At 39.4% G+C, this 72,089-nt stretch overlaps 1 protein-coding gene across 1 annotated transcript; it reads left to right on the forward strand.

The window, feature by feature from the left end:
- Nucleotides 1-5,301: 5,301 nt before the first annotated feature.
- On the forward strand, nucleotides 5,302-57,957 carry LOC139725231 (uncharacterized). Its single transcript, XM_071636321.1, has 19 exons — nucleotides 5,302-5,398; nucleotides 5,985-6,019; nucleotides 7,786-7,880; nucleotides 12,606-12,846; nucleotides 12,958-13,228; nucleotides 15,199-15,368; nucleotides 18,435-18,726; nucleotides 46,052-46,250; nucleotides 47,192-47,256; nucleotides 48,364-48,477; nucleotides 49,995-50,125; nucleotides 50,386-50,532; nucleotides 50,809-51,217; nucleotides 51,849-52,051; nucleotides 52,863-53,027; nucleotides 54,053-54,162; nucleotides 54,766-55,028; nucleotides 56,674-56,743; nucleotides 57,393-57,957. Exons 1-19 carry the CDS (start codon nucleotides 5,302-5,304, stop codon nucleotides 57,955-57,957), a joined length of 3,642 nt encoding a protein of 1,213 aa, XP_071492422.1.
- Nucleotides 57,958-72,089: the final 14,132 nt, after the last annotated feature.

Here is a 72,089-nt window from a genome sequence, read left to right on the forward strand (position 1 = left end):
AATTTCTTTGTCCTATGATAGGCCAGTAAAGATGAATCTTAATCTTAATCTGACCTCAGCAAAATGAAGGAAGCTAAATTACACTTTTGGCTCCCCCTCCCCTTACTCCATCGCTCCCTTTCATTGTGCAAACAATGACCTTCTTTTGAAAGATCTAGAGAGATTGATAGGCATTGAGGTTATTGTTCCATTTTCTGTGAACAAAGAGCCGGACTGTGTGGGGGGACTGAAATAGTTCTGAACGTCCGTATTTAACCGGATGATCGAATATTTTGATTGCTTTTATTCAGCAATGGTGCCCATTATTTGTTCAACATTTCATTTAAAAAATAGTAAAATGAAGGAATATGTGTATATTTATGCATATATATATATATATATATATATATAATATGAATACATATAATTGAAACTTGTGCTCCAATACCATAGGATCTACTACGACGATCTACGACACTACTCGTTAAACGTTGCGGTGTACAGTTAAAGGGATAACATAGTTTTGGTTGAGACCTAATTTCAGGTTTCTAACATTTTTTTGGTGAGATAATGAGAAACCTCTTTTGAAATATGAAAGATCATGTAATTCCATGGGGAATTCAACACTTATTTGATGAAAATTGGTTTTGAAATGGCTGAGATATCCAAAACAGAGCGATTCTAGTAAAGTGTGGGACCCACACTTTATTACAATCGCTTTGTTTTACTTTGTTTTTGGATGTTTCAGTCATTCCAAACCCGATTTTCATCAAATAAACTTGGAATTCCTCTTAAAATTGTATGCTCTGTACTATTTCGTAAGTGTTTTCTTGGTATCTCGCAAAAAGTTAAAAGCCCAATTCTCATCTCCACCAATACTGTACTATCCCTTTAATGACCTTCCAGAGTGTCGAAGAGGCAATGCATTAAATTGTTTTGTTTGTCCTTTTATGCCCGGTTTTCGGGATTGAAAGCACAACCAATGGTGCTGCCTGAAGGAAGTTAGATGAGGTCCATGAGTGGCTGGCCACAAACTCGAACAAACACGGATGTACGGTCAAGTGAATGGTTAAGCGAAGGTCTTCGTTTCCCGTGTGGGTTTGAGTGTAGATAAGTGGGGTGCACGTCACGAGACCGACACCCACGAGTCATATACAGCCCACAAGTCATACAGCTCACAAATCATACAGCCCACGAGTCATACAGCCCACTAGTTATACAGCCCACGAATTCGACATTGAGTAAATAAAGCCCATGAGTTTGACATCAAGTAATATAAGCCCACGAGTTATACGGCCCATGAGTTCGACACTACGCACAAAAGGCTTATGAGACCGACACAATTAAAGCAAAGAAATCCCATGAGACCGACACTACGCTTAAAAGGCTCACGAGACTGACACTAGGAAAAAGAGGCCTATGAGACCGACACTAGGCAAAGGAGGCTCACGAGATCGACACTAGGCAAAGAAGGCCCACGAGACCGACAGGATGAGCAGCGCCACCTATTGACCAATTAATTGTATAGGGTGTCCAGATAATGCCATAAAGAAGGTATAAGAGATGGAAAAGGAGAGTTGCTAGGGTATTATCTCATCAGTTGCCCTCCCTCACCCCCGAACGGTTCAAAATCTTTAATTGTGTTTGCGTATGTGAGTGTTTGTGAAAAAAATAAACCAAACTCAGTAAATATGCATGAGATGTTCCAACATTACTTTCGAAAATGTCAAAACACCCTCGTTTCCCTATCTGAAAAGCTCATACCGTTGTACACCTACTTAGAAAGAAATAATGAAATGATGTGGACATTCAGATCAACCAACTAGAAAAACACCTAGGTATGAAATGCAATTCGCTACAAGAAAATTATTTACAAAATGGCCAGTGTTGTAGTGCACACCTGCTTTACATAAATGGGGGTGGGGGGTAGTGATCTGCAAAGGCGTTAAAATAATTGTATAAATTCACAGAAAATTATGTAATCGTCAATAAAGGCAGCGTTAAAAATTCGGACATGTACATCAATGAAAACAACTTTTTCTTTTTCATGAAAAGTAGGAAAAAATTAGGAATCCCTATCAAATATACTGCACGATGATATCTAAAATTAAACCATTTATCGTTCTTGTCCTCTATCATTTTTCATATATTCTTTCTTTTGGGGGGGGGGTGGTGGTCCCATGAAGAGGACAATTGTATTCAAAAAAAGAAATGAGAATTAAATAAAAAATGGTAACAATGTCGCTCCCCGTAACGTGACAGAACTGTCCTTAAAAGCCACACGTGTACAATTACATACTTAAAGTCGTTGATGATTACCCGTATATGGTGCTGTTATCTATAGCTAGTTAAAATCTCTCGCTCGACAGCGTAACAAAATTGCTCCCGCTAGTATGTAATTTCCCCCTCAATGGAACACCCTGTACAGGTACATACTTGTCATTGACATGTAGATGGGCTGTTCTTCCTGTCGGTCTCGTGAACCCTTTTTGCCTAATGTCGGTCTCGTGAGCTTTCTTTGTCTAGGGTCAGTCTCGTGAGTCTTCTTTGCCTATAGTCTCGGTCTCGTGGGCTTTCTTTGCCTAGTGTCGGTCTCGTGAACCTTTTGTGAATAGTGTCGAACTCATGGGCTGTATGACTCGTGAGCCATATAACTCGTGAACCTCTTTTACGTGCTGTTGGTCTCGTGAGCCTTTTTTGCCTAGTGTCGAACTCATTGGGCTGTATGACTCGTGATCCATATAACTCGTGAACCTCTTTTGCGTGCTGTTGGTCTCGTGAGCCTTATAGTGTCGGTCTCGTGGGCTTTCTTTGCTTAGTGTCGGTCTCGTGAGCCTTTTGTGCCTAGTGTCGAACTCATGGGCTGTATGACTCGTGAGCCATATGACTCATGGGCTGTATGACTCATGGACCTATTTTTGATGTCAGTCTCGTGAACCGTATGACTCGTTGGTGTCGGTCTCGTCGGATGACCCCGGATAAGTGTGTCCACGTAAACAGGAGAGAATGGAAAAATGAATATGATGATGAGAATTGCTCATGACATTATATAAGTTGCGCCCAAGCTTAGTTCAAACATCCTAACCAACTCTTTTCCCTCTTTTCTTTTACTGCAATGTATTTGAACAATTCAACAAACAACATTATCGTGTATTCCAAAATGTCCTTCCTTGACCCACCAACTGCCTTCTTTCCCTTGTCTTTGACCTTTGAATAACTGGTCTTTGACCGCAGACTACTGAATCGATAGCCGATTTTCTTCAAACTTTGGCTGATATCATGACCTGCTAATACAGCTACTTTCACTCAATCCGAATTCATACTTGGGTTTGGGTTTCCTTTAACGCGCATATCATGCGAAAACTATGCGGTTGACATGCGAAAACTATGCGGGAGTATGCGCATTTTATGCGCAAAGGATACGCAAGTTAGTCGTGAACTAGTTGCGAACTAGTAGTGCGTCACTTAGACAGGTCAATCATTTCATGGATGTTATCAATTCGAAAATTTGATTGTAATTTTTGAGGGACATACTGCAGTATGTCCAACAAAAATTACAATCAGATTTTCGCATTGATAACATCCAATATGATTGTTGTTGTTTTTTTCAATGCTACTTCGGGGTCTTAAAATATAACATCTTAGCTCTATTTTGCAGAAATCCCCATTCGATTTGGTTAAGCGGTCACAGAGAAATGGGGATTGTAGTAAAGCATGTCATGAGCCTGATTCTTCCAAGTTTAGCACTTCGGTGATTTTGTGTGTGAACTATAGACAGAACTTGGACAAAAGAGATTCCCGACATCCTCTACAAAATTCCTCATTTCTCTTTGACCACTAAAGCAAATCGAATGGGGTTTTCTGTAAGATGTGGGCAATGAGTTATAGTTTCATACCCTAAATCTGTATTTAGATTGATGCAATATTTTTGAAGATATCATTGCGTAGGGCCGCGTTGTAATTTTTTTGGGGACATACGGTAGAGAATTCAGCCATTGGCTGCGCATTAGCCATTGGCTGAATTTGCGTTATATGAGACTTCAAAGATTTTCACAGTAGTCATTGCTCACAGAGGATATATGTCAGAGATATAATGTTTTTAGGCAACTTTACCTATTATGTTTACAGAACCGTATCTTGTCCCCTCCTAGAGGTCTGTTGTCCCATAACTGCTTGTCCAAAAGACGTTGCCTGGGATGTGGTTTTCAGAAAAAAAATTCCTGAACGTGGATTCACTTTTCCACCCAGCATGTTTGAGAATGTCTGCTAATGGAAAATGATTCCTCTTGGCAGACGAGGTTACTGCTGATCTTGTTGAATGTGCTTTGAAGAGATCAATGCTGATACCTGATGCTTTCAACAGTTTTAATCCATCGAGAGATGGTTTGCTTTGATGCCCTCCCATGAGGTTGCTTGTAGGTGACAAATAGTGCATTCACCTCCTTCCTCAATGTGCTTGTTCTGTACATGTATTCCTTAACGTAGTGTACAACGCAGAGTGTCTTGTCCTCGGGAAAGGCTTCCAGTGTTACTTTCACTCCAACATTCCCAGGTTGACTCTGCTTTGTTAAATCAGCCCCTGCTATCTCCACACAATCTTTAGACACCTTCACATTGTTATGGGTTAGGTATGAAAGTGTTTGCACTCCTTGAGCAGAAGTCAATGCGAGTTACTTGTCTGAGGTAGCTCAGCACCTTCCCTACATCCCATATGAAGCTGTATCGCGGAGTGGGTGGTCTGAGATTGAAGATGCCCTTGAAGTACGGCAATTCCAAGGATGTGTAGAAATGGTGTATTTCTCGTCCCGTAGAAGAACAACTGATGCGAGTGCACTCCTTGATGTATTTAAGATGCTGTAGCTTGCTCCACTTTTGTAGAGGGAATTAAAGAATGCAAACAAATTTCCCACCTGTGTATGGGTCCAACATAAATGACGCTCGCGACAAAACCTTTGCCACTACCTGATATACACCATATACTGATCCTTGGTAGACTTCCTCCAAGACGCTGCCATTATATCAGCAGTCTCTTCTGACAGCCCTTGAGCTACAAAATGTTTGCTCCAACCCTGCAACATAAGAGGGAGAGATGTGTAAGTGGATGGGGTCTACCTGTAATGGGTTAAATTAACAATTGGTGTTTTCGCAATTCCCAGGGCTCCTCCGGTAGCATGTTACGTTATACGGTATACCAGGTCTGTGTTGGCCAATTTAGCACTATCAAGATTCCCCTAGCACCATCTTGCCTGATTTTTTTGGAGACACTTTGCAACTAGGCCTAAGGGGGGAAACGCATTAAAATCTAGGGGTCCCCAATCAATAATGAATGCGTCTACTGCCCATGCCCCTGGATCTGGTCTCCAGGAGACGAATGTTGGGAGCTGGACATTCAGTCTGGTAGCAAAAAGGTCTACGTTTGGTAATCCATTCCTCTGCACTATCTCAGTGAATATTGTCTTGTCTAGTTTCCATTCTATATTATCATTGAATTTCCTTGACAGCGTATCTGCTTCTGTGTTCTTAGAACGTGCTTGGTGAGACGCTCATATCCCAATTCGTCGTCTACTACACCAATCCCAAATTTGCAATGCCATTTCAATACATGCTTCAGACTTGACGCCGCCCATGTTATTCAAGTATGTCACCGCTGTGGTGTTGTCTAATCTCAACAGTATATGTGCATCTCTGATATTTGAACAGAAGGTTTTGAGTCCCAGACCGGCTGCCAGCATTTCCAGATAGTTTATTTCATTACCCGCTGTTCTTGCTAATTCTTGAGCATTCCATCTACCCCCTGTCTTAGATTGCAGGTTTGTGGCACCCCAACCTTGTCCACTAGCATCTGTTATTTCTTATGATACTTTTCCTGGGTACAGGGGTTTGGACACGAGATGTGCATGGGATAACCATCAAACTAGTTCTGCCATGGGTCTACTAAATAGTCTCATATGTCTATCGAAATGTCCTTTCTGTTTTCTCGATGCTCTGGGTTTTTCCCTTTCCAGCTGCCTGTAATGCAAGAGACCGTGCTGAGATGCTGGTAAGGCAGCCACAATCTTCCCAATGACTTCAGCTACTGTACCTCACGGATACTAGGTTTGTTATTAGCAAGTAAGGACCTGCATGCATCTTGTATGTCATCACTTTTACTGGCTGGAATGGTGATTCTCATTTCATATGTATTTAAATGGAAGCCCAAAAAGTCAATCTCAGGAGATGGTTCAAGTATCGATTTCTCTGAGTGAATAATGAACCCTAGATTAGTCAAAAGCTCAGTGGTGGCTTGCACAGCTGAGCGAGTGTCTGCTTTATTGTCCCCAATTATCAGTGTGTCGTCTAAGTACGACAAAACTGTGTGTCCCTGTTTTCTTAGTAAATCAAGCATTGGTTTCAGTATTTTGGTGAGCAGTCTTGGGGCTGATGATAAGCTATTTGGTAAAGCTTTGAACTGCCATCATTGGTTTCTCGATACGAAGCGGAGATATTTACGAGAGTCTAGGTGAATGGGAATTGTGTAGTATGCATCACGGAGGTCTACTGAAGCCATATAACACCCTTTTGAGATGAGTAGAATACCAGATTGAATATTATCCATTTTAAAGTGTTAGTACTGAACACTTTTGTGGAGTTCGGACAGGTCAATAATTAATCGAACTCCTCCATTCTTCTTTGGTCTCGTGAAAACCGCTGAAATAAATTCACCTTCTTCATGGACACATTTTTCAATGACCTGCTTCTCTTCCAGAACAAAAATTTCATGGTCCATCTTGGCTGTTTCTTCAGCATTCCGTTTGTAAGAATGTAAAGGTTTTTTTTGAGAAAGGGGAATTTTTCTGGGTCAAACTCTATAGTATAGCCTTGAACTGCTTGTGTGATGTGTGGGTCTCTCGTGATATTTTTCCAAGCTGGGAAAAATGGCTTCAGACGACCTCCGACGACAGCTGGTGCTGTAACTTGATCGTTATCTACGTTGTATTCATAGTCACCTACTTGTTCTATTTCCTCCCTATACATTGGCTTTGGCTCTGCCCGTGATAGGTTGCTTGCTTATTGCAACCAGGCCTCCCTTGCTGCTGATGGTGTGAAAGTGTGAGGAGGATCTCGTGGTCTCACCCTCCAAGCCTTCCCTAAAAAAAGGCTGTGCAGATGAACCGGCCATGGGGTTGGAATGTGATGTTCGGCGGTCATAACCCCTCCCCGACGGACGGGATGGAACCTTGATTGCTCTCGTGTGAAGCGTGATTCCATCATGCCTGACATTGTTTTAAGCTGTTCTTGCATCTCTTTCACTTGACGCCCCAGGTCATCTCCGAACAAGAACTTTGTCACTTTGTGAGAGGGCTTGCACAGGTGGTGGAAATTTGAGTTCATGTCAGTCTTTATGCTGTCCTTTCTTATATGCAGTTGAGGGAGAAGTTTGCATCGCAGAGAAACGCCATAGCATCCTGCTGAGCATCAGACAAAGTCGCTGGAAGGATACAAGCAAACGCATTTATCCCTTTCAAGATCGAGGGATGACTGGATCATTTGTAGGTTCAGATCCCTGTGTCTCGTCCCTGTGGAGATGTTCTCCCAGATTGTGCTGCTAACTTTAGGGGTTTCCAAACATGTGCAGTTTGACGGGCACGGGTAGCGAGTTGCTGCTTCGTCGAGAGATTTTTGATCAAGTTTCTGTCCCATCATATACATAATGGTGTCTGCGACATCCTCATCGAGTGGTTCCCCTATCCCGGATGGAGCCACGAATTTCTGAGCCACTCGTGGTATCTTGAATTCTGGCCGTATGTCTTTATCTGCCTCCTGTAGGCCTACACAGGAAAACAAGCTGTCCGCGTCACATCGCGGTTTGCCGATAGGAAATCAGCCACGCTGCGATTATCCGCCCAATTCTATGACGGGTGGTGAGCTGCTTCCCCTTTGCGCGTCGCACTCGCCATATCCACTTAAATAATCCCGCGGCGTGTTGGCATGTTGTTCTCCATGATGAGGTGTGCTCAAGGTCTCCATCATTTTCTCGAACATTGACTCGAGTTTCCCAATGCGGGACATAACCTCCGTGCTTTTCTCCGCTGCAGGCACGGTCGGGTTTGGAGCGGTAGCTGCTGGGGCGGGCGGGTTCGGCTGTGCCTTCCCCGAAGCCGTGGGGCGGGGTGCCTTAGGCCTCCCGCCGCTAGATAGAGTTTTGCTTTCTTCTTCGCTGCCGGAGCTGGGCTGGCCTCAGGCTCACACAGCTCGGTATCTTTTTTTGGCTTTCGTGTTCTGCGATTTGTCAGCTGATTCATCCATGCTGAGTACGAAACAAACCAACGACATTTCCCCTCGTAAGAGAGCACGAAATCAGTTCCGTATTTTCACGGATTTCTATGATATTTTCCAATTTTTCGGTCAGATAAAAATCGCTTCGCGATCAAACATTGCGCTGGAACGAAGATGGCGATTGTTCGCTGAACGGCCTCTCATATTACGCAAATTCAGCCAATGGCTAATGCGACATTACGAGATAAAACATAACATCAATATAAATTATGTCACGTAGAAACTATTACTCCGTGTTGCTGGAAAAGATAGGGCTGTATAGTTGAGATCTGAAGTTATCAAGGTTATTTTAGTTCTGGAGTGGAATTGGTAGGGAGTGCCATGCACAGACATGACGGACGATTTTGGAGCAAATGATTCTTTTGAGCAGGCCATTAGTTAAAATGGGCAATTCAGATTTTGACTTTTTACGCGATGATTAGAAACCATGCAGAGAAAATATTGAAGAGCATACAATTACAACAGAAATGAAAAAAGTTTATTTTATGAAAATCGGTTTTGAAAGGCCTGCGATATCCAAAAGCAAGCAAATACAATGTGGTCCTAATATAAAAAAAAAGTTGGTCCCACCTTTTATTAGAGTTGCTTAACTATGTTTAGATATTTCAGCCGTTTCAAAACCGACTTTTATTCAATAATCTTAGAAATCATTTTGAAATATATAATTTTGATTAGCTCCAAAAATGTCAAAAGCTGAATCACAACCTCATAACAAAAGCTATACCAACCTTTTAATGAACCCAGTTTAGATTGTATTTTGTAATGAATTCTCAGAAGAGCGAGCGGGTAAGAATATAGTTCTGTTCGGGCATTACAAGTGCCGTGCTGTTTATTGATCTTACAGTTTCCTGCATACATTTTTTTCTCTCTCTCTTTACCATCATCATTCTTATCCACATCATGCGTCACTTTTACGGGGCACGTTATTCCTCGTTCCGACAGGAAGTAAAAGTTGATAACACAGCTATACTGAAACGATAGTTAGGCAATAAAAGAATTAACCTTGTCATAGGCGCTATAGAGTTACTGCAAAACCATCGAGAAGACGCGAGAGTAAAATCAGCAGGTGTAAGAGGCAAATCCCAAAAATTAAGAGCCTCTTTCACTTACATCTGCCAGTGCTAACAACATAAGGGTCTTGTGATAAGTCTATGGTCTCATCAAAGGCATTACGTTTTACCCTACATGACAATGTAGAATAAAAGTTCGACTCTAAAGCAATTATGTAAGTAAAGATTTGGCGTAATATTCTGGTGGGAGTGATGACGTCCAAAAACCCTCAAACAACCAGAACAGCAACAGACGCTTGAGATGATTAAACTTGGAATTGCATCAATCCACTGCATCACAACTCATTATCAATGCTTCCAAGTTAACGACGCCGTCACTTGAATCATTAGTTACATGTGCGCATAGAATGTTGATGAATTTATTCGCATGCACAGGTTTGCCTACGTCCATTAAAAAAAAAGTCACCGGGAAAGTGATCGCAAAAGTCTGTGCTCGTGTTTCCGCCAAGCATCCTTGTTAAGCAGTAAAGGTCATCCTTCGTTACATCAAAGAGCTACAGTAGCTCTTTGGTTCCATACTTCCTTTGTGTGCCAAATACTTTGGATAGTATGCATACGATGCTGTAGGACTTAATACTGCGTCAATTGGCATTCGAAGCACATAAAACTTTATAGGGTTGAAGGAACCATCTGATAGTGAATGTCAACGTCATCATCATCATCAACAAACAGACAAAAACAAGATCAACAACAACGACGTCGATGACTACGACCACAACGACAGTCATTACAACAAAAACAACAAATCACCATCATTACGATCAAACTAAGACACTGCAAATAACACAACATAAGTTGACAGAGAAACTGAAAACAAAATTATCCCAAACCACTCCTAATTACGTTAAAGCCCCACCCCCTCCCCCTCCCATTGAGTACCCTGCTGCTTTTTTTTTTCATGAACTGTTATCGTGATTATGAATATATGTTTCACCAATAGATCTTCATTTACGTTTCATCTCGCTATTTTGTTTTCTTTCTCTCTTTGGTCTAGGTCTGCCGATAATAATCAACATATCAGTCCAGCATGTATTCATTGAATACACCATCGAGATTACAGTGGGTACAAGTGTCACGTGAGCTACAAATTCTTCTCTTTTCCTGTAACGTGAAGTGAGATGTGGGACAGAGATAATAATAAGCTATCACGCAAACTTAAGAATTGGTCCTGCAAGTGTACCGAGGACACAGAAGACACGTATGGATTAATGTCATGAGTTTATACATTATCCTCTGTACATATTACAGTTGTATACTGAAGGTGCTTTTGATGTCAATAACTGTAGAGGTATTCAAGGATACAGGATAGAGAATAAGGAAGTCCATGCAATCGCCCACAAATGCTTGAGTGAGCACGAAAAAATAGGTACGTGACGTCATCGCATTGGCATAACAATAGCTTAATTTGCATAGGTCAGGGCGCCCTCTTCGGTAACTAGGCAACGGGTAAACAAACAAATCGTGCGGTGATTGGTCGTCATACCAACAAGCAAACACACTTCACGATGAAAGGCGTGTCTCTAATAACTAAGTAACGGGTAAACAAACAAATACCCTGTTGATCGGTTGTCATAGTAACAAGCAAATACACCTCACGATGAAAGGCGTGTCTCTGGTAACTATACTGGTAATTATACAGCTATGTGTTAAGGGCCAAACTAACTCTTGCTTGAGATATCCGTAGACAAGAGATGCGGGTATAATTTAAAGGCAGTTTCCACGTTGCAGAATGTATGTTTCCTTACGGCAATAAGACGCGTTCTTGGCATGGTCAGAATGAAACTGTTTGCAGCGTCACTGTCTGCCAAACACAACTATAGTAGGGTGCTACACTGTGTAAAACAAAACGACAAAATGGGGGAAAGTAATCGATATCACAAATAGTCTCTATCGTTAGATTCCTAGGACCCAAAGTGTGTGTGAAGGGATTATACGGACGAACAAAGACAGCATTCGACGAGGGGTTTTCTGTGTAAATAGCATGGAGGGCAGAGATTTGTGTGTGTGTCTGTGTGTAGTAGTAGTAGTAGAGGGTGATGATCAACAGGAATTATTATACAAATAGTGCATGCTCTATGATGCACAATACTGAATTAGAGAACGACAAATACTAAATTATCCCGAGTGCTGTTTTGTTTCACCGAGGCCGCAGGCCGGGGTGAATAGAACTGCACGAGGGATAATTTAGTATTTGGAGTTCTATAGTCCAGTACTGGTGTATCAATAGAACATGCACTAATTGTTATAGTAAATAAGTCCCTCGATCTACATGTATTTCCGTAGGTCTAGGCCCTAATTTAGATCTAACAAGACTCACCGTACCGCCGGCACTGCATTTGTTGCACATAGTTTACGTACACGTACACAGCTTGCGACGCTAGTACAGCCATGTATGCGTATTGCACATCACAGAGCAGACTCGCTTACCATACATTCTGCGTCCAGAGCTCTACGCGCGTACATTGAAATGCTTGGCCTTGTCTTACTACGTCCCTCCCTTTCATAGGCCTTGCGTGAATCTCTGCGTAAATAAAGCGCAGGCACGCGCTGTAAGCGTTCGGTATAGTGGCACAGTCGTGCCACTATAACAAAATTTTTGCACGATCACGTGATACTATCCAACCAATCACAACGCAAATTTCACTCTACCTATTTACTATAATCCTTATCTTCCTGGCAAAAGTCATCTAGTAGTATTTGTTGTAACTAGGTAGTCTTGGGGACATAAAAAAAAAAAACTTGTATAGATATCGCCATCTTGGCAACGGCCTCATCATTAGCTCCGCAGCATGACGACGTAGCATCTCTGGAAGAGCGCAGACATCATCGGAACAAGTTCTGACTTACAGCGGACGTTGGCACTCAGAAAAGTGTATCAATTTTACATATTCTTCGTTGGATTTCATCGTTGAACAGGTGAGACGAGAAAGTGTTGGCCGTACTAAGATATTAAACGAGATTGAGTTAAAATAGATAAAGCCAAACATGTACACTTAAGGTGTATGCATGTTGTGATTGAGGTAGGGAGTATATTGGTAGGATAACGTGTCTTTTTAGGTACATATTTCTACGTCCAACCGTTTGTATACGTGTACTTTTGTAAGAATTAAAACATATGGTCGCAAAGACATTCATAATCTTGTTCTCGCCAGCTGAGCGCATGACCGTGAATGCCATTGATTTCTATAATTGTGACCAAACTTGTTAGCAGATTTTCTCCATTTTTTTTCTTGTGTCTAGTACGCCCGGAAACATGACTCCTGAATGGTCTAGCCAAGACGAGCGCAAACATCAGGTCCTCTACGCTACATATATGGCGAGCGCTAGACGGAGGGGGCATGCGCAAAGGAGGAGAGAACAGAGGCAGCAAGCGATGGATCAGCGCAGGAGACTCCTCAACTGGGATGAGTTGGAGAGTGAAGAGGAAGGGAACTCCTCCGATCTCGATATTCCCCAAGCTGGCCAAGGTGATAACGTGGTGGTAAGTGTCTGCTCACAATACACATTTATCTGCTTCATATAAAATAGTGCGTTGTCATGACAGCCTCACTGTTGTCCTATTTTTTTTTCTGTTGTCATCGCATTGACATAGATGACACCGTGGGAACAATCTCAGACTCTCGAGAGCCAGGACATATACGGCATGCAAGAGTCCTTCCCACCATCGTCTGCCTCACCGACAGACAACTCGCTCAACACTCCCTCTGAACTGACTGGACTCTATCGTAGACACACAAAAGGGTTTATTTTCCGGGCCGATGGAGTCAACGAGTGGCAAGAATTCCGACTAACCTTCCGACAGTCAGATATCGGATCGGGATGTCTCGCAGAGGGATGTTGTCAATCCGCCAGAAAATCTTTTGGTAAGTGTAGGCATCAGATATACGTATAAAGATCACCTAATGTCATCTGTATGTATCATATGGCGTGATATCATATCGTCATGTCGGCTATTCATTTTTTAAAGGAAAGAATCCAAGGGTTCTACTCCATTCAGGTGAGTGAAGAAAGGGAGGCGCCACGATTCAGAGGGTGCATCACGGACTGTAGATTGACGATACGCCCTTTAGAGACCCTTTTAGCACGCTACGCTATACAGGTTTTGTCATATCTCCCAAGTTGAAGCAGGATGTGGGCATACCTCTGACGAGAAAAGATCAAATGGCAATGGAACGAATCCTGTCCATCATAGAACAAATTATGCAATCCAACGAAGATTTTCGGCTTTTGGGAGGATTTAATCTAAAGATTGTCCACATTCAGATGCCCGAGGGAGGCAAATCCAGTGAAAACACGATCCCCTTAGACCGTTTCATCGCAAAGAAAAAGAGATTCATTCAAATTCCGAACAAAGATAACCTGTGTTGCGGGAGGGCTTTAGCCGTGGCTACGGCCCATGCCAATAAAAGTGAAGACCAGCGACATTTTACCTTATTACGAAACCAGCTCGATTTAAAACTCAAACTCTAAAAGCCATGGAATTGTACGAAGCGGCTTGTGTGGACGAGGCCCCCCCCCCCCCAAAAAAAAAAATGGTTTACCCGAGATAGAACAATTCCATATACGGTATCTCCATGATAAAGGCTACCAAATAGCTGTGTATGGCAATGGTGGAACGCATGGTCTCATATACAAGGGACCGGAGAATGGCAAATTGTTGACCCTTTTCTTCCATAACGGGCATTATGATGTCATCGTCATTCCCACTTTCCTCCGTAAGAGCTATTTCTGCAGGGTTTGCTTCAAATGGTACGATCAAGTATCGAAGCACGTCTGCCTCGATACGTGCAATTGCTGCAAAAGCAAACAAAACTGTCAGAGAATTGGGTATAGTGCCCTGACTGTGGCAGGTGTGTCAAGAGCGAACGGTGTTTCGAAAATCATCAGACACCCTTGCACACTGAAAAACAACGATCAATCTGCCAACTGTTGCACAGGTGCAACAATTGCAACGTCTTAATCGACAGTAGAAGAGAAAAACCCGAAAAACACGATTGTAGGGTGGGGTATTGCGAGCGATACCAAAATTAATCTTTTTTCATTTCGAATGCAGACAGGATGACAAAGTGGCGCAAAATGAGAGTGTGTCAAGACTGTTTTGCGAATAAGGGGGGCAACGTTTGCACATCCTGCGGTTTCAGAGGGGACGACACGACAAATTTTGCGAATTGTTATTTGGCACGTCGGAGGATCACGAGGGAGTAACTGCCATCGCTCACAACGCCCGCTCATACGATACCCAGTTTCTCCAAGAATACTGTCACAGACAAGGCATTGTACCCGAAGTCATCATGAATGGTGATAAGATTCTCAGCCTCACAGTCAATATATGTAAAATTCATTGATTCCCTGAGCTTTCTCGCAATGCCTCTTTCTTCTTTCTCCTCTTCCTTTGGTCTCAAAGAGTTGAAGAAAGGGTTTTTCCCTCGTTTTTTTTTAAAGACCGAGTACCAAGACTGCAAGGGAGCACTTCCGGACAAATCATATTACGATCCCGATGGGATGTCTGAAAGCAAGCGGTTAGCATTCGAAGCATGGTACTCAACGCACAGGAACGATCATTTTGACTTTGAAGAGGAAATTCTGGCATACTGTCGTTCCTACATCCAAATTCTCATGGAAGGCTTGTATGGCTTTTCGTACGCTTTTCATGAAAGTAACGGGCAATATTGATCCCTTCAAAAACATTACCATTGCTTCGGCCTGTAACACCGTATTTAGGACCATAGGACCGTATTTAGGGTATAGATGGAAGGATCGGCAATCTCTTCTGGCACTGAAATGGTTGGAGTGGATTAGTCAACAAAAAAGAAGCACACATTGACCATGCTAGGAACGGGGGAGAGCATCGTATTGGTAGGTTTCGTGGCACGGTGGCACGGTTGTCCACGCTCCTACCCTCGACGGGATGACTTTCTGCTGGGATCCGATGAAACGGTCCAAGATGTCTATGACCGCACCATGTACCGGCTGAACGTCATACGAAAGCAAGGGTACACAGTGGTAACCATGTGGGAGTGGAAAATGTTGAAGGAAGATTTGGCGGTGGCATATTTTGTTGACGCTCTCCAGTTCCAGGAACCCTTCCAACAGCGCGAAGCATTTTATGGGGGAGAACAAATGCGCTGAAATTATACCATAGGGTACAGAATGATGAATGCATAAAGTATGTCGATGTTTGTAGTCTATACCCCTGGGTCAGCAAGTATGCCGAGTTTACGCTAGGACATCCCACCGTGATCACGGACAACTTTGACGGCATTTGCAATTACTTCGGACTTGCAAAATGTCAGGTGTGTCCTCCGCGCCAACTCTTTCATCCTGTCCTCCCCTACAGTAGCGAGGAGGGTAAACCTCTCCTTCTCTCTGTCGAACGTGCGCCAATGACAAACAAACAACACCCTGTGACCATTCTGATGAAGAAAGGGCCCTGCTCTCTACCTGGGTTAGTGAGGAACTAAAAAAAGCCGTCGAACTTGGCTACAAAATCAAAGATATCTACGAAGTCTGGCACTACCCTCGCCAAAAATATAACCCCAAAATAAAAAAGGGAGGGCTGTTCAGCGAATACATCGACCTCTTTCTAAAGGTCAAACAAGAGTCGAGCGGATGGCCCTCAGAATGTCTTTCGGAAACTGGTCAATTAAATGCCGACATATTTGAGACAAGGAAAAATTACATCGATTCCTAAGAAAAGAAAAAGGGAATATTGCTAGATGAAAGCAAAATTGAAAAAATGGTGGGTTGCGTGCCGTCTCCAAATTCTGCCTCAACTCTTTCTGGGGTGAACTGAGGGCAGCGTAACAACTTAACAAAAACCGAATATTGAAAAAGCTGCAGAAAAACGTTCTGTACATTGACACGGACTCCATCATCTACCTCACAAACGATAATGTAGATGATGTTCCCACGGGAATTTTTGGGCGCTATGATGGACGAGTTGGAGAAAGATTTCGGGGTTGGGAGTTATATTACTGAACTCATTGCGTTAGGTCCCATAAACTACACCTACAATTTTTTTTCCAGTAAAGAGAAAGCCGAAGTTGTGGGGCTTGTAAGGCGCGAGGAATCACCTTGAATCATCGCAATGCACAACTTATCAACTTTGACAAACGGGTTAGAATAGACGGCTTTAATACTTTTTCTTACGGATACTGAATCCGAAAGCTTTACTCTTCAACTATTCCTCTCTACCCTTTTGCCTCTATTCTTCTTAAGCATCATTCACGATGGTTTCTCGAACTATTATTAATAGCAATATTTTTACGGTATGAATTGTGATTTGTTATGATATCTCATCGATGCACACATTTTGAATGAGGCATACCCCGTACAACGCTACGCAATGTTTTTATCGCTGTTATCTCTTTGCTTTCTTGCTCTATGCCGATTTAATTCTTTACATGATTCTTGTCCCTTGCCAAACCGTCAATGGTCCTGCCATTTCACTTGCCAATTTGCGGGTCCCTTGACTTGCCATTCCGTCAACTCCAATGACAACTCGCGTTATGATGCCAAGATTCAATTCACTTATGCGGCCATTACAACATTGTATATATTTTGTATAATTGCATACATGTTTGTACTAAAACACCTTTGTGTAAAATGTGAATTATAAATTGTAAAGAAACGTCTCACGGACAATGGCATTCATGTTTACAGACAATGAGATGTCTAATAAAAGAAACTTGAATCGTATGCTTTTTCTCCTCAGCCATTCATTCTTTTTGAAATCGATGCCTTCAGAACACATATGCGTGTGTCGGTGTGTCAGTGCGAAGATGCATACATCGGTGTGTATGTGTTTATGTCTGTATGTATTTGCCATGATTGCGTGTGTGTGTGTGTGTGCTACCAACTAAAAGAAAAGTACACTTGCATGTTTTGTTAATGCGTGCGTGCGTGTTTGCGCGCGTGTGTGCGTCCGTCCGTGTACATATGCGTGCGTAAGGGTGAGGGGTTTTTCACTAGCTACGGGGTCATATAAGAGACTGTTAAAAATAAAAGCCATTCAGTCGACGTGAAGGTTAAAACATCCATTCACGGCTGTAGTTGCTGGACCAACGGGGTGTGGAAAGACACAGTTTGTCACTAGGCCCATCAAACATCATGAACAACTGTTGCACAAACTTTTTCAGAAGATTGTGTGGTGTTATGGCGATGGATATGCCATATGTACAGCTACGTGAAGGCATTACTAACGATATGGAAATCTTATTCGATCGGCGGAACTCCAATCTAATCATTCTCGACGATCTCATGTCTCAAGCCAACAAGGATGAAAGGGTTTCTCATCTCTTTACCGAAGGGAGCCATCACAGAAACCTGACAGTCATTCTGATCAGTCAAAATTTGTTCCACCAGGGCAAAGAGAGTCGGACCATCAGTCTCAACGCGCACTACATGATCTTGTTCAAGAATCCCAGAGATGGTTCGCAAATAACTCATCTCGCCAAACAGATCTATCCTCAAATGGGAAATTTCTTCAAGAAGCATACAAGGATGCCACCTCTAAACAATAATTTATTATGACTGTCTTGTCATTGACCTAAAGCCGGACACGGACGAACGTCTGCGGCTGAGGAGTAATATATTCCCGGGGGAACAGAACATCGACTACGTCATGAAGTGACTCGTTTCGAGTTGACCTGATCGATATAAAACAATGCATCATAGCTTTCACGTATCAGTTTAGCAATAAATATCGTAGTCGAAGTAGCATCGACAGCGTCATTCGTCATGTCCCGGCGATTAGAGGCAAATGCTCCTTATCTCCACATCCTAGCAAAGGGAAGTCGCACACAGAGGAACGGCGTTCTAAAGGGTGCAAATAAGGACCTCGTGGAATGTCTTTACGAATGCGCACTAAACATTTTGCATGGTAACGTCCCGCTAACCTCTCAGCAGAGACGGATCTTGCGGTGTCACAAAAACACTCTTCAAAAGCTGAACCAACCCTTGGCCGTTGAAGTGGAAACCACGCCCTACCCAGCCATGGAAACTACGGGATAAGCCGCAGATGGAACGGATACAACCGGAGCACAATCCATCGCGACATCCTGGGTCCAGAAGGTGGCAGAGAGCGTGCAGAAAACATTCAAAAAGAAGGCGGAACAGTTGGTCACATTAGTAGAAGAGACACCTTCGCAGCTTCTCCGATTCAACGAGGCTGGAGAATTGATCGTAGGTGGTCAGAGAATAGAAGGCACGCACATCATCGATCTGATAAATGACATGCTGCGCAAGAGAGAATCGTTCAACCCCCACGGCTGGCAGAGGTTTGCTCACGCTCTGACCACTCTACGACCACTGCAGGAACTGATTGGGAACGAAGATCGATGTCGTTTCATGCAGAGAGAAGGTAGGGAACATTCGGCAGCAGCGAGTGGTAGGATCAGTTTGGACGAATCCCGTGACATGTGTGCGAGGGTATCTCATTTACCATCGCCGGAAAAGAAACGAAGAGTTAAGCCCGAAACCTCGTCAGTCTGATTACCCTATTAATGAAAGTGTTCCCCGTAAAATGATAAATGATGTCATTCCTTAACAAAGACTTCACGGACAAAGTTGCTGTAAAGGATATACTACGATCCGCGTCATCCCGCATGTTTTGGTGGTATAGAGGGTGTCTACATTGAAACAAAGGTTTCAAACACCTGTTAACCTGTACAGACATATTTTCAAAGTATGCGTGGGTCATACCCTTGAAAGACAAGAAAGGTCAAACCTTGGTTAAGGCCTTTCACAGAAGTCCACAGGGCAAGGTAATCCCAAAGCGCTGACTATCGCGAAAAGTTGTATAATTACGAAACTTTCCACAAGGTTGCAGAACTACCTGATGTCATCTACGATAGAAAAATAAACAAACAAAGTAATAGAAATACATATTCTAGGTTTTCCGTCGACAAGACTAATATCTCTTTATCTCTAAGCTGACAAAGACCTACTTTAACGTATCTGATAAGTTGCTTGACTGGCCATGTTCAGCAATCTGTTCCTTCGGCCTTCCTTTTCATTTCGACCACAGCACAATCGATTTCATTCATTCTACCATAGTATTTTTCCCAGTTCTCTAGAGTGAGATTGATCCCCTCCTTCCATATCTCGAGAGCCTGTGAGGGGTTCGGTGTAGTACTCGCGAAGGTTCACGTACACGGCCTTGTTGAAAGTTTTGACCACAGCGTATCTCTTCCCATATATTCACAGGATTCACGTTTGATGGGAACGTGATGTCACTCTCCGCATCCTGGGCTTGAGCTGCCGCGATGTTCAGCTTCAATTTCTACCGTGCTGCTTGATCCTCAGCACCATCAGAGACCTACGCATCGTAAGATCAAACACAACGCAAGGGTTAATCAAGATGCCAATATAGCTCACAATGAGTCAAATAAAAAGATATCGATATGAAGAGATATATGTCCTTTTACATCTCCGCCAACTTTGCCTACAAATAAGCTGATAAATCTGACTTACCGAGTTCAACTATCTCTTGGTGGGACCTGCTGACTCTGGAAATCTGAACACATCCTTCATGTACCTTGCTGGCTTGGGAGTCGGGGGAGGTATCAGACCTGCGGAGCCATGGGAACCAAAGGCCTCTGCTCCATCAAGGGGCCGGCTTGAGTGCCGTCAGTCTCGCCATTCACACCGTCGATCGGGCTTTCCCATTGAGTTGCGCCCAAAGTCGCATTAAAAAGTAGGCTCTTTCTTCCCTCTTACTGTAGCCCACCTGCCACCCCTTTTCACGTTGCTCATCCATGAGTGTAGCCTCGGCGAGTTCAATGACCTTAGACGCATTGCTGTAGATACTTGGATTCATTTTACGTTAAAGTAGGAATAGAGAGATGCAGACGTCGCTGATGTGCTTATACGCGTTGTTGTAAGAGCAGAGTGAGAGGTATGACTGAGGATTTGAACCGCGCGCGGTTTTATACCCACTACAACGCTTCTCCCTTTGCTAAGGCATTGATCACGTGTACCGCCTAGACAAATCGCATCGGTTCCCTAAAGATGCATCGACCAATCATGATCGACACAGCCACGTCATCTATGTTTTGTTGTCAAGCAAACATTCGAACAATCGCGACAGCACGTGCATTGTTCTCGCTTCCAGAAGTAACTTTCACACAAAAAGAGCCCCTTTAATCCTTCTGTTCATCGTTAGGTGTGTTTGCCTGTTGCTATGACGACCGATCATAGCAACCGATTGAGGCGAGACCCCACTTCCACGAAGCTGATGGGGTGCTGTACCTCGCTAAAGATTTTTCGTTTGGGAGTTGGGAGTCGAAGTATTTGTCCATTGCAAATTAACTTTCTGCTCAGGCGTGACAAACCTGGAGGCCAAGCCAGGGTTTAATGACTCCAGCAGCTGTCGTATTACGTAAGAGCATGATAAGGATATCTGCCTGTGGCAGACCATTCAAAGTGAACTCAATTTTCTCTATCCTTTCTAAAGTTTTCAATTTTATATTCTATTGAGAAATTCTATGGTAATCCATTTTACATTTCGAACGAAAAAATTGACCCGTAAATAACGAAAATACAGGAATAAGAAGGAGCTACATAGCCCATGCCAAAACCAAAACAATCTCCTCCTCTCGCGGTGCCCCCCACCCCCCCCCCCCCCCCCCTGTGGCGCTGTGGCGATGACTGATGCTTAGATTAGGCCAGGGTCAAGAAACAGGTGTTTTATATCTTTGGTTTTTAAGTCATTCATTGCCAAGATATACACTGGCATTATTTACGCGGGTGTAGCCTCTTCAAACGAGAGATTTGCGTCATGTGTTGCTATGACGACCCATCAATGCACAATTTGTTTGTTTACCCGTTGCCTAGTTACCGAAGAGGGCGCTCTGACCTCCGCACGCCCCGCGCGAACTCGTTTAGCACGGGAAGTGAACTTCGAAGTTAGCGTTTTTTGATGAATTAACTGTAATTACACCAAGGAAGTCACTTTTTCCGAAAACCGGGCGGATTTTGAAACTTTAAAATGTCTTGCGTATATATGATACCAGATTTACAATTATTCTATGAGAGGAAAGGGTAGACTTTTTGGCATTGAAATATCCATGTTTTCATCTTCCCTATGGAGATTTCGCTAAATTTCCCGATTTCGAGGGCTCGGTATAGAGTTGAAGGCTCGTCAAATTTTACTGGAGTATGGTATTATTTTTTTTTTCGGGCGGATTCTGAAACTGGAAGATTTTAGCTTGAGATTCATGTTACGATTGTTCCTACTCGTCAGTAGGAAACGGTAGACTTTTTTTGGATCTTTCCAGGAATAGTTTTATCAAAAGTTGCGGTTAAGAAGATATCACAGCGCTGGGTCTGTACGTACTCTGCACCAAGTGCATATCTTCCTTTCCCTGTTAACACCGCAGCGCGCCAGTGCTCGCATTGTGCTGGGATAGTTGCGTGCTGCCGTGTTTGCTGAGCGACACACGGCGTGTCACACACCGCTTCCTCGAGAACGGGAACGACACGACATGACAGGCCTACTGGAAGGAGCTCATCAAGTTAGATAGTTTGTGTATTTGTTTCGTCAGTATGAATAAGATAGACGTACGAATAATGTTAATAGTATCAAAACGTTTAGTGTTAGAGTACCTACCAACAAAGCGTGTTTTTTTTCCGAGCAGTCATTACGTAGCCGTAGGCGATTGCTGCGTTGCTACCGTACTATGTACTGTGTACTAGCTATAGGCATGTAGTATAGTCGCTAGGGCTGTCGCATGGCGTCTGGTCGGGCTACGCAAAGTAGCAGTACACTTTATACAACACATGTATGGAATCTTGCCATCTGATTGGATGAATGCGGGTCACATGACATTCAGAGGAATCAGCTATCCAGTTAGCTCACTCTCAATGGCAGTGCAATAGTCGACTATTGAACGGTACAAGCGAGCCGGCAGTGCAATAGACCCTAGGACACACTGAACTTGTGTATCGTGAGGAGAAAAATCTCTTTGTGTATCGTACACTAGCTAGCTGGCATTGATGGCATACGCGCACCCGTAGTGTTTGCGCTGCGCCAGCACGCAACCGGTTCACCACCACCGTACCAGTAGACCGTTATACACGCACGGCCATGCCACTACGTTATCATGGCTACGTAAACCTACTTGTACCTCTTCTCACCCGAGCTTTGTTCTCGTCTCTGATGAGGATCTCCGCGCATTGCTAATCATGAGTGAAGTGCAGCAGCAAATACTAAGAAAGTGGTCAAATACAGTATGCTTTAAAGAGTGGTAAGCAAACTCTCTAGCCCTATATATATAGGGTTTAGTTAGACCTTTTTTCAAGACCTACAACAGATCGAGCCATCCAGTGGCAGTACGCTACGTATAGCTATAGTAGGCATAACGTTAGGAGTAGGCTTTCGCATAGTTCTCGACCTACCTATTTAGGGTTAAAGCATATCTTGGTCTAGACTCTAGACCATGCCTAAATATTTCGATATCATGTGTTGTATAAAACAAATATTCAATGTTTATCATTCGTGCTACGGTACCGAATATTACATTCGGTGCAAGTTTAACCGTTCTATTCAACTCCGCTTCGCGTCGTTGAATAGAACGGTTAAACTTGCACGCTCATGTAATATTCGGAACCATCGCACTCATAAACATTTGTATACTGTAGTACGTACCCTAGCTGGGCGCTGCCTTGTGCATGTAGCTAAGGCATGTGTGTAGCATATGGATGGATCGTGGAAAATGTATCATTTTGATCTGTGCGCGCACGAATGCACTTAGCCTATGCGTTATACTCTCTTCGCGTTTTAGGGTGAAACTTTTTCATATGTAAACCTATTGTTATGCTAATGCGATGATTATAGGAGTACTGGAAAACCACAAGAATTGATAAAGGATACATGGTACTGATATTGACTTCAAATCGAAAGGAAGGTTTAGTGAAGATTCGTACACATTAAGCTGATGACATCAGTTCTGTCATTTAAAGGGATAGTACAGTATTGGTGGAGATGAGAATTGGGCTTTTAACTTTTTGCGAGATACCAAGAAAACACTCATGATATAGTACAGAGCATACCATTTTAAGAGGAATTCAAAGTTATTTGATGAAAATCGGGTTTGGAATTACTGAAACATCCAAAAACAAAGAAAAACAAAGCACTCGTAATAAAGTGTGGGTCCCACACTTTATTAGAATTGCTCTTTTTTGATATCTCAGCCATTTCAAAACCATTTTTCAAATAAACGTTGAATTCCTCATAGAATTACATGCTCTTTCATATTTTATAAGAGGTTTCTCATTATCTCACCAAAAATTTTTAGAAACCTGAACTTTGGTCTCAACCAAAACTATACAATCCCTTTAAAGTGTATCTGCACCCTGAAATTTATTTTTCTGACAATTTAGGTTGTTGTACTGGTAATATCCCTACCAAATATAAGAGTGCAAAGTTACTCACATACACAGATATAGCAATATATAAAGAGAAATAGAGCAATGTCTAATATGCCAAAAATTACATGCGCCTTGATCTGAGAGTACTCGCCTAGCGTTATCGACTGCATTCGATTACGTAGTTCGATATTTTTTTTTGTACGACCAGTGTACTACTATACTAGTGCTCTCAAAACACACAACCGCACACCAATGTTCATGTACGGTACGCAGCTAGGTTGATGCTGCCGCGCCACGCCGCCGCCGCCGCGCCGGGCCACCAGGCAGCCAGCCTGGTGGCCCGGTACAAAAAAAAAAAAATCTGTACCAAAAAAAAAATGACGAAAATTGAAATTTTCTGTCACTGAAGTCTGAAGCATGATGTTATTCCTGACTGAATAATTTCAGAATAGTGATCACTTGCATGGATATAACAGGATTTGAGCTTCAGGCATACTGTAATTGCGTTTGAATGAAAAACTGGAAATTTCAAAATTGTATGTACAAACTATACTGCAAGTTGTGAGGGTATGACATGCCCACTTTGAAATTTTCATATTCATATTTACCGTTCAAGAAATGTTTCCTGAAAAATTAGCGAAACTTTAAAATGTCATCATTCAGTTCCTTATTTTTCTACCGATTTTGATCAAAATTTTACCGATTATATTGTATTATTTTACTCTTTCTTTTACTATCCGATATACTTATACTTGGACTGGATTTCTCCTTTAAAGAATGTGGTTGCAATGAATATAGCTGATTCGTGAAAACATGAGGACGTTCATGTAGACCAGCTTAAGCAGCGATAAATGTCTCACTTTTGGTCTTGTTTCGATAAAATATAATTTTTCCCCATATGATTACACTCTACTTATGGTGCGCAGAATTGTAATTACCGATGCAGGTACCATAAGCAATTGATTTCAATTCAATTCAATTCAATTAATTTCCACAAATCTGACAAAAGAGAAAATTACATTGTACATCACAGCATACAAGGGATATCATAAAGGTGAATAAAAACAATATATATATATATATATATATATATATATATATATTATATATATGAAGAGTTTGTTCGCAAAAACCGATATGTCCATTTTCTAAGATTTTGAAGTACGCTCTCTGTCATAAAGTACAAAATAATACCTTTTAAATGATATATTGGTCACTGCATATAAAGGTACAGTTTTGAAGTTATGGTCAAGAGAAGCAAAAATTTTCCTATTATTCTCTTTATTTTTCTTGACCTTTAATCGCAAATATCTCCATTTGGCAAATATGGACTTATCGGTTTTTGCGAACAAACTCTTCATATATATACAAAACAAAGGCATTATATATACAAAACAAAGGCATTATATCAAGAGTAGTGGAGGAATCAACATAGGCTTTAACCAGCCTTTCAAGGTTAAAACTCTTCAATATACAAAACAAAGGCATCATATATACAAAACAAAGGCATTATATCAAGAGAAGTGGAGGAATCAACATAGGCTTTAACCAGCCTTTCAAGGTTAATCCCCAAGAAATATATTCAACTATACATGGGCAAGAAGAATATACATCATAAAAACTTAAACAGAAGACATCACGAAGTACAAATCCGACAAGAGGCAAAACAACAAGGCAAGTTAGCATACTATGTTAATCTTTATACATAATGATAATGTAATTAAAAATCATACAAACCAGACAAATTATTGACTTAATAAATGTATTTTATATGTTTCTTGAATAGATTCAAACTGTCATGAAATTGCCGAGTGTTATATGCATTTCTAACCTGATAAAAAGGTAGATAATTACCAAGAAATTTGGGCAAAATACTATTAAGATAAGAGTACATAAAATACAAACAGCAAATTTGTTAATATCATACACTGTTAGTAACCTAAATGTTTTGAAAATGGGCTGTGTATGAGTTAAGGGTTGAGATTTTGTAATAATTCTGATTGCACGTTTTTGAAGAACATAAATACGTTTAAGTAAATATTTGGCACAATTTCCCCAAATGATGTTACAATACAAAATATGAGGTAAAATCATAATACAATACAAATTTAAAAGAATACTTGAAGGTACTATTCCACTCATTCTGTTGATTGCACCAACAGCTCTAGATATCTAACAGTAGACTTCATCTGCGTGATTCTTCCAAGTCAAATGATCACCTAGTATTACTCCTAATAATCTAGCTGAGTGTACAATGGGAATATTTGTGCCGGCAATACGTATATTTACATGTTCCGTATCAATCATTCTATTTTTGGTTCTAAGAATCATGTACACAGTCTTATCTACATTCAATTTCAGCTTGTAAGCTGAAAACCATTCGTTTACTTTATTCAATTCAGTGTTTAATATTGCACATGTGTCCCTGAAATCTTTACCAGAAATAAATGAATTGTTATCATCAGCACATGAAATGGCTTCTAAAATTATTGCAATTGCAAATTGCATATTGCAAATCATTAATGTACAATATAAAAAGCAAAGGGCCTAAAACAGATCCCTGAGGAACACCAACATTGATAGGCTGTATAGAAGAGGAATGTCCATTAACACAAACATACTGCATATACGATTCTGAAGATAGCTCTTGAACCAGTCTAAGGTTATACCTCAAATGCCATAGTACAGTAATTTGTCTAAAAGAATGTTGTGACTGATACAACTAAACGCCATTGAGAGGTCTAAAAACATACCTATTACGCATTCCTTTCTCTCAAATGCATGTGCAACTTTGTCACAAAAATCAAGTAATGCCATGTATGTTGAATACCCTGGTGTGAATCCAGATTGTTTTGTATATAATATGTTTTTTTTTATTTTTTACAACTTAGGTATGTCATCAATCGCTTGTGAACAAGTTTTTTTTTTTCAAATAACATAGAAAATACGGATAAGATAGAAATAGACCTAGAGTTTGATGGGATAGAAGTGTCACCTCTTTTATAAAGCAGGTACAACTTTGGCAATCTTTAACGAACGTGGGAAGACACCTTGTTGGAATGAAAGATTAAAGATACTACACAGAGGAGTGGCAAGATAATGGATAGATTTCTTTATAACTTCAGAATCAATGTCATCATAACCAGGACTTTTGTTGGGTTTGAACTCAGTAGCTGTCTTAAGAATTTCCCTTGGTTGTATTGGTCTTAGCGAAAAAAAAATCTAAGCAAGAATTTGCAGCAGGAGGCAAGTTATCTATAATGTCAGAGCCAACTGACCTGAAATAATCATTACAAAAATGAACAACTTCATGTGGGTTTTTTGTATCAACATTATTTCATTTCATTTCATTTATTTCCACATCCTGTTAAAAAGCATTTACAACGAATACTGGGAACGATACATACACAGTAGAACATTGGAACAACTGAGGAAATAGTGAACCTATTACAATTTCACAACAGACAAACACAGCATAAAGCAATAATTTCAGTTTGTGGGGGATCAACATAGACCATTGGTCTTTCTATGGCTGATCCCAAGTATTACAGCTAAAATAGATTACATTCATGCAATACAAACTGAGAACTATGCTAAAGAGAGAACACTATACATATAAGAAGGCAGGAATCAGGAAAGTGCGATGCTTACAATGAATAAAACTTGAAATTTATCTTATATCTTTATAAACAAGAAAAAACATAACTTCTTTTAAATATTGAAAGTCTATTAGACAATTTTATTGCATTTGGCAGATCATAACATAAAACAGGTCCCATTATTTGAAAGTGTATCTTGAAATACAGTACTTAAAATTTGGGATATACAATCTATTCATCTGTCTAGTATTATATTTACTCTTGTTTTGAATAAAAGAAGTATCAAGACACTTTGGCAAAATGTTGTTCATATATGTGTGCATGAAAATAGCGAGAAAGAATTTTTTCATATAAAAAAAAATCGTCAATAAGTTATGTTCTTTGAATAAAAGACCTGTGTGGCTTAAAAATGGTCGATTACTAATCATACGGATTGCACGCTTTTGTACGATAAAAATACGCTCTAAAAGATACTTTGCACAATTTCCCCAATCTATGTTACAGTAAGATAAATGAGGTGTAATCAGTGGCGTATCTAGGGGGGGGCAAGGGGGGCACGTGCCCCGGGCGCCACTCCTTGGGGGCGCAAAAAACGGGGAAAAAAACGAAGAAGAAAAAAAACGAAGAAGAAGAAGAAAAAAAGAAAAAAGAAAAGAAGAAGAAGAAGAAAAGAAAAAAAGAAAAAAGAAAAGAAGAAGAAGAAGAAGAAAAAAAAAAAAAACCTCGCCCGGAAGGGGGGGCAGAAAACCAAATCAAACAAGATAAAAACAAAACATGATGATGACGCGGACAAAATGACGATATTTATTGTGTTCTCACAAGAATTCCATGTTCTGTCAGCTGAAATACAAAAATTTTCGGCTCGCTCGCTGCGCTCGCTACAGCCAAAATTTTTATAAAAAAAGAAGGTAAGAACAAAACGAGATGATGACGCAGACAAAATGACGATATCTATTGTGTTCACACATGTCATTTTATATTTAGCAGGCAAAATGTTTCACGGAGCAGCGGCTGCAATTTCTTTCGTTCTGAAACGATCGCCAATTGGATCAAAAGAATTAAGGCGCCAACGGTTTCGAACATACGGGGGCGCAAAAAAATCAAGCAAGATAAGAACAAAACGTAACGATGACGCGGAAATATGCAAATTTCGGCTCTCTCGCTCATACAATTTAGAGTATTTTTTCAAGTCCACAGTTTGTTGGTATAAATCGTTGTCTATAAGGCCGTCACTATATCTTGAATAGAATTGTAAGATTTAATAAGCAAAAAATGACAAGAGTTCCATGTTTTGTAAGCTGAAATACACAAATTTTCGGCTCGCTCGCTGCGCTCGCTCGCCAAAATTTATCAAACAAAAAGAAAAAAGAAGAAGATAAGAACAAAACGTGACGATGACGCGGACAAAATGACAATGTCTATAGTGTTCACACATGTCATTTTATATTTAGCAGGAAAAATGTTGCACGGAGTAGCGGCTGCAATTTCATTCGTTCTGAAGCGATCGCCAATTGGATCAAAAGAGGACGCCAACGTTATCGAACATTCGGGGGGGGGGGCGCAAAAAAATAAATCAAAAAAGATAAGAACAAAACGTTGTGATGACGCGGAAATATACAAATTTCGGCTCACTCACTCGTACTAATTTAGAGTATTATAAGTCCTCAGTTTGTTGGTATAAATAGTTATCTATGAGGTCGTCACTATATCTTGATTAGAATTTTAGTATTTAATAAGCAAAAAATGACAAGAATTCCATGTTTTGTAAGCTGAAATACAAAAATTTTCGGCTCGCTCGCTACGCTCGCTCGCCAAAATTACGCTCGCTCGCCAAAATTTATCCAAAAAAAAAAAAGAGAGATAAGAACAAAACGTGATGATGACGTGGAAATATACAAATTTCGGCTCACTCGCGCGTACTAATTTAGAGTATTTTTTAAAGTCCTCAGTTTGTTGGTATAAATCGTTATCTATAAGGCCGTCACTATATCTTCATTAGAATTGTAAGATTTGATAAGCAGATGACAAGAATTCCATGTTTTGTAAGCTGAAATACAACAATTTTCGGCTCGCTCGCTGCGCTCGCTCGCCAAAATTTATCAAAATCTATTACATGTAAATCACCCTCAAAAGACCCCTTTTAAGTGCTTGAAAAAGCATATCATGTGGACTTTGTTTACAGTCCCTATACCGGGATGGGGTTGGGGTTGAACACTTTCAGAAATTAGGGGCGCAATTTTCGCGCTTGCCCCGGGCGCCGTTTTCCCTAGATACGCCACTGGGTGTAATCAAAGTGTGATATAACTTACCAAGAATTTCAGAGGGTACGATTGCGCGTATACTATTGATTGCACCTATTGGTCTGGAGACTTTACAGCATACTTCATTGACATGATATCTCCATGTTAACTGATCATCAATAATAACTCCAAGAAATTTGGTAGAACGTACAACTGGAATTTTAAAATCAGCAATCTTGACATCAAAATTATCATGCATGATGTTTTGTCTACATTTAATTTCAATTTATTGGCTATGAACCACTGACTAACTTTTTTTAGTTCACAATTTAAGATTGCACTGATACTTTGTATATCTTTACGTGAAATGAAAAAAAAACTATTATCGTCTGCATATGAGATCAACTCAAAATATTTGCTAGCATGCTGTAAGTCATTTATATAAAGAATAAAAAGTAATGGACCTAAAACCAACCCCGGAGGTACACCAATATCTACAGTCACACGGGGAGAAGAAAAACCATTATATGTTACATATTGCACACGATTTGAAAGATAACTCTTAAACCAATTGAAGGCTGTACCTCTTATACCATAAAACTGCAGTTTACTCAACAATATAGTGTGGTCAATGTAATCAAAAGCCTTCGACAAATAAAAAAAAGTCCTACTAACAGATTTTTATTCTCAATAGAAGTTATAATTTTGTCAATAAAGTCTAATAATGCCATATAAGTGGAGTATTTTTGTCGAAATCCAAATTGTTCGTTGAATAATATATCATTTTGGGAAAGGTAAGACATAAGACGAGTATGAACAAGTTTCTCAAATATTTTGGACAACACAGAGAGAATTGAAATTGGTCTATAATTTGAAAAAATACTCTTCTCTCCTTTTTTATATATTGGTATAACTTTAGCTACTTTTAATGTATCTGGAAATACACACTTTTCTATAGAAAAATTAAATATATGACACAATTGTGTTACAAAATGATATATTGACCTCTTTACAACCGAAAATCGATGTCATCAAACCAGGACTCTTATTAGTTTTCAATTCCCGCACAATCTTAGCTATTTCGTCTATATGGATAGGCTTCAAGAAAAAAGAGTGCGGAAATGATAAATGTGGCAAGAATTGCATAGAATTTGTGTCCCGTTATTGTGTTTGAGATCAAAATATTGCACTTTATCATTGGTTTTACTCGGAATATCATTAACATGCCATGTTCTTCTGATGTTGTTTCGTACGTTAAAAAAACGACTAAGGTAATAATGCTGCTTTTTCACGACGTATTGCACTAGATACTATATTTCTATATTGCGTATAAACACATTTTCTATAATCAGTAGAGTTCTTTATATACTTTCGATATAAAATATCTTTTTTCTTAGTAAACCATGGATTGATATAAGTTTTTTTTACATCGTACTTCTTTTAGAGAAAAACATAGATTATATGCGGTTGTCACTTTGTCAATAAACCTCTGAAATCTATCATCAACATCATTGCTCCTATAAACATCATTCCAATCGAAAGACCCAAGTTATCTTTGAAATTTACCAATACTTTCATCATTTATAAATCTCTTGTAAAATTTAGATTGACAACAATTATACTTTTCAAACCTGACAACTGTAAACTACACTTAAGTGATCACTAACATCATTTTCCAAAACTCCGGATTTCAATACATTAATAATATTATTTGTGACGATGTTATCAATAAGAGTTGTAGAATTTTTTGTTATCCTAGTTGGATTTAGGATAAGTGGTGTAAAAGAGAATGATGTTACTAAATCAATAAAACTATCTACATGTGGATTAGAAATCGTTGCTAAAAGATCAATAATAAAATCCCCAATAAGAAAAAAAAATCTCTAGATATTGCACTGAGTGATTTTTTCTAAAACAGACAAATACTTATTCATATAGTTTGACCGGGAGGCCTGTATATAATGGCAGAATTGCACTGTGTGATTTGGAGTAAATTTCAATGAAAATTCATTCTATGAAAGAATAAAAAACATCTAAATCATTTCTTGATCAAACAACCAACACCTCCTCCACGCTTACTTGTCCTCCCACATCCAGCGAAAACATACCCTGGCATATTGATTGATTCATGTGTAGAAAGCCAGGTTTCTGTCAAAGCTATAAATGAATTTGTCAACATACAGTGTAATTATATCGTAATCTGCACGATCATGGAAAATTAGAACCAGAAATGGATGCAAGACAAGTATGTGTACCATTATTCTGTTTGATTTTCATGTTACTCAATATTCTAATTTTCCGCGATGTAGTGCGATGTCTGAATTCATTCGGGGTTTGATGATATCAATTTTGCCGGTGTGACGATATTTTTTGATAGCCCTTGGCTTGTGCAACTTATAGGAAAATGTTAGCATACTGTCTGAGGTCATTTCATTATATTGCTGTATTTTCTTGCAGCCTCACATATTCCGTGGAAAACGAGGCGGGCAACGCAGGCGGAATGCGCGTGTCTGCAGTTGGTATGAAATAACCAGAATTACATGTACTTGGTAGTTTAATGTTCTGCATATGGTGAAGACTCTGATATCATTTCGAAAAAAAAAATAGAAATCACGATCATGCCAGATTTTATTGAGAGTTGAGATTTTATTGAAAGTTTGTTTCTGCGTGGACAATTTGTTGGTAAGAAGCAACCAGAATTATACTCATTAGTTTGTTATATGTTGAAGGCGCTGATATAATTTTGGGAAAAAAAACTGATTAAGATTACGTCAGATTTTATTGGACTTTGTTTCTGCATTTATCCAGGCACACATTGACAAAGAAACCAAATAGGCTAAGACATGCGAGATGCAGTTAATACTAAGTCCTTTTCGTAATCAAACATTTATTTTCATACAAATATCAGCGTACAACAAAAGAAAATAGATGCGCGATGAGTCACGTGTAAGTAAAAGTAAACAGACCAGAATAATAAAACAACATTGCTTGGATGTGACCTTTAACAAGATTTAGAAAAAGAAAGGAATAACAGGACAGTATAGTACTATACGACGGGGCTTGATACCCTTATCTGTACTTTCATATTTTGACTGTTTGCCATTTGAATGAAGCCACTCAATTCAACTATAGTACTGCTTATGCCAGTACTTTTAAAGCTACCAGCGTCATTGATTTTTCTAGTATACCTACGACATATCCGGCTGTGTGTGTACTTCTGTTTACACTATAGTGCGGACAAAACAATGACTGTACTTGTTGACTTACTGTAAGGGATTTGTGTCATACGGCTTATACATAAATTACTGGCAGCTAACCTTTCAGTCCGTAAACTTTATACGGCTGTAAGGGATTTGGACTTACTGTAAGGGATTTGTGTCATACGGCTTATACATAAATTACTGGCAGCTAACCTTTCAGTCCGTAAACTTTATCAAGTTGTTTTCCGCTTAGGCTTATTTTGTCAATTTCACGTATCAAAATTTGTTTTAATATGTAACAAGTTTTACTTACAGTATCTGCGAGTTGCATTATCAGGTGGTAGAGAAAACCTTTTCATGCCACCGAATTGAAAATGCAAGGAAACTGGCTTTGTGCTGAATATAGGCCTATGATTAGTGCTGAACAAGGGATATCACAAATGAAAATCAGTTGCCTTATCCCGTGCTTAAAAGAGGAAATTTTCATTGTCTTTTTTGTAATGACTAAATTCATTAATTTCGGCCCCTCCTCGCAAGATGACTGTGCTGAAGCAGATCAATTGGCCCTGGACTTTGAAGCAAGATGCACAGCCCTCAGAGTGAACAGCAGCGCAGAGCGCCAAGCTGATTTTGCCGTAGATGGAAGATTTACTTTTGTGCCGCCAATAGAAACATCTTCCTGGATTGATTCGGTGAGACGATATCCGTCAAAGAGTCTTTAATCTTAATATCCGTTTACAAATAATAGCTTTTGGTAATTATGAAATTATTAAATGATCATCATCTTTGTACTACAATGTTGCAAATGTTATTCATTAAGTGGAATAAGAGAATTATACGTATTACGTAATCATGCAGGGGCAGATCCAGGAATTTTGTAAGGGGGGGGGAGGGAGCGGTTTATATTTCTTGCGTCACTCCCGGCTTCTGAGTTCCATCAGCTGACAACTCAAAACAAAAGTATACAGGTCATTGTGCGATTTCATGCATGATTTTATTTAAAAGAAAAAAGAACAGACACAACACAGAATGAAATAAAAAAATTAATGAAATTAAAGAGGACGCGTACCAGTTGCGCCCCACCCCCATCAGCTATTGTTATGTCAATTACTTAGTTCAATTCTCTGTCTGTCTATTTCTCTACTTGAGTTTATTATGCTAGTAAATTTTAAAATGACGTAAGCAACAATAGCTATCACTTTCTTTCCACCTGCGCCCACCCTTCTTTCTCTCTTCCCGTTTGACCGTGATCCTTGCCTCTACCTGCCACTGTATCTCACTCTCTCTCTTCACTCATTACTTCTGTCACCAGTTAGAGTGATCATGTGACAGGAATAGAGTTGTTGTGGACCGATGCACATCACTCGAGATCGACACCCAAAATTCATAGAAACCGTGAGTCATACAGCCCACAAGCAATAAATGTGCAAAGTGAACAAGACCCATGACCACGACGTGAAGTAAATTAGGACAGCGGGCTGTACGGTCCCCCAGCTTGATACTAGTCCTAGGCAAACAAGCTTATCCGTGAGCTTGACTGTGACGAAAGAATAACAATGATAATAACAATGGTTACAGCTTGTTATTCCGAAGGTTTGTTATTCCGAAGGTTCTTTTGTTCGATGGTTCGTTATTCCGAAGGTTCGTTTCATATTCCGAAGGTTCGTTAATCCGAAAATGTGATGAGGTTTGTTATTCCGAAGGTTCTGTAAGGGGTATACGATCAACATTATGGCTTCAATTGACTGTAAAGGGCGTGCTTAGAGCAGAGTGCGTGATTGGTAGGGCCCACTATACCTCTCTGCTTGCTGTTAAAGCAGAAATTTATAGAGAATCTAGAAATATGACAAGTTTGATATCTACGAAAAGCTAAGAAGCTATAGTAAGTTAACAAAACTGGATATCTTTTAGACGATGTAACTTTACCCCCAAACTGTTTTTGAGATTGAAAAAACAGCCAATTTCCATGACCACGTAGCTCCGTTCGCTACAAGAAACATCGGATTTGAGTGACGTCACCAAATGTGTATGAGCTGATTTGCCTTACGGCTATATGAAACCTGCTCTGGCAAAACCCGAAACTTCTCGGCAAATGTGATTTCGTGCTACAGCCCGTAAAAGGTCAAAAAATGACCTCAGGGACCAAATTGACATTTTGGTATCACGTTTTAGGGGAAATTTTCTAGTTTCTGATGATATCAACATTTCGAAATACAACCTACAAAATGTGGAATTTTGAAGAGAAGAATGGGATGTCAATCTCAAAAGTTGGCCAAAATCTTACGTCTAAAGACCAAATCGCCTTCGCTTACGGCGAAAATGACTGTTCTTTTGGCGATCGTGTCTTAGATATTCTGCGTTGAACCCTGACACATTTGGTACCTACAGAAAGCTCTACCTCTACATATTCAAAATATGGTCATGGTATGATGTCATGCTACTCACTTTTATTCATAAATTCGTCTGAAACATGCGTAGGTTTATGCAAATCGTCTCACAGACGTGTAAACAGCCTTGTTACCAAGACACGTGATCGAAATACGTGTTCACGATTGGTCAACTGCGCCGAGGACCCCCTTGTTTACAAGCAACCTACGTGTTATACTATGGGGATCGCTGCAGCAGCGGTGCATGCTTGCATGCAACACGTGTATCGTGACTGCTGCTCAGCACGGAAATGTTGCAGTTTCCCGCTTTGTTAGACGGTTTTTTAGCAAGTTGAGGTAGAAATCAGAATCTAAACCAAGACACAAGTGAAAAAGAAAATCACCTCATCATGCCGTTTCGAAGAAGAATCAAGCTGAAATCACGGCATCAAGGAATACCTCTTCACTGCTGATTCTGCCGCTACTAATGTGCGAACACCTGATCACGGCGATCGCGAATCTTGAGCTGATTACGGTAGGTTTTGTGCTTTTCAAACGTCGTATTTCCGTAAATTTATGGGTGTAAAAATGATTTCCAATCAATTACAGCTCTTTGACTGAGTTATCATCCTTCATGAGTATGTAAGATTACCTCAGCTATACGCAATTCCCCCACAATGATCGATTTGTTGTGTTAATAATAACAGCAAATTGTGGCTGTACGAAGGAACAGCTGATCACGGCGATCGTGAATCTTGAGCTGACGATAGGTTTTGTGTTTTTAAAACTTTGTTTTTCCGTAAAGTTATCGGTGTTAAAAATGATTCCAATGAACACAAACAAACAAACAATTTCAAGACGTGAATATATAGTTTTGGCGGACGATTTATTCTAGATTGACGACAAATTACACACCAATTTCCTGAGAAGTGCACACAGATACGTAAATCCTACTGGGTTGCACACACATTTGGTGACGTACACAGATTTGGCACTTTTCGTAGCCGCATCGAACTTTTTCCAGTGCTCAAATTTGGTAAAAATAAGAATTCTTATATTCAAAGCAGAGACAACTTTATTGCATGATTTATGTCAGAAATTAATCAAAATAACATTAAATGATGGGAAACAGTCAATTTATATGATATTATTTCCTATAAATTTCAACTTTAAGACTGATGGAAGAATATGAATGTAGTGAAAAAATGAACAAAGACAGATAACATTTAAGGTGGGTACCTCCCTCGTATGCCTTTTCTCTCAGTCTCTCTGTCTCCTAGCCCGCCTCACCGCTGAAATTGACACACCCATACTATTTTGAAATCAACGCCGCTGTGAACTCTGTAAACATGGTGTGCTCATACATGTTGAAGGCATTTTCATTGCCACAGTAGTGCCTGCTGCTGCCCAAAAAGTTCGTTCGCACAAACATCAAAACACAAACACAAACAGACACACGTACGTACACAGGCACACGTATACACACAGACAAACTAACCACTACCACTATACAACCACCACACATGCACAGTTTCCACATATCATTGTATTGTTATACTCCAAACACACAGCACACACACATACACAGCTATGCGCAAATGCATACACAAGTCACGTAATACGCACCTACAAATCATACACAGCACATACCCCCCCTCCCCCACACACACACACATACGCATAAATTACCAGTCATACCCACCCCACCCAAGCATAACATCGGAGCAACCATCCCAACCACACAATGATAGTGCATGGCCGACGACGATTTGTGCAGACGTTTCATTCTGCCAGCACGAATTGTCGCAATCGAGGTCAAAAAATGGGAACTGCACAAGCAGCATAAATTGTCGCCAGGCGACAATTTGTGCCGTAACAATGGGCCATATTTAGTTACTATCTTGCTGGTGGTCCTTTTTTTTTTCTTTTTTTTTTTTTTGCTAGTAACAAGCTCGTGGGCGGTATGATTCTTTGCCTGTATGACTCGTAGACTTTTTTTTCTTCTTTTTTAAACCTGTCGACCTTTGTGAGCTGTATGGGTCGTTGATGTCGAGTTCTGTAGATTTCTCCATTGTGGACACAGAGCTTGAAATGTGTTTCGATATCAACAAGCAAGAAAGAAGGAAATTTCTTAACGGCAGTACCTTCAATTTGCGTCAAAATCTAGGTTTATTTCACCCTTGGGATGAGCATTGAATTCGGCGGTATCAGCTTGAACGAGAGCGCGTACTTCCTCTTCAACATATCCACCTTGTCCGCCACAACGCAGACGACTGAACACATAGAGTATGTGACGATATATCTAAAGGTTAGATATTGAACCTCAGGCAGGCACGAGCAGAACATCTATTTCTGGTATTTTTTTCTTATCTTTTTTATTCAAGATAAATAAGATGATAGTAAAACGAAGAATCCCTTTTGGGCAATGACATTACGTTCCGTTTTGGTACTACCTAATAATGGTACAGTGTACAAAGAAAATGAGTGTCGGAAATATCTACGAGTCTACACTAATTTCAAAAGAATCAATGTTTTGAGGGGTATCTTTGTGAATTTTGCACCTTATGGAACCAAACTCAATTTTTATTGAATGAGGACTCTGTTTTGTTTCGCTTTTCACTGGAATTTCATTACTTTGTAGAGTTTACTGTATCGAAATACTAAAATGAATTAAAAAAAAAATGTCAAAAAGTCTGTGGGATGGACATCTACAGAAAATATAAAGAGAATTCAACTTATTTTCATTTTCCTGCCACATTGAGAGAACACTTCTTTTTTTGTTGTTAGAATGGGTAGGGAAGGGGGGAGGGGGTAATATTAACCTTGTCATATGTCAGTTATGTATTATATGAACAACGCATGCGCAGCCGAATGGAGTAGACGCGCCATCTTTGAACTCCGTCCTCTCCTCAAGAAACAATACTATTTTCAATGCCTGGAGGTAACTATTGACGCTGCAAAAGGGGTAAAATTACATTTTCGCACCTGTAGAACAATTTGTTACTGCTTTTTGCTTCTTTCTCAATGAGGAAAACCTATGACTTAAGGCGCAAAACCATGCCTGGTCAATCTCAGCGTTCTCAGCGTTACAAGTAGAAGGAATTTGAACTTTCCATTAAGAAATGAAGTTTTTGCTTTAATACTTCTCATTATGTCTATTTATCATTTCTCTTCTGTGACATCACCAACTGGTATAGTCTTGTTTAGCCTTCTTTCATGACGGTCACGGATTTAACCTATACAATAATAAACAATAATTTCATTCATAACATTCAAACGTACTATATGCGATTTTCCTCAAGCTTTAATAGTTTGTAATGCTCCAATACCTTTCGATTGAATATACATGCATAATATTATAGTCGAGGTAAATTTTCCTTTAATCGTTAATCTTGACGATGTACCATTACTGTTCACTGCATCCCTCTAAATTTCAAACATATCAGGATCTAAACAGTGCAGCTGGCACAAAACTTCAAAGACCAATTCCAGTCGACCCCGAGTTAACCGATTCTGTGATTGTCAAAGTTCTTTATGCGCCCGACGCTCCTCCGAGTGATTCGAACCCGTATAGAAGCCCGGACTTCCTGGATTTTGACAGTGTTCTCCTCGGTTTGCGAACGTAAGTGGCGTCCATTCCATTTTCTCTTGATGATAGTTAGTAAGTGTGAATTTATATTGTGCAGGGTCTATAGGAAGATATACTCCACTGCCCATAACAATAAATTGCAGAATGACAAACAGATAATAAAATTGTAGTAGACAAATAACATGAATTAACTCTTAACCCAAAGTCTTACAGTACATTAAGGATTATTATAGAGTTTAAAGTAACTGATAATGATATAACTCAATCTAATTCACAAAAACAAAATATCTGTGAGGTAGGCCGAGGTGTTTGCAACATGGCTATCTATTATCTACTATCTCCTGACCAGGACTTCTTATTTTGTATTGATTTCACGTTCTCAACACTTGTTTTTCAAACGGATACCATAATTTGGACCTGAAATAGATGATAATTATCATAGTGAGCTGAATACAGTCTATCCAAGGGGAACGCAAGTTTTTGGTTTGTTTTATTTTCATCTTTATCATCATCCGTTATCATCTTTTTGAAGGCATAAGAACAGGTGGAAACAAATTTATTCTTGTAGAACTCAAAGAACGTTTGTGCCGTCACCCTTTGATTGACGTCACATTGTCCTTTGATTGAAGTCACATTGTCCTGAAATTGACGCAAGATGGCTGAACGATTATGGAATGGTAAATTTCGTCCAAGTGTCGCTCCCAACATGGTTAAAGACAGTCGGAGCCGAAGCACGATGCTTATGCAAAGCCACATTATGACACCTGAACCACGTACACTAGAAAACCACACGAAGATTGGAATCTTTAATGTCTAAATCAACCATTTCAGATCTTTGGATTACTTTTTGGCTTCCCAAAGATTTTGCCCCGCTCACCAAGTTGCTGCCGGAGCCTGAGAAAATCTATCGCGGTCAATCAATGGCTTTATTAAGATGGCCTCGTGAATGACAAAAAAAAAAGTTTGTACGAGGATGGTCGAGTTTGAAGCTTTCCTTTATCGTGGGTCCAGCTTTGCTCAGTTTCGGGACAGTGTGACGCCTGCATTTAGTGTCTGTCTCTTAAAATCCGGGTTATCATTGATATCCGTACTCAAATAGGTGATTGGCTAAGAATTTTTGTTTATATTTACTTCATTTGGTGTGTGTACGTGTGAGCGTGTTGCAGTTTTTATCCGGACTGCGCCTTAGAAGTGGAACCTTCCGTGGAAGCATTAACGTTTACAAACAACAACACGTGTCTGTTGGCGGCGTCAAACTTTCAAACAGCTTTAGAGAATGCCGTGGTGAAGGGAGAGAGTTGCGAATCGCAGAGACTTGAAGGAGTCTACCAGGATGAATACGGAGCTTGCTTCTGTGAGTGTACATAATCATAACATCGTGTATAGATGCCTTCTCACCCATAACCTCAACGGGTGCTGTTCGTTATTCCGAAGGTTCGTTATTCCGAAGGTTTGTTTTTCCCAAGGTACGTTGATCCGAAACAAGCAAATTCCCTGTACCTAGAGGTTCGTTTATCCGAAAATGAAAAAGGGTTCGTTGATCCGAACATTTGTGGCGTTATTCCGAAGGTTCGTTATTCCGAAGGTTCGTTGATCCGAAAATAAAATAGGGTTCGCTACTCCGAAGGCCCGTTAATCCGAAAATGACCTCGGGTTCGTTAATCCGAAAATGAAATATGGTTCGTTATTCCGAAGGTTCGTTAATCCGAAAATGAAATAAGGGTCGCTATTTCGAAAGTTCGTTATCCCGAAGGTTCGCTGACCCAAAAATAAAATAGGGTCCCTTATTCCGAAGGTTCGTTAATCCTTATATACGGTAAGGTTCGTCATTCCGAAGGTTCGTTGATCCGAAAATGAAATAAGGCTCGGTAATCCGAAAATGAAAGGAGGTTCGTAATTCCGAAAATGAAATAAACTCACTGTAATGACAAAATACGTTGCGTAATCAAAAATCTGCTTGAATATCACGCAATGAAAATTCGATATTGTCTCTGAGGAGGATGATACACGTGTATATCTTCAGGTAAAGCTCGTCGTGTTGCATGAAGAAGTGGCGTAGATCAAAAATCTTGATTTTAATTCAGTCTGAACTATTATTTACCTGAGCGATTTGGATTTAGAGCGTAGTACTGTGTGATTTTTTTCTATAGCCTATTTTCAGACGCCCTCATATTTTTAATGATAATAACAGTAACGACGTCATATTGCAAGTTTGAAATTAAGTGCTTCATTATGCCCCACCTTCCTCATACTTTATACGTCGTTATCTTCGACATGCAGCGGCTCCGTGTAGTAATAATGATCTCACATCGTCCACCTTGTTTTTCAGGACTAGGTATCATATCTATTATGTGTGATAACGACCAATATAATCGCCAACATCTATACGTGTATGTTTGTTTGTTTGTTTGTTGTTTTTTGATTAATTGAACCATATTCAATGACGGGGCGTGTTTTGCTTTTGAAAGGGGCTTGCAGCTAGTCCCCTTTTTGTCTCGCCCACCGGAGGTGAAGGCGAGACTAAGGGATCCAAATGGCGTCCGTCCGTCGTCCGACGTCCGTCCGTCCGTCGTCCGTCGTCCGTCCGTCGTCCGTCCGTCTTCCGTCACATATGTTAAAGTTTACCTGCAAGACTCTCTTATGATGCATAACTTGGCAACTGTTACAGCAATGGCAGCCACACTTGGGTGATAGAAGCACTAGGGGTATCTTCATGTTATGGTGTTGTCGGAGGTCATGTGATGATGTCCAAGGTCATTTGAGGTCATATATTAAAGAGTATGTGCAAGACTCTCTTTTCTATGTTAAAGTTTACCTGCAAGACTCTCTTTTGACTAATAACTTCACATAAGTTGCTTGGATAACAACCTAACTTGTGTCATAGATGCACTGGGGGTACCTTCATGTTATGGTGCCGTTGGAGGTCACAGGATAAGGTCAAAGGTCATTTGAGGTCATACGTTAAAGTTTACTTGCAAGACTCTCTTATCACACGTAACTCGACACGTGTTGCTACAATGGCAATCAAACTTGGGTGATGGATGCACTGGGGGTACCTTCATGTTATGGTGCCGTAAGAGGTCACATGATAAGGTCAAAGGTCATTTGAGGTCATACGTTAAAGTTTACTTGCAAGACTCTCTTATCACACGTAACTCAGCATATGTTGCTACAATGGCAAACAAACTTTGGTGATGGTAGATGTCTCTTGGGAAGTTGAAGGTAACCACAAGGTCAAAGGTTACAGACGGGGTCAACGAACTTTTAGGGCCCAATGTTAAGTTTTTAGGGCGCATTTCGTTTATGGCTCATAACTTTTGATCCCTTTGTCCGTTTGTGACCAAACTTGGATGGAAGATGTCCCTTGGGGAGGTGAAGGTCGTCACAAGGTCGAAGGTCACAGACAGGGATCAACAAACTTTTAGGGCCCAATGTTATGTTTTTAGGGCGCATTTTGATTGTGGCTCATAACTTTTGATCCCTATGTCCGTTTGTGACCACTTGGACGGTAGATGTCCCTTGGGGAGTTAAAGGTCATCACAAGGTCAAAGGTCACAGAAAGGGGTCAACAAATTTTTAGGGCCCAATGTTAAGTTTTTATGGCGCGTTTCGATTATGGCTCATTATTTTTGATCCCTTTGTCCGATTGTGACCAAACTTGGATGGTAAATGTCCCTTAGGGTGTTGAAGGTCACCACAAGGTCAAAGGTCATAAGCAGGTCAATTAACTTCTGGGAGTTATGAAAAATATTAATTCCTTGTACGCGAATGGGCGAGACAGAATTCGGCGGTTGCCTTGTTATTTTGTGTCTGTGTGTATGAGTGTGGGGGTGTCTATCGATCCTCTGGGGAATTGAAACAGCATATAGTAATTTAGTTGGTTTATAAAATTTCGAGGAAATAGATATTAGATCGATTTTTCTAAGGCCTCGGAAGTCTACTCTTGATTGTAAGCTGTGTGAATTTCAATATAAAATGTTGTATGGTTTAATACATAAAAAAGCTAAGTTATTTTCTTTTGGTTTTGTAGGAGATAACTAATGTACATTTTGTTAATCTGAGGTTGAGACTTATGAACATTTGTTTTTTTATTGTAGGAAAGTCAATCAGATTTGGAAATTGTGTAGTGAAGTTTTTGTTTTACCCCAGATGCAAAAGTTAGATTGGCAATCTGTTCATGTTGGTATTAAAACGCAGGATATTGGAAGAGGGCAACTCATAAACCATTTGATATTAATAATGAAATGGATGATATTTGTATTTTCGAAGGAAAAGAGCAGGCCCCCATTGATAAGAGAATTTAGAGAAAGAATGTTAGAAAGTCGAGAAGAAGAAAGGAAATTAGCAATGAAACGAGGTACGCTGGCCTTGCACAGCAGGAAATGGAATCAATTAATGACACGGTGATTCTTACTCCACATCTATTGCTACCTTTTTGTGCTTTTTGTTGTTGATTGTTTAGTGAACAGGTTTGGTGTTTGTGGGCGCGCCCGTGTGTGTGTGTGTGTGTGTGTGTGTGTGCAAATATGTGTGTGTATCTGTGCTGGAGTGAGGTATACCTGGAGTATGCCTATCTAGAGGGGGAAGTGTTGATGAGGTTATACGGGTGAGCGATGAAGGGGTAATGTTTTATAGGTATGGATTATGTACAGACATTGATCATGTCGATTTGTAAAGCTTTTGTATGTATGTGTGTACATAGGTATGCAGGCCTTTTGTTTGACCCCTTAACAATGTTTGATTTCATTATCTAATAATTACTGCTGTGACAAGTATACGGACGCAGTCAATGAGTATATTTTGTAATGTGTATTGTACATACATATTGGTTTTGCTGACCCATTAGGCATTATCAAAAATTGATCTTATAATTATTGCGGGGATGATTATATTTGTGAAGCAGTTACTGTGTATTGTATAGTAGAATAATCAGAAATTGACACAATGACAGTCCTAAGAATTATTTTATAATATTTTGATATACGTTTGAAATGTCATGCAGCAAGCAACACAACTAAATGTTGAATTGTAATTAACGATGGATGATGGAATCGAAATAAAATATTGTTTGAAACAAAAAATTAGTGTCTAATACAGAGATTTATTTCATACAGGCGAGGTATTCTAAAGGGATAGTATAGTTTTGGTTGAGATGGGAGATTCAAATTTGAACTTTTTGCAAGATAATTAGAAATCACCTGTGAATAATTTAAAAAGGATACAATTCCAAAATAAATTCCAAGTCTATTGTATTCAAATCGGTTTAATTGACCGAGATATCCAAAGACGAAGTAAAACATTGGGCTAAACAAAAGGTGGGTCCAACGTTTTATTAGGATCCCATTGTTTTGAATATCTCAGCCATTTCAAAACCAATTTACATCGAATAGACTTTGAATTCCTCGTATATAGAACTACGTGCTTTTTCATATCTCATAAGAAGTTTCTCATCTCACAGACAAAAAAGTTGGAATTCTGACGCCCCATCTCAGCCAATACTGCACCATCCCTTTGATTTTGAATGCCTTCCCTTTATTTTAAGATTGTGACCGTGGTCCCCCCCCCCCCCCCCAAAAAAAAAAAAAAAAAAGATCATTTGTTTAAAGAAAGTGAAATGCATGCAAACTGACAACTCGTTTTTGTTTTGTTTTGTTTTGTTTTTTATTCTAACAATGGGTACCGTAACTTGAATATCCAAACAGCATATCTAAATATGTGTCCAAAATCGGGTTTTACACCCCCCCAAAAAAAAAGATGCAGTTTCTTTTGGTAATACGTAATACAACTAGTGTCATTGCAAAGGCTATCATAATGGAGTGTAAAACCCAATTTACTTTACGTTAGGAGAGCTAGAAATGATACAAAGCACTGGCTTACATTTTGTCAGTTACCATAACGACATGAAGTCCATGCAAATACCATGTCACACACACAAAAAAGTGGAGAACTGCATTTAACTTCTCATTGAATTAATGCAAAAATAATGTCTTACCTATTGACTGATCGGTAGGACATTCCACTCTTCACAGTGAAGCTTATTAAAAGAGATGTTACATTTGAAATCTGCTTGTTTAGTATATTTGATCGTTGATCTTTTTAAAAGCCTTTATTTTTAAGTCCACGCATGTGTGATTTTTTTTCCCTGCTTGAGACATGTTAGAGTCGCAGAATATGGCAATTATTTGTATTACCCTGACAATGATGAAGAAGTGAAGGAGTGGGAGGGGCGAGCTTATCTTCCAGAAGATAAAATACCTCTACTTTCATCGTTAGTATACATGTACAAATGAAATTACAAATTACGACGGCATTCTATACGTCGCCGATAAAAGTTTGTATGGAATTGCGTGTGTTTGTGTGTGCCTGTTTACATGTGTTTGTTCGTATGTGTTTATGTGTCCAAAGAGAGTATGAGTATGCTGGCATCCCCTTTTCAAAGTGAACATGCCTCTCCTGAATTGTTATGATGATGATGAACTTTAGACTACCGATAACCGTGAGGCTATAAGGCGACGATAATGGGAGTGAGAGCGGATAAGTTGGGCATTTAAACAGTAATTTCAAGGTTCTATGTACTTGACCTCAATACACACACACATATGCGCACACGTATCAACGAACGCATAAGACAATAATTACAACACCATATTTTGTCACAACCAGAATTTTACTCTATTTTCGGAATTTGAAGAGCCTTATTTTTTTTTTCGGATTTACGAACCTTCATTTTTGGACTAACGAGCCTTGTTTCATTTTCGGATTAACGAACCTTCGGAATAGCGAACCTTATTCTATTTATTTTCGGATCAACGAACCTTCGGAATAGCAAGCCTTATTTCATATTCGGATTAACGAACCTTCGGAATAACGAACCCAATTTCATTTTCGGATCAACGAACCTTCGGAATAACAAGCCTTCTTTCATTTTCGGTTTAACGAACCTTCGGAATTACGAACCCTATTACATTTGCGAATTAACGAACCTTATTTCATTTTCGGTTTCACGAACCTTCTGAATAACGATCCTTATATCATTTTCGGTTTAACGAACCTTCGGAATAAGGAATCTTATTTCATTTTCGGATTAGCGAACCTTCGGAATAACGAACCTTCGAAATAACGGGCTGTAACCGACTCAACACACAAGATTGTAATCATACACTGCGCCGTTGGCAGGTGTAGATATGCCCAATTGTTTATTGAGTGATCGACTCTCATGTTTTGAACTCCGATCATATTTTGAGCCTTTTTTGTTTGTTGCTGTTGTAGTTTATTTATGCTGCTGTATGCTGCATTTCTTCTCTTTCTTTCAATCTCTCTAGCTGCTCCAAGCATTGTAGGCATACAGGTATCCGGCCACCAGACCGGGGACCCCGGAGACAAAGTTTTTCTATTTTGTGAGACTTCTGGTTCCCCTAGCCCCATCGTGTCATGGCATCCCCAGATGGGAATCTCTCAAGGTAGCCAGGGCGAACCTACCACGACACTCTCGTTTACTCTGCAGAATGGCACTGATACCACGTGAGTTTAAAGTCATGTCCCTCTTTTTAAGGGTATATGTGATCCATACACACTCAGCCAAAAAAAAAAAAATAGAAGAAAGTAAATACTTTTTTTTTTCAAATTCATCCTTCTCATAGATTATTTGGCTAATAATAATGTTTTTTATACCATGTTAAAGGAGATGTAATTGGCTATTAACCTAGAAGGTCAAAAAGGGAAACTTTAAGCGTGAGTAAACACATTCACTTTTCTCTTCCAAGGCACAAAAGTAAAAATTGCAAACAATGACAAGCTGTTATTCAAGCGAATGTATATGTGTTCTTCCAATAACAATAAGAACAAAAAAACTAATTTATCACAATAAGAAATGAAAATTAATTTGCCATCTCTACAATATCTCTGTAACCCGCAAAAGATAAAGAATAACAAACAATAATGGAAAAAAGTGTAGAATCTTCAGTCAAATTAATAGTTAAAACACAATGGAGAAGAAGCAATGGTAACAAAGATGGTAGAAATTTGAAATATTCCAAATTAAGAAAATTTTATTTTCTTTGTCTGTTAAATTCTGTTCATTTTATCACCTTTGTGGCGTATTCCGTCATTTTAAGTTTGAGTTGACAAAAAATTTAATGTCCCCGCCCCTTCAGTTTCCCCACTACGGTTTTGTTTGAGAATATAAAGAGAAACATGGGAACGGAAACATATTTCTGCTATTTCATTCATGTCTCTCATTGCGTTTAATTGGTCATTTGCTTTCATTGCTGTCTTGAGGGGCATTTGCAAACGAATTGCAACATGTCAACTTCTGCCATTTTTACTCTTCTGCCTTTTTGTCTGAAGAAACAAACGAATGTGTTCACTCATGCGTGAAATTTCCCTTTATATAAACCTACCAGGTTGATAGCCAATTAAATAACCTTTGATATGGTATCTTGTCATTTCTTCTTCTACTTCAGATTTACCTGCTCTGCAACAAACCTGGCTGGTATGGCTTCTGCGCAGGTGCATGTAACGGCGAGAGGTGAGAAATGTAAATTTGAAGAGAGCAGGAAAGTCTAATAAGTTTTACACAATCCTTTTACAAGATGCACTTTTCTGTCTCATGAAGGCTATACCCTGTGAACTGTAATAGTAATGGTAATGAAATGTCAAATATATGATTGCTTGGCAGTAAGGCTGTTGCATTTTCCAATTGCCCATTTGAATGATGTTATCATTTGTGCTCAAATCATTTTACATATTCTATTGTTGTTTTTCCCATGTTTGTATGTGTGTTTTTTTAATGATTTTATTCATTCATTGTGGTCCCACATCGTCGTCCAGACATTTTGTTTTCCTCACTAAATGAAATGAGTAAAACGGTTTGCTCGGTTTGAGTTCGGAATTACTCAGACAATGATCCAAAACTAAACTGAGAAGACGGCACTCTCTTGTTACCAAAAAGACGTTTTTACGGGATCTTTACAAATGCAAAGTAGCGACGTCTTGAAGGAAACGATTACAGTTATAACCTTATCAGTATTGAATTCTATTTTTTGTGTTGCTCAGGTTCAAGTTTCCAAGATTTCATTTCGCTCTTTGTTTCCTCTTCGGTCCTCTTGATAGAATATAGATGCAATGGTTTAGAAACTGATGTCATAAACTTTCGCGAGGAGGGAAAGAAAAAGACGGCACTTGAAATTGGGTGCTGGGAACACTGAGATTCCAATGAAATCTTGAATCTACAACTTGAACAATGGAACATATTTACACTTTGATTAATACTGTGAGTAACCGGAAACAAATTATACACATCTTCGCTTAATAATGGTCGAAACTGGGACAACACTTTGACAAATACATATCATAACTTAACAGCGTGAGGAACATTTTATCATTTCCTTATAGGTATAAACATTCCACTTACCCCCATTAAAGTGGTTACACACATAGATAATGATTTATTGCCCTTCAACTGTGGTCGCCAGTCAACGGACATGTCAATAAGTTTATAGTAGTCAGAAGTTACTCATTCACCATTGTGCATTTTACTTTATGATGAGCCTACTTGATATATCTATTGGCTTCTTCAACCATGGATTTGATGTGATAAATACCACATAATGCTACTACTGGTGATTGGTTACAGCTTCCTGCCTGCGTTCGGAAGTGAGTGGGGCATTTGGTACCTTGACCTTTGAATCTACCCCCATTGGCGAGACTGCGGACAGTGTCGAATCATGTCAAGATTACAGCAGAAATAGTAAGTTACAATGACACTTCATATTCAATAATGGTGTACCTTTTCGAGCGATGGTTTCATCCTTAAAATGGAATGAAAATTAAACGTATGAATTATGTGAACTGAGCGAATGCAGCAATTTTAGAAGACCTTATTAGCAAAAAATAACTAAATAAGTAAATAGGTAAATTAATGAAGGAATAAACAGTTACGAATCTTTAAAAGGTTTTGGTAATGGATCGCTGTGTGAAATGTATGTTGCATCACAGACAATACTCTGAGCCTTATGGACAAAGGTAATAATTATAGTGTCAAAAACAACAACAGCAGTGCATCATCCAACCAGTTGATCACACACACACAAAAAAAAGAAACAAGAAAGAAAAAAAGAAACGCGAAGACATTAGGACACAATCACTGTCAAAGAGGAGGGATAAGGGGCAAAGGAGCAAGGAAGAGGGGTCTTTAAACACGCCATCCAATTGCCAGGGCATGTGAAAGTACGGACGTTATTGCATGTACAATTTAGTATCATTATTCAGTGCTTCGTGTAGAAAGCAGCGCGAAGATTACAGACTGATTACGTGATCAGGCGCGAAGTAACACATCTGGCTGTGTAGCGAGAAAGGCGATTGTAGATACGCAATTCACGGTATAGTTGGTATAATGGGAAAGAAATTAAATACAGTAATAGCAACAGTAGACATGATTTTCATCTTAATTCAATGCGATGATGACATATTACAACAACGTTCACAGAAATTGGAAGCGTAGGCCCTACTTGAATCCAACCGTAATAAATGACAGCAATCCTGCTGGAACGAAACAGTGTCCTACAGTGTAAAGCACAATGTGAAACACAGTGTGAACACATTGTGAACACAGTGTAAAGTCTCTACACACTGTCAAATCCGAAATGTTTAACATTGTGAAAACATTGTGAATCATAAATTTACCTTGTGAAATGCAGCATTACTATCCCATGTGAACTCAGTGTTAAAAACCACAGCGCAGTGCGAAATCATCTTCACACTGCTGAATTCGATCGTTTTCATATAGACAATTAATTTGACTACATTGTGAACACACAGTGGGACACCGTGTTCTCTCCAGCATGGAAGGTCTACAACTATAATAGTGATGAATATGACGGTTTAGAAAGATATAAATAATAGATGCCACTGATTCTACATGTACAGTGCAAACCATAATATTTGTATTTACATTCTTATAGCCCTCTGTAACTCCTTGAACATTAAATCATCATTCTTTTTCCGAATGTTATGAATAGCTACGGTCTCATTTAGATTCTTTCAAATAAGTACTAGTAATGTCCCCTCAAATGGACGCCATTTCCTTGGCCATTGCATTTCAAGGTAAAACGTAGCATATAAACCATTAACGAGTTCATGGGTAAAACATCCAGGTTTTTAATTCACAATTTCCTTTTAATAGTTCCAATAATGTTCCAATAGATATTGTTATATACAGTGTGGGTTTGACCTCGTTCATTGGTTTTTTGTGACGTCTGTTTTCAGCTTATTTGCCACGCGCCAGACGACAGTGCATTGGCGATCTCCTCTCGCCAGCTATGTGGGGAAAACTGATGTTAAGCGACTGCTTCACCGACAACGATGACGTGAACGACGTTCTTCAAGACTTAGCGCTTGTGAGATTTAAATCGTGTAGTCGTGCTTTCAGTCTATGTGTCAAAAACCTAAGATCCTTCATTTTGCGGGTCTAATTACTGTTGAAATGTCATGGTGAAACATTCAAGCATGCGCTTGCTCATAACGTGTAGAGTACAGCGTGCAATGTGTAGCATGTAGCATGTTGCATGTATAATGAAGTGTGTAGCGCCTGCCAGAAGTATCATGAATCACGTGATGTCGAATATTGACTGGAGTTAAAATCTGTCTTCTCTCACAGGCTCCAGTTACTCCGGAGAACGTGACAGCGTATTCCCACGATTTGGCGGAAGCAACTGAAGGTGGCAACGAGATAGACGCCTCTGGGCTTGTCGCCATAGCAACTGCTCTCTCCAACATTGTAGCCATTCGAAACTCATCGTCGGAGGTATATATGGCAATGCCTACCCAAGGTCCATCATGGATATTATCTACAGTTTGTCAATTTTATTTCCATCTCTTGGTTACACTTTGTGAACCCGTTTACATCCTTTATATATCTGCAGTTTCGGAATAAAACTGCTATTTATAATCTAATCATTGTATTCTCCTGGCATTTCTTTTTTTGTTGTATCCCAACTACGAAAAATTAGGAAAAGCTGTTGACATGTTGACATAGGCCACACTCTTTTCTTTTTTTCTCCCGTCACCGCCAACATTTTAGGTGACCGCAAACGTAATACGAGTGGCGGACAATGTGCTCACTATCGACAACGTTGAGTTCGTGGATTCAGTTGAATTCGAAGCGCCAACTCAAATCCTGTACGCCTTGGAGGACCAGGTTACACTCTTTCAGACAGAGGGGCCAGGCAACAATCTCACCGTAATCGGAGAGAACTTGACGGTGGTGGCGCTCCAACTCCCCATGGAGTCGCTGATGCTGGGCCTGGGGTTTGCGGCGTTTTCGGCCGATGGCTCCAGAGGTGACCGTGCGTATCTCGAAGAAGTAGTTGAAAACGGGACTATGATTTACTTCGACACGGAGGATATCCCGAGACCTGAGATTGATGCCTCCATTTACCTCCCAGACGGCATATTGGACTTTCTTCCGCAAGGTAAATCTTCTCCTTATACTGTTTTGTCATCTTCAATGGAATAACGATTGGTTTTCAGTAATTTCTTAATTGTTATCGTTAGTTTTCGGAAGAAACTTATCTATTGCTCCTGTTTATGAAATGATGATTGTGTATCGATGATGATAAGCAATAAAACTCCCCTTTTTTCAGAATATGAAACAATCTCAAGAGAAACGCTATGGTCCTTATGTTTGGAGGATTTATTTGTGTCTTATTTATTTGTGATGTATTCTTGTGTTTAAGATTAGAGTTTGAAAAGGTCGACAGACGAGAATTGTTCGCTTTCTTTTGTGTCATTGGAAATCAAGCACATCCGTCTACATCATAGGAACAGATTATTAGACTTCCAGAATATAAGCGAATCATAGCTTCCACGAGTTAACGATCCCAATTCAGTCTTTGCGAAATGCATAAGTCTGTTTAACACACTTCCCTGAAACGAGTGTATGATATCGAGCCGTTGTGGTTCAACAAAGAATGCCCGATGATAAGACATCGTTACCAAATTGAATAGACTTACGTGAGTCACGTGCAGGCCAGGAGTCAACTGGCCTTCTTTACAAAGTAATGCTGTATTTCCAGAGTGCCAACCATCATTCTGTGTTCCAAACTAAATCTTCTCACCCATTCCTAGACAAAGACAATGTCCCCATCAGTTTCTTCGCTTTCAAGCAAAGTAAGTTGTTTCAGAGCGAAGATCAACAGTACGATATTGGTCCTGGGCGTCGCCTGACTGTTGGCACGAGTGTCATTTCGGCTACAGTTGAGGGTGTCATAATCAAGGGGCTACCAGCCGGCCAAGAAGTGGAAACCGTATTCTTGGAACGTAATGTGAGTAAAGTTAATCATGGAAGGCATTAGCAGTCATTCACAGAAACATATTTTCAGTAAGGTGTGTGCGCAGAATATAGAGTGTACTTCAGATCAAGTTGAAGAAGCATGGCCTGATGGCCTAGATAGTGCTGTACCTATTGTAATAAAATGTTGACGTTGGACGATGACACAGTCTTGTGTCATGACAATCAGGCTGAATTGGATACAGAAACAACAAACTTCGTTACGTATCCCGACACATTTATCCATCCAGCCGATACTTGTTTTCTCGGGGTAGTCAGTGGTAGTATACAGTACATTTTTAGTTGGAACAATGAGATACTAGTAGTGTACTAGAGATTTGATTTATTAATTATGTACGACGTAGACACTTAATTATATTTTCTGCTTTCACAGCAACCCAAATAAGTTTGGAAATACGTACACAAATGTGTGCACTTGATATTGTTTTAACATAATACATGAATATATAATTGTATGTATCATAGTCATTGTTCTTTATTCATTATTTTGTATGCAAAGTATTTCCCATGATGCTCCGCTAAGTAGAATATTACTGCTAGAAGTCCCTTTTTCGGAAACAACCAATCATACTCACTGGTGAAAGGATGCCGAGCTGTGGTGCATGGAATATGCAAAAATCGTCAGGAAAGAAATAGAAACAAATCAAGTCTGTGATCACTACCTACTACATTGTTAATTGCGATGCATTCCGATGGCAGAGGCGTCATTAAAGTAGTAATCTGCAGAGGGTTTGCTGGTCCAGATCTATTAAGTATTACTCTGTTCATATGACGGTGTAACGCAGGTCACACTGCAAGACGAACAGGTGGACAGTCGGACGTGTGTGTTTTGGGAGGAGACGAGTCTCGGAGGACGATGGTCATCCGAAGGGTGTCGAAGAGAGGATCTACCCGACGTTGACGGCATTCGTTGTCTCTGTGATCATCTCACCAGTTTCGCTGTGCTTCTGGTGAGAACGATTTTTTTTTTGAGGGGGGGGGGAGGGGGCATCTTACGCCGTTATTATGTGGCGATGTATCGATACGAATCTGAATTTCAATCAGGATGAATTTTGTCAGTACATGCCACTTAGATGAATCAAGTCAACCTAAAGTAGGTCATGACTGAAGCAATTTAATAGTCGGTGATTTCTGTCATTACTGTGTTTAGTGCTGATGTAGTTCTGGATGTTTTATTTTGTTGCACAAGATCACATGTTTGATACAATGATGTTTGCTCAATTACTTGATCATCTAAACATCATGAAAGTCTAGGTGGTGCCATGTCATTTCATTTATTAGTTCTGTGATGATAGTGCCGGTGATACACTACAATACAATACGATGCAATATAATACAATAATCGCATTTGATAATATATTGTTTTAGGTTTTTGGTGGTTTTTTTCACAGCGCTTTGCATTACACTGTCTAAGACGCAACAGCCATCCGAATAAATTCACGTCATACCTATTCAATTTTTCTTTGATTATTAATTGACTGATTGATTAATAATTAATAGTAAACGCTAATGTCGTAATGCTGTATTACAGAAGGAAAATGTCTATACAAGAGACATCCCAAACAATTCGCGTTGTAAAGAATCATGGTCATTATTGTCATTGTCAATGCCGTCATCATTATCATCCATCATTACTATTATAATCAACTATCCTTATTAGTGAATGTAGTCAGATTCAGCTCTTCCTTTTACCTGTGGTCATCCATACAGTAATGTTTTACAATGGTGAGAAAGTTTCCATGGAGCCTAATGATTGATAAGAATAGAGTCATCTTTAACTTGCTTGTATCTCGGTGTTATATATTTTGTATTATAATGTATTATGTTTCTATGTATTTATTCATCTTTCGCTTGATTGTTTGATTGATTGATTGATTGGTCCATCCATTTATTCATTTATCTATTTAACTATCTTGTATACATTTTTCTATCTATTTAACTATCTATCTATCTATCTATCTATTTTATCGTATAGGACATTTCTGGGGATATTGGGCACATTGTTCTCGACGTACTCGGCATCATCGGTTGCGCTATCTCTATCATATGTCTCGTCATCACAATCGTCACATATCTGAGCATGAAGTAGGTATTTGGGGACCCCTTTTCGATATTAGATACACAATAAATCTTTATTCTCTTCTTGCGTTTTTTTTTCTTTTGTCACCGTTTGCGACCTTGGTGTGGGTGATCAACCTTTTCGGTCTTAGATACACAATAAATCTTTATTCTTTCTTGTTCTTATCTCTCTTTTTTTGTCATCGTTTGATGTGGTAGACGAATGCAAGAATTAATGAACATAGAAAAGTGAAGGCAAATATACTTGAAAAAATCCTTTACCTCATATGTGAGCGCTATAAAGCATTAAGTGTGAGTTAACAAAATGTCACAGGTAATGAAGAGGCTAGTTATCTTTGGCTGGATTTGCTGTTCGATCGTTAGCAGATTAGCAGATACCGTTACAAAGTAAAGGGAGTTAAACACGTTTCATCTTGTTTTCGACATAAAAGTATCTATCACCAAGATCTTGTAAACTTATACGATGATCCTAGAAGACGTTTTCCCCAACGATTTTTTAAAAATATTTTGTCTTGGGGGTGGGTGGGGGATAGGGGGGTTACTTATTTCGGATTTGTAATATCGATCTCAATGCCATTTTGCACTCTATTCTTATATCTTACCTGCCAGGAAACTCCGCACCAAACAGCCTCAGCAGATTTTACTCAACCTCTGTCTCGCTCTACTCGGTCTCTACTTCGTCTTCGTCATCGGAATCGATCGACGATACCCTACGGCGGGTTGCGTGATCGTTGGCCTGCTCATCCACTACTTCCTCCTAGCTTCCATGTGCTGGATGGCGGTCGAGGCCGTCAGCATGTATCTCCAATTCGTTAAGGTTTTCAACGCCCACGTGTCGAAGTTTATGCTGAAGGCCTGTCTCTGTGCGTGGGGTAAGTTACGCAGTCCGTCTCCTACATGTATTCATTATACACTTTACAATCTAAAGCTAATTTTACACTCTAGTACAAGTCTTTAGTCAACAATCAATGTTTACAATTATGTGTTGCCATAGTCTGAAGTCAGTTGTTTTAAAGACCGAGCAATTGGAAACCAGCTCTGCTGCTCAGGGTGTTCCACCCCATGAAGTAGCAATCAAATCAAATCAAGTCAAATCAAATCAAATCAAATCAAATCACGTATATTGCAGCAAAGCTATCTCTTCTTTCGTTCTTCGGGAACGTTTTGCTCGTTTCTCTGAAAAGAGATTTATTACTGTCGCTTTGAACGGGGACTGCATCTTAAGAGGGGTGAAGTTATTCTCCCAATGATGCGAGCTAAGTATCATGTGGCACTCAATACTTTAGTTGCTTTGATTCTTGCAGAATATAACTGTAGGCCCGTTAATATAGCTAGTCTGGTATTGAAATACAAACGATATGTTTGTCTCATCGAATGATGTTCAGTGAAAATGGGGATCGGGACTCTTCTCCGTACTGGACGTGACTGTTCGAGAGTGGTCGCGAACCGAAATTACGCATAATCTAATATGCCTCTATTAAAGGCATCTTCTTTTGGATTACGTTTTTCAAGAAAGAAAATAAATCATCACAATAAACTCTTCAAAATCTTGATATAGAAGGAGATCTGCTCGCAGTTTGGAATAACTGAAAACTGAACGCATCTATAATACTTTTTAAAAATTAATATCGGATGAACCCCTTGATGACGCCTTGCAGATTATTGAGTTAATGAATATGATCATTAGTTATATGCACTTGTTTTTGTACGAAAATTCCTCACTGAACGTCTACTAGACTATTATTATTAACATGAATATTCCTCTGTAAGCAGTAGTACAATTATGAAATTTCAATTTGATATGAAGATATCAACAACAATGCAGTTATGGTTGACCTTGTGAGAGGACCATGGAATGAAAAATAAGGCTATGAAGTCACATACTAATACTAGCTTCTACTACTGCTTCCAACACGACTTCTACATTTTGTACTACTATTACTACTTGTAATACTTGCAGTAAAAGTGTTAGTACTACTGGTGGTAGTAGTAGTAGTAGTAGTAGTAAAAGTAATAGTAGTAGTAGTAATGGTAGTGGTACAGTGTAATGGCAAAATAATTCTAATACGCATGATAATGATATAAATGATCGTACAATCGTACAATACCCTTTATCAATGATAGCATGTATGATTTTTATAACAATTATAATTAAAATGGGGGATAATAATTGCAAATTGAATGATAATTGTTATTTTTTTTACGGTAGTTGCAGCTTTTGTCATTGTTATTATTATTATCATTATCATAAACACCATAACTATAACTGATACTCTCTTTACCAATATCATTATTTCTGCTGTCATTATCATTATCAGAAATAGTAGTAGTAGTAGTAGTAGTAGTCGTCGTCGTCTTAGTAGTAGTAGTAGCACTAGTAGTAGTAGTTGAGGTAGTAGTAGCAGTATCATTCAAGAAAGCTCGCACGAACCTGGTGAGTTTCAAACGCATGCTCCCCGTGTCAGTTTCTATCGCCTTATCTACTGTGTCATACATTCTTGATTCGATTCCACATAGGTTTGCCCCTTGTCGTGTGCATCATAATTGTAGCTTCGGACCATTCCATGTACTTGGGTGACAACACTTAGTAAGTTTGTAATCCCTTTCAAAACTCAAATCTTTGAAAGCGATATGTATTGCATGATCAATCAACGTCATCGTATACGATAATTTCTTTGCAGTATCATATTATTTTGCTATAAACAACCGTCATTATCTCTTGTTGTGATAAGCGTTGGATGAAACTCATCCGTTTTGAACGTAGGTGCAAACAAAAACTCGGTAATTCTTGCATGCATACGGGTGAGTATATCGAATGAGAATATTTTTTTTTTTCATTTAGAATGCCTAAGTAGGATCTACATCTCGCCATAGATAATATTATTCTTAATAGCTAACTATCAAAGCTGATACAGAAAAACATGTAGCTGTGTTAGCAGTTGAGATAACGCGAAATCCCTAGTTTCATTATATGTACGAAACAAAATTATCAAAGGTATACGCATTATCGCTGTCATGCAACAAAGACGGTCATTTGTGATCGAGTGCCTTTGAAATACCATGATAGTCTAAAAGTTAACATTCATTTAGCAATATCCTTTTTATGGCAGGCCAATTATTGTGCTCATGACAATAATGCATTTATATATTTTTGTATTTGTTTTCTGTGTTTGTACAACGTAATTTATCACGGGGTACATGCATTATCTCAATACGCTGTTTTAATTTCTTTCCAGTTGCTTCGTCAGTCCTGGCCCGGCTCTGTATTTCGGTGTCCTTCTCTTAGTGGCCGTACTCCTCCTCGTAAATTTTGTTATCTTCGCGTTGGTGCTGCAGGAGTTGACTTGTCGCAAGACCGTTGCAGCACACAAGGCCGACCAAGGAGAGACATGGCGACGAATTCAAAACGCCGTGGCCATCTCGGTGCTGCTGGGTTTGACCTGGGTCTTCGGCTTCCTGGCTATAGGGGGCGCTCGAATCGTCTTCAACATTCTCTTCCTCATCTTTAACCCCCTACAGGGCTTCTTCGTTTTCGTCATGTTCTGCCTTCGGCAGCAGGAGATCCGCGACCAGTGGCGGCGCTGGCTCCACTGCCAGTTCGGAGAGGAGAGGCCGGGACAATTCCGTGGAGATAAAGTCAAGGCCAAGCCGACGCCGGGATCGGGATCGGGATCCGGCGCAGCTTTCGGCACGCGTATGAGGTCAGAGAAGTCAACCAACGGGAGTTCTTTGGATCCCGAGAGCATCCAGCTAACGAGTGGCGAGACCCTCAGTACCAACGCCCGGAGTGTCAGTGCGTGATTGGTCTCTTTTATGCTTTCTCAGAGGATGCGAGCGGGTGTTAACCCCAAGTGGCTATAGCGAGATGTTTTAATGGTGTGACATATCATAGACATTCAGATCACATACGACAGAAAGTTGCTCGTCTAAAGCTGCTCTCAGCAGCGTTATTTAATCCTTAATGCAGGACTTGACATAAACATTTTCCTCTGATGGCTCGTTTGATCTACTAAAGGCATTACATCTGAAATAATGTTGCCTCCCCCCTTTAAATATAGGTCTTCCCGGCCAATTTCGCACTTTTGTCAGTCCATTTGACAAAAGGTTCATTCAATTTAGCGAAAATCCTCGTCACTGCACCTTCTGTCATTCAAAATTGAAAGTTGGTCGTTCAATTTAGCATTTCGATCAATGAAATTTGCAAATGTGCCTTTCGAATTCGTAAAAACGACGTTCAAATTGGCACGTGCTCTTCAGTCATTCAAATTTGCCAACACTGGCCGAAAGGGGTATTTAAGTCATTCAATTTAGCGTATGGGCAGTCAAATTCCTAACATGTTCATTCAAATTAACGTCAAGTTATTTCTTTTTTGAAAAGGTGATAACATTAATTAAACTCGTATTTCTGTTTGACTTTTTGTTTCATCCACGCACTGTTAAGCAGTAAAAGTATCATATTTTTGACCATATAACTCGAGTTTGTTGTTCTGCAACGCCCCTTTTCTTTCATACATGTAATTTTAGGCCTACATGTACCAATACTACAGATTAACTTCATCTTCTTACAGTCATGACAGCACAATTTAGATACAGACGTATTTCTCGAGGAGACAGAAAAAGAATTCTTATAGGAACATTTGATGATCATAACCTTGACTTCCTAGAACTGGCCGACTTACTCGGAATAAAGCGCTCAACGGCCATCTTCGGACTGGAAGAATCACTAAGGACATTGAAGAAAAAAAAATAAAAAAAAATGTACGAAAATATGAAATGTAATGACGCTTGCAAAACAATAACTATGTTGACAACAAAAGATAAAGAAAGAACCAAAGCATAAACATGCGTGCTAAATTGACTGCAAAAGATATTAAATTGGATGCCCCAAAATGAATTTGAATGAACGAGTGCAGCATGTCCGTGATCACGTGACTATATCATTCTAAATTGAATGAACGAATAACGAAATGGTGCTTGTTTTACGGATTTCAATTGAAAAAGTGTTAATTAGAATGAGGCTAAAAGTAATTTGAATGTTCCAAAATGAATTTGAATGAAGAGATCATAAAATTGAACTACTGAACATGTCCTCTACGCTGAATTTTGCTAAATTGAATGCAGCAATTAATAATTGGACTGATAAAAGTGCGAAATTGGCCGGGGAAAACTTATAAAAGAAATGTCGTGATCCGGAATAAACCGAAACAAAACAATCCATTTTAATTGTGATATGCCAGATTTAGCCACCAAGACGTGTGTGTGTGTGTGTGTGTGTGTGTGTGTGTGTGGGTGTGTGGGTGTTTGTGTTTTATTGGTGGACCGACATAATTAATTGTTTAGGGTCCCTGGGCCACCGGGCAACTACGTATGTCGAGCCCTGCTCTGTATCGCAGAAGGCAAATCAACATGTCCCCTTTTTCAAACTCCAGTAAATCATATTTTGAGAATGGTGATAACTGATAATAACAAGTCAGATGATCGCAGGAGCGTCGATCCTAGGGACGGTCAGTCCCCCATCCCCATAAAAATGTAATGATAATATTGAGAGGACGCATGATAATCTTACACCAACCAACAATGATTCTCCAGATATTGAATTTTTTGTTTTTCTTAAATGGAAAAACTGTCCACGTATTTCGCTCATAGTGTGCACCAGATTGCTTGATTTCAATTCTGAGAAAACGTTAAATCTTCCTCGCACCCGTTTGTAGTCCCTTTTAATACACTTAGCACAGGTTTGAGATTGACAGTGTTTTTCCGAATATCTCATCAAAACCATGCACCAGATCTGTCACTTTAGTTAAAAAATGCAAAAGTTCCCTTGGTTTGGAGGGATTATTACCTTTCAATTAACCATATCCCCGCTTGTTTACCGCCATAGATTGGTGCACTTTAGGGATTGACATTTTCCCCAAATTTCGTCAAAAATATGTCAACGAGGTAACCCATCTTGTAGGAGAGGGATGCCTCCGCCAACCTCCTACGCCCGCTTGGTGTCCCTCCATAGGTGACAGATTTACTACACTGCTTTGATACAAATTACCTGATATAGCCCACCAAAATGTGCTCCAGACCGTTTAATTTCAATTATAATATTGCAAAATCTCCCTCGAATGGGAGGGGATACCCTCTCCCTCCCTCTTCTCTGTCCCCCTCCATATCCGGTACACTTCAGGATTTATAGTTTTCTTAATACATAACACTTTCCACAAAAAACTGTGCATCAGATCGTTCTATTACAATTCTAAAAATAAAACAGAGCTCCGCCGTGCTGGAGACGGTTACCCCTTTCCACACCTTCCATACACTTAGTACGCAGTAATGACATGCGGACTAGAGCTGAAATACCACGGTTTAGCCATTCTAATTTCACAAAAATATTTAGTTTTCATATATATATATATATATTTTTTTTTTTTGGATTTCCAAAGAATCGCCAAAAGTGAACCAGAGGCATCGCATCTGAAAACGAAAAATCTCCCTCGCGTGGGAGGGGCTATCCCCCTTCTACACCCTCCCCCTGTTCGGTCTCTCCGCTCTCTCTCACATACCGAGTTTTGCCCCCCCCCCCCCCCCCCCCCCCCGTGAAAACGGATAGACGCCCCTGTGGATGTTGGAAGATCCTCATGCGCGGTCCCGCAAGGATCGGTTTGGGTCCGGTTTCTTTTAGTCTTTACGTTTCAAGATTTCAACAGTGGTGTTCATGTGCACCAATTCAAGAACTAGGCCCTGTCAAAATTTCTTATAGCCACCCCATAACAGAAATATCGACAAATTTGTACAGTTCAATACCTTTCCAGCTGGAGGCTGCAGAGTTATACGCAGTATTGAAGTTACCTAGATTAGCATAATATGAAATATGCTGACACAATATGATTTCAAAAGCCTTTCTTAAAAAAAGTATCTCATCTATCAATTTTGTTTTTGATGGATCAGAGTTTAAATGTATATCATTTTTTTCACTGTTTTCACTTAATCTTTGTGTGGTCTTCTCCCTCTTAAATGTATTATCTTGATATCTTTACATTTCCCTCCTTAAATAGGCATAGGGACGTCAATTATAATATTGTTGTGACTTGCGCAACATGAAAAACGGTGTATCATTACTGTTATACACACAGTCACCCGTTGGTCTTGCTGCAATCCTATAATGAGTAAAGTCTGATGCACTCGCATTTCTATTCGTTAGGTTGAAGTGAATAAATGTGAGTATAAAAGATGATGATTATTTGGATCTATCGATGTAAATAATGATACCGTTACAGAGAGTCGTCGAGCAAAAGAACATAGAAAGGGAGGGGAGGCTGGGAGAATGGGAGTGAGTGAAGGAGATTTATTCCTCCTGAGTACGCAGAAGTAACAGCAAACCTTTTGTCTCATTTTATGAATTACAATCGTTTCGAAGTACATTCTTATATGACTTAAATTGTGTGTGTGTGTGTTTGTGTGTGTGTGTGTGTGTGTGTGTGTAAATTCGTACAAGAAACAATGGCTGAGGGCAGTTCGGTATACTTTGCCATTAATTTCGCCAAAGTTTTTTTTTTTTTTCATTTTCGTGGGTTAAGTAAACGTAGAAACGAGTCTTTTTCTGTTCTGAAATTCATTGTTATTTGTATATGTTAGTCATTGAAACAATTGTGACGGCGTATGTAAGTACGCCTACATGCATTTAGGAAATTATTTACATAAGTATAATGTTTTTTTGATACTTCAACGAAATCATTTATAAGAATACGTTCTACTGTACAATCGATAGTACCTACCTTTTCTTTCAGTATGCACTTAATTGCATAAGTTTCACGACTTACAACGTGTACTTTTATCAGGAATATAGTACTCCACCAATATCAATCGACTGTTGATGATGCCTTTCTAAGTTTACGAGAGGTTGAACAACTTATCTCTGCATGGTAACTTGTAGTTGAGTTCGCCTAAGTTTCTTGAAAATTTTGTGATAGATTGTAGAGCAGATCCATTCTTCCAATGTACTTGAAAAATACATGAAATAATAACATTGATTCAAAATTAAAGTTGCCTTTGAAATTTTGAATCTCCCTGTTCTGTTTTCGTACTACTTATTTATTTGCGTGTGTGAATAGTAATTCTGTCTTGTCATCGACATATCCATAAATTAATTTATAACAAAATACGAATAAAATTTAACATTTTTAGTATTTCATACAAAAGGTCCTATCCCAGTGAAACAAAACAACATCGAATTCAAAGCAGATAAAAATCGACAAAAACAGCTAAATAAATGATTTATGATAAAATTAATGAAACAGTCAGTGTTTATTTACTTATGTTTTTGTGTTATTTGAAAAGGGTGACTTCATTCGTGTCACCAATTATACGCGTAGCACCATTTTGATTTGATTTGATTCTGTTTCATTGTTCCACATCTCAAACACAAATACCATGATATACAATCGATAGAACACAAATCTAGACATAACGTCGTTATTGGAAAGAGAAGACAAGAGAAGACAATTTTACAAACATGAAATGCGGGGGACCTGAAAGGCAAAACTTGTATTTTGATAGGTACATTGGCAATAACATGAATATGAAACATACAGAACAGCTCTTTCCGTGTTCGATCTACACTGTATCTTTTGGGATGATAAAACTATGTGTTTTGGGGGACCGGATTCTGTAAGAGCGGGTTTGCTTTGACTTGAGAAAAAGTTCTGGTATGTATCACGACGCATTATGGAGCCTGATCATTTAGACCTCTATAGACTTATTCATTTCGGAGTTATTCAGTTCAATTCATTTATTTTCATTCTTCTTTTTCAACTGTGATAATACTTCGCTTGGGAAGGCACGGGTATCTACTCCCAACACAGTCCTTGCTATTCTTTTGCACAGTTTCTCTGCATGTCTGCCTTGTTACAACATGCATGGCCAGGCCATTATAGAGACAGACAACACTAAGGTATTTGCAAGAAGTTTGACATTATGTATAGGAGGGATTCTTTCAGACGAATCAAGACGGCTAGTCTTTGTGATATTTACTACCAATGTAGTCTACATGCTCTTTCCAATTAAACATAGGATCGATATGTGTGCCTAGATACTGATTTGTTAAATGTTTGTCAACTCTCAAAAACAGAGACTTGTCCATACATGCTAAGTTTTTAGCAGTAATGTCATGAATTGTGTGTTGGTGGTATTTAACTCAAAACATAACTTCTCATTCAGTTGTTTATATGCTTCAAATCAGCATTCAATTTCATTAACATATAAGTAGCACTATAAACTCGTCATCTGCGCATACATTACCTTTTTACTTCTGTAGTAATAACATTTTTGGGAAGTCATTCACCATTATCGTGAATAAACGTGATCCGGGGGTTGATCTCTGTGCCACGTCAGTCCGAACCTGACCCCACGACTACTTTTTTTTTTTTTCCCTTTGTCATTGTCCTGTGTAGCCTACTTCGATTTACATTATTGTACAATAATATTAGAATCATTGATGCAATTGTCTTCACAGCGTTATTGACTCTGTACCACGGACATGGTCTGTAAATGAGTTGCCATGTCTTGAACCAGATCCTACGGTTACCTTTAATACGGTTCACCAGATCTCTCGGGGGAAAAAAAAGGGGGGGGGGGATCATAGGTGTACCCAGGATTTTTTAGAGGGGGGTGTTCAGTGGCGTACCGTGGGTCAAGACATTGGGGGGGGGGGCGCACCTCATGGAAGCAACATCAGAATTGCATAACTGTACAATTAAATGCGAGCGAGCTTGAAAATGTTGACATTTTACAGTCCCCAAACTGCCGTTTGTAGCTATATATGATAATATATGTATATATATATATATATATATATATATATACAGTGTATATATATATTTGCTTTGGAAATTAAGGGGGTTGCACCGGGTGCAACTGCTGGCAGTTGGTGGCAGTAACATCAGGAGAATGGCATTAACGATTAAATGCGAGCGAGCGAAGCGAGCGAGCTTGAAAATTTTGACATGCCGTTTGACTGCCGTTTGTAGCTATATTTTTTCGCTTTAGAAATTAAGGGGAGGGGGCGCACCGGGCGCAACTACTGGTAATTACTGACAGCAACATCAGGAGAATTGCATAACGATTAAATGCGAGCGAGCGAAGCGAGCGAGCTTGAAAATTTTAACATTTTACAGTCCCAAAACTGCCGTTTGTAGCTATATTTTTTCGCTTTGGAAATTAAGGGGAGGGGGCGCACCGGGCGTAACTGCTGGCAATTACTGACAGCAACATCAGGAGAATTGCATAATGATTAAATGCGAGCGAGCGAAGCGAGCGAGCTTGAAAATTTTGACATTTTACAGTCCCAAAACTGCCGTTTGTCGCCATATTTTTTCGCTTTAGAAATTAAGGGGAGGGGGCGCACCGGGCGCAACTGCTGGCAATTACTGACAGCAACATCAGGAGAATTGCATAACGATTAAATGCGAGCGAGCTTGAAAATTTTGACATTTTACAGTCCCCAAACTGCCGTTTGTAGCTATATTTTTTCGCTTTGGAAATTAAGGGGAGGGGGCGCACCGGGCGCAACTGCTGGCAATTACTGACAGCAACATCAGGAGAATTGCATAACGATTCAATGCGAGCGAGCGAAGCGAGCGAGCTTGAAAATTTTGACATTTTACAGTCCCGAAACTGCCGTTTGTAGCTATATTTTTTCGCTTTGGAAATTAAGGGGAGGGGGCGCACCGGGCGCAACTACTGGTAATTACTGACAGCAACATCAGGAGAATTGCATAACGATTAAATGCGAGCGAGCGAAGCGAGCGAGCTTGAAAATTTTAACATTTTACAGTCCCAAAACTGCCGTTTTTAGCTATATTTTTTCGCTTTGGAAATTAAGGGGAGGGGGCGCACCGGGCGTAACTGCTGGCAATTACTGACAGCAACATCAGGAGAATTGCATAATGATTAAATGCGAGCGAGCGAAGCGAGCGAGCTTGAAAATTTTGACATTTTACATTTTGACATTCTCCTTCCCCCCGTCCGGGCGAGGTTTTTTTTTCTCGTTTTTTTTTTTTTTTTCAGCTTCGCGCGCGGTGCAGTAACGTAGTATTAACACGTACTGTACACGAGTCCTTTAGTGCGTATGATATTATGTAACTCCATAATGTATCATCATCCACACAAATATTAAAACAAGGAAGAGAGAGAGAGAGAGAGAGAAAATGAACGCAAAAGAAAGGAAAGGCGGAATTCAAAACGGAAATAAAAGCGGTAAAGACAGCTTTTGTTTCATTTGTCAACATCTAAACATTGCTGAAGAGGGGTGTTGAATAGCTCAAACACCTCTCTTTTGCCCAAGGGAGGTGTTTGAACACCTCAAACACCCCCTTTTGGCAAAGGGGGGTGTTTGAACACCCAAAACACCCCCCCCCCCCCCCCCTCGGTACGCCCTTGGGGGGGGGGGGGATAGAGGAGGGTTGTTTGCGCGAAATTCTCGCTGGACACGCTACCATGATTATTTTGCATACTGACATTATGCCTATGCGATGATTCTTTCATCAATGTCATGATGGACAATATATTGTCCAGTTCATGTCTCCAGAATGGCTTCTGATCATTGAAGCGTGTGTGTAATGTCGATCTCAGAAATTTAATGCAGGAAGGCACACAAAAATGTATTGTGTTGGAGGCTTATCTTTCTAATACATGTACTGTACAGAATGAGACATAGTTGAAGAAGGACATGGCAATGAAAATAAGCAGTCGGTTAATGCTGGAATGTTGAGATGGTGTATAGTCGTCGGAGCTCATGTTGAACCCCCGCATCAGTTTGTCAGTCGTCATAATAATACATGCTCTCTTATAGCCCTTCACGTTTGCACATTGGGGATGTGAAATTAAGAGTCTTGATTCGGGTTACTGCAGCAGCCCAACCGATGCATTTTCGTGTCTGATCATTTTATGTATGATAACAGCAAGATTACAAAATTATCACATAACAGAGATTACATAGATATCTAAATATTGAGACAATTAGAACTTACATTCAATCAAAGTACATCGTGATGTCGGCAGATGCAACTGTTAATTTAACTCTGCATGATTTAATGATGTGTATCTAGAGCGCGGCACAATCATCATCACCATTCTGTTAGAACGGAAGTTCGTTACGACGAAGTAAAAATTCAGATCCCATCTAGGGCCTACATTTTCATCGATAGAGAAAAACAGAAGATATGTGCGCTGATATAAAAAGGAATGTGGATCCCTTAGGAAATTAAATTGCTGAACAAATATTCAGTTTATATCATATTCTAAATTGTCACTTCACACTTCGCTCCGCGTTCGCTCCCTGTGTGACTATCCATTTCCAAGATGTTGGTTTATTGTTCAATGTATGTTCATCCGAAATGAAATAAGGTTCGTTATTAGGAAGGTTCGTTCATTCAAAAGTAGGAAAAATATGAGTTTAATAACAAACCAACAGAATTACAAACCTTTCATTTTCGAATTTACAAAACCTAGAATAACGAACTTTTTTATAATTTTGGATAACAAACCTTAATAATAACTAATTTTGACCTAAATAACGAATATCTATAATCTTTGGGTCAGCAAACCTTCGGAATAACGTATGTTGGGTATTCAACTCCATTAAAAAGGCTATTAGTGCCAGAACTCCTCAAGACACATCAACTTTTCTTGAAAAAAAAAAGCACAATGAAAGTTACGTAACTTCTTTCGTTTTTATAGTTGTTCATTCTTATGTATTTTAATGTTTTTGCGACCTTTTGCGTTCTATTGGGTTTGTTTGTTTGTTTGTTTGTGTTCTTTTGGGGGGGGAATTTGTTGCAGACACTTTTTCAATTTGATTTCTAGCAATTGACACGAAAAAAAAAACATAATTTGCAATCAATTTGCATACAATATCACAAATTTGAGCTGTTTTCGGGCGGATATGCATGTAAAAACATTACGTAACTTCAGAACGGAGTAGGCCTACCCGAACGTCACAATTTGGTCTCACAATACGCGGTAGACTTAGATAAACTAGAAATGTCGCTATGGCGACTGGTATGCCTCCGCCATAATGCATGGTTCTCCTAATAGGTCTAAAGTACATGTGGAAAATGTGTGATTACATTTTCATAAAATTGGCAAAATATGAAAATGACAAGTTTGTCACAAATGTGTTGAATGTTCACCTTCCTTGACCTAGGTTTAATTGGATGAATAAGAGAGCATGTATTTGGAGATTTAAGAACTTTAGCTTGACTTTGATCCATTAATAAGTTTATGCACTGAGTAATTTTCAAGGTATGGAGAAAAAGTGCACTTTCTGTATAGTAAATTGTTGCCATGTTCATGTGGCCTTTGACCCTAGAATTCATTAAGATAATCACTGTCAGGCAGAACATGCATAAATATGTATGTAGTAAGTTTCAAGATAACTTGAATCATTTCCTAGATATGGAGGAAACAGTTAGTTCAGCACTTTCACTTAATCTTTGTCCATTTGACCTTTGAGGCAAAAGAAAGAAAAAGAAAAAGAAAAAACTTCCCAGAGAATCTCTATTGGGTTATACATGCATACACCAAGTGTTAAAAAAATAATCCTGCTGGCATTGCATAAATATGAGGGAAATAGTAAAATTTTGAAGTGTTGCCCTTGACCTTTGACCCCTGACGGTTGACCCCATGAACCCTAAATTCTCTAGATAATCACTGCCAGTCAGTACATGTATATACAGTAAACCTCGCATGAGTCGAAGCTCTCGGGACTGACAAAAATGCGTCGACTTAAGTGAACTTCGACTCTCGCGAGAGTCGGTTTTTTTTCGACTCAGTTATGTACATGTATTACAGTACATTTGCATTCATGTGTGTGTGTGTGTGTGTGTGTGTGTGTGCGTGCATGTTTGTGTTTGCATTCAAAATTGTCTGTTCTTGAAGATAATGTTCTTATTTTGTTCTAAATTGAACATGGAATTTGTAGCAATACTAGTAGTTAAACGTAGTTCTGAGAATATCTGCGCTAATGTGGCAATGTGCATGTGCTATGTCTATGGTGCAGCATAGGTAGCCATCTGTGTCAACCTACCCTGAGAAAAACACTCTCCCAGGCCCATCCCACCTCCATTGAACAAAACTATACAACCAGCCGGGGCACGCACAAACAAGCTCCGCCCACTTGGCCTGTCACTAAAATATCAAAGCAGCGATTGGTTGACCAAGGAGTTCTGGCTTGAAATGGATAAAGTATGGATGTGCTGTGTGTATGAATAAAGTACAGTGTATGGATCGATGTGCTGTGTGTATACATGTATACCGGTACATGTGTATGTATTCGACATGCGTGCGGAGCGGTACGGTGAGTGTGCATGCTTTACCTGCAGCAGGTCAGGGACGGGGTTCTGCGACATGCCGATTTTTTTTTTCTCCTCTAAATGTAATGAGAATTGCAAGACAAATCTTCTTCGGCTCAAGTGATGTAAACTACGTGTATTTTGTACAAAAGGGACTGAATGTTTTACTTCGACACAGCCGAAATTCGACTCTCGTACTTCGGCTTATCCAAATATTTCTTAGAGAAAATACATAGGGAAAAATCGGGACTTTTGATTTTGCTTCGAGTTAAGTGATTTTCGACTCACTCGACGTCGACTTATCCGAGGTTTACTGTAACTATGTTCCATGAAGATACCTTGAAAAATTTCCAAGGTACAGAAAAAAAAAGTGAAATTTTAATATTTTAATTGACCTTTTGACCTCTGAACTTTGACCTCATGACCTGAAACTTTCATTAGAGAATCTTAATTGAGTAATACATGTATAAACAAAGTTTCAAGAAAATATCTTCAGGCAATACATAGATATGGAGGAAATAGTGAAATTTTACATATTTGACCTTGACCTTTTGACCTTTGACCTTGAGCATGTGAACCCAAAAGTTGATAGGCACAACTTCACCCCCTAATACACATACAGTATGCTAAGTTTCATTAGGATACCTCAAATGGTTTTTTAGTCACGCTTGCCACAAAATTCATTACGGACGGACGGAAGGACGGACAGACGTAAGGACGGACGGAAGGACGGACGAACAGATAGACGGACAACCCGAAAAAATAATGCCTTCGGCACCACTTCGTGGCGGAGGCATTAAAAAAAAATCATGACACGGCGCCATTAAATATTTGCGCGTTGCGGAATCATTACATTAATAATGTCGGGGGGGGGGGGATTTGACCCTCCTAAAAGATAGGGTTAAAGGGATGGTATCGTATTGGTTGAGATGAGGATTGAGCTTCAAAATTTTAGCGAGATGTACTAAAAAACCACTTATGAAATGCTACAGAGCACACAATTCAAAGTGGGATTTAAAATATATTTGATGAAAATCGGTTTTGAAATGGCTGAGATATCCAAAAGCAAAGTAAAACAAGCAATCCTAACAAAAGGTGGTTTCCATCTCTTATTAGGATCCCTTTATTTCGGGTATCTCGGCCATTTCAAAACCAATTATTTTCATCAAATAGACTTTGAATCCCTCTAAGAATTACATGTTCTTTCATATTTCGTTAGAGGTTTCTCATTATCTTACAAAAAGAGTTGGAAACCTGATGTCCCCATCTCAGCCAAAAACATACCATCCCTTTAAATCTCTGGAGCTCAAATGACAAAATCCAGACAGTTGTGTTCCTTGCAGTCAACGAGTGCAAAATCTCTTGTTTTATATCATTCTCTGTGTAGTGGAGTTGGAGCCCCGCAACACGCAGTGAGCACCAAAATACCTGAAATAACATGTTACACACGCAGGTCAATAGAGTTCATATCAAAGAGAAAGGTGCTTTCATTATTCCATTCATTATCATTTCCCGAAGCTTTACATGGCTTATGTGCATTATATCAGTCTTCCTCATCACCGAAATTGCTACATGGCTCAAAGTGCTTTACACATTGACACTTTCAACATCAGTAAATGAGAACATCATACTCCTGTGGGCAATATTCTGCTTGTATTTCATTATCAAACATGTCATGAGAGCTGCAAACATAAACGACAGTTTCTGAAAAATACATGTATTTGGTCAGTGGTTGTATAGTTATGTAGCGCAGCACAGTCATGAAATAAAACAGACCCTGAAGTGAAATCCATGAATTTGAACAACAAACAAGTGGTACATGTATAAAAGGCATTTCAGAATAAGATGTTACGTAACTTCTGCCTACGTCTGCACATGCACAAGCGCAGACACAATTCACACTTGCCCATACACATGCATACATTACACACACAAGCGTGCCGATTGCGACATGGTAGTTGAAGCATAAATTGAGATACATGCACGTGTAGAGAGAGGGAGAGAAACTCCTCGATAAAACATAAAAAATACACGTGTACACATTTCTTTTAAAAAAAACACACACACACACAATATTTTCAATGGTGTAGAATGCACACGTACACGCATATAAAAGAGTGTGTGAAATTGCAGTGATGTGACAGCAAGGAATACATAAACAAGCAAAAACACATACAAAAACCAAAAGTATCTTTGATGCACACTAAAGTGAATGCTCCATGCAAATACTACCGGTACTACATTTACTTTGGAAGGGGAGGAGATTTACACAGGATATCAGACTGTTACATTCTTTTTTGTACTGGCTCAGAGTGACGTACAAAAGGACGTACTGTTCGTGGAGCTTAAAAATAAACAGAAGATTCAACATTACCACGTGTGAAGTTGTGTCACACAAAAATGATTGTTTGAACAAATAAATCATGATACATGTACTAGAAATGGTTCACGTGTCTGTAATGACCTGTAATGTAATTTAGTGATGAAAGACAACTCAAGTACATAACATTTCATATTCAATCATGATGTAAACCTTGCATTAGAAAACAAAAAACAAACAAAACATTCAGTACATTTGTAAGATATATACACAAAATGTGCTTGTTGACATTCCTCACTCATGTCAAATGGGTACCATTAAAACATGTACAATGTATAGGCTATTCAAGAGAAAAACAATTTGATATTGGCAAGAGAAGTGTTTTTCAATTTGCCATTCATGGAACTCATAAACGAATACATGTACCATGACACAGTGTATACAATTTACGCACAGTACAACTGTATGACACACATGTTACAACCTTAGATTTTGTAAAACTTCAACATAGAGATCATTGAGTGATAGCAAAATGGAGTATACGATGTATTTCTAGCAATTCAGTCAATGAATGGACCTGCCATATCAATTGTGCTTTGTTTCATTTTGTTTTTGTTTTTGTTTTTGTTCCAGAAAAATGATCCTATTTTGTCAAAAAAATAAGTTGCAAATACGAGGTCCACATTACATGTTTAATGTTATAGCTTACAATTTGCAAGAAAAAGTAGGACTGTTTTGACAATTACATCTTGTATATACATGTACTGTACATTTTCATAGAATATGGCAATGAAGTGACACACAGTTACAAGTATTCACTACCTAATTAGTACGCATGAAAAGCTTATGCTAGAGTGATTTATGCATTATTTGTCATTTTATACTTCTCAAATTATTATGATTGATACCAATGACAGTGTATTTTGTATTTGATCCTTATCGATACACTTGCATAAAATGTTCAATAGCCTTTCTGTCTCGCACCACACAATGGAATAAATACATGTGCATCTACCTGTATTCCTACAAGTTGTACGTAGTCTATACATTGGTCGAGATTATTCTGTCAATTATAAATACTTGTACTTCTTGCATATCCTAACCTGGATGTTGAAGGTGTCCTGTCCTTACACACTGCAGTGGACTCCCGTTAAAACGAACAAGGTTATAACGAAATTTCGTTATAACGAAGTAAAACTTCTGGTCCCAAAATTATCGCCATTGATGTCTATGGTACAAAATTCGCTTATAACGAACACGGTTATAACAAAATTTTC

Source organism: Diadema antillarum, unplaced genomic scaffold, assembly GCF_040938485.1.
Source record: "Diadema antillarum isolate AM-2024a unplaced genomic scaffold, OU_Dant_1.0 seq00000028_RagTag, whole genome shotgun sequence".
Taxonomy (NCBI): domain Eukaryota; kingdom Metazoa; phylum Echinodermata; class Echinoidea; order Diadematoida; family Diadematidae; genus Diadema; species Diadema antillarum.

Excerpts from the sequence above, each read along its gene's own strand:
- LOC139725231 (XM_071636321.1), top strand. The coding sequence starts at position 5,302 with ATGAATGCGTCTACTGCCCATGCCCCTGGATCTGGTCTCCAGGAGACG. Across the intron at positions 47,257-48,363 it reads GGTGCATGTAACGGCGAGAG|CTTCCTGCCTGCGTTCGGAA; the intron begins GTGAGAAATGTA and ends GATTGGTTACAG. Across the intron at positions 55,029-56,673 it reads GGCCTGTCTCTGTGCGTGGG|GTTTGCCCCTTGTCGTGTGC; the intron begins GTAAGTTACGCA and ends GATTCCACATAG.